Source organism: Schistocerca cancellata, chromosome 1, assembly GCF_023864275.1.
Source record: "Schistocerca cancellata isolate TAMUIC-IGC-003103 chromosome 1, iqSchCanc2.1, whole genome shotgun sequence".
In the NCBI taxonomy this organism is placed as follows: Eukaryota; Metazoa; Arthropoda; class Insecta; order Orthoptera; family Acrididae; genus Schistocerca; species Schistocerca cancellata.
The window spans coordinates 740,251,565-740,323,653 of NC_064626.1; the positions used below are offsets into that span (position 1 = coordinate 740,251,565).

At 43.5% G+C, this 72,089-nt stretch overlaps 1 long non-coding RNA gene across 1 annotated transcript; it reads left to right on the top strand.

The window, feature by feature from the left end:
* The first annotated feature begins 21,094 nt into the window (after positions 1-21,094).
* LOC126162194 (uncharacterized) lies at positions 21,095-40,066 on the top strand. The gene is made up of 3 exons (XR_007535033.1): positions 21,095-21,113; positions 24,649-24,861; positions 39,731-40,066. It is a non-coding gene; the product is annotated as an uncharacterized LOC126162194 (long non-coding RNA).
* Positions 40,067-72,089: the final 32,023 nt, after the last annotated feature.

Sequence of the window (72,089 nt, forward strand, 5' to 3'; positions counted from 1 at the left end):
GGGCAACTGGGATAATTGATGAAGAGGTAGCGACTCGAATCTAGGAGAAAAGAGCTTTGTGACATTACTTGACTGAACGAAGAGATAGCTTGATGAGGCATAAGCAGGGATATCGGAGAATAGTTAATCTGGTAATGGAGGAAAGCTTAGTTGAGTGGTGCTAAAAACCGTAAAGAGACATCTGCCTTCTTAGTTGAGTGGACAGCGAGTCTGACTGTCTTGCAGCGGGGGCGTATTCGATTTCCGCCCGGGTCGGAGATTTTCTCCGCTTGGGGACTGGGTGTACTGTTGTCCTCGTTATCATCATCAACACGCAAGTCGCCCAATGTGGCGTCAACTGAAGAAAAAAATGGTTCAAATGGCTCTGAACACTATGGGACTTAACATCTGTGGTCATCGGTCCCCTAGAACTTAGAACTACTAACCTAAGGACACCACACACATCCATGCCCGAGGCAGGATTCGAACCTGCGACCGTAGCGGTCACGCGGTTCCAGACTGAAGCGCCTAGAACCGCACGGCCACACCGGCCGGCTCAACTGAAGAGATTTGCAACGCGGAGGCCGAACATCCCCAGGTAGGGACTGAAGGCCACCAATGCCACACGGTCATTTCATTTTGGTAGAGGGAGACCATAACTTCAAATACAGCAAAGAGGTTCAAGTGGCTGTAGACTGCGGTACGCACGCAGATATAAAAAGATTCTAACAGGACAAAGTAGAGTCGATGTTCTCTGAGCTGAAAACTACAGGGACAACAAAAATGGTTCAAATGGCTCTGAGTACTATGGGACTTAACTTCTAAGGTCATCAGTCCCCTAGAACTTAGAACTACTTAAACCTAACTAACCTAAGGACATCACACACATCCACGCCCGAGGCTGGATTCGAACTTGCGACCGTAGCAATCGCGCGTTTCCGGACTACGCGCCTAGAACCGCGAGACCACCGCGGCCGGCAGGGACAACATAAAAGTTACACATGCTATGGCGAAATGAGTTATTCTAACAGTCTTATGACTACTTACAGCTCATTGGTACTTTTCACTTTGTTTTTAAAAGGCACTTGAAATGCAGTGATTCAAGAATTGTGCATTAATTTTGTCATATAAGTATTTTTTACTGGATATCATCCTACCTCGCCGGCCGTGGTGGCCAAGCGGTTAAAGGCGCTACAGTCTGGAACCGCGCGGCAGCTACGGTCGCAGGTTCGAATCCTGCCTCGGGCATGGATGTGTGTGATGTCCTTAGGTTAGTTAGGTTTAAGTAGTTCTAAGTTCTAGGGGACTGATGACCTTAGAAGTTAAGTCCCATAGTACTCAGAGCCATTTGAACCATCCTACCTCATTCATTTCGGTTACCTGACTGTGACTGTCTGAAATGGTGCCCGCTTATCTCCAGGCTGTCTACTATACAGGGTGTTACAAAGAGCTACGGCCAAACTTTCAGGAAACATTCCTCACAAACAAATAAAGAAAAGATGTTATGTGGACATGTGTCCGGAAACCCTTAATTTCCATGTTAGAGCTCATTTTAGTTTCGTCAGTATGTACTGTACTTCTTCGATTCACCGCCAGTTGACCCAATTGAAGGAAGGTAATGTTGACTTCGGAGCTTGTGTTGACATGCGACTCATTGCTCTACAGTACTAGCATCAAGCACATCAGTACGTAGCATCAACAGGTTAGTGTTCATCACGAACGTGGTTTTGCAGTCAGTGCAATGTTTAAAAATGCGGAGTTGGCAGATGCCCATTTGATGTATGGATTAGCATGGGGCAATAGCCGTGGTGCGGTACGTTTGTATCGAGACAGATTTCTAGAACGAAGGTGTCCCGACAGGAAGACGTTCGAAGCAATTGATCGGCGTCTTAGGGAGCACGGAACGTTCCAGCCTATAACTCGCGACTGGGGAAGACCTAGAACGACGAGTACACCTGCAATGGACGAGGCAATTCTTGTGCAGTTGACCGTAACCCTAATGTCAGCGTCAGAGAAGTTGAGCTGTACAAGGTAACGTTGACCACGTCACTGTATGGAGAGTGCTACGGCAGAACCAGTTGTTTCCGTACCATGTACAGCGTGTGCAGGCACTATCAGCAGCTGATTGGCCTCCACGGGTACACTTCTGCGAATGGTTCATCCAACAATGTGTCAATCCTCATTTCAGTGCAAATGTTCTCTTTACGGATGAGGCTTCATTCCAACGTGATCAAATTGTAAATTTTCACAATCAACATGTGTGGGCTGACGCAATTGTGCAATTGTGCAATCACGTCATCAACACACATTTTCTGTGAACGTTTGGGCAGGCATTGTTGGTGATGTCTTGATTGGGCCCCATGTTCTTCCACCTACGCTCAATGGAGCACGTCATCATGATTTCATACGGGATACTCTATCTTGTGCTGCTAGAACATGTGCCTTTACAAGTACGACACAACATGTGGTTCATGCACGATGGAGCTCCTGCACATTTCAGTCGAAGTGTTGGTACGCTTCTCAACAACAGATTCGGTGACCGATGGATTGGTAGAGGCGGACCAATTCCATGGCCTCCACGCTCTCCTGACCTCAACCCTCTTGACTTTCATTTATGAGGGCATTTGAAAGCTCTCGTCTACGCAACCCGGTACCAAATGTAGAGACTCTTCGTGCTCGTGTTGTGGACGGCTGTGATACAATACGCCATTCTCCAGGGCTGCATCAGCGCATCAGGGATTCCATGCGACTGAGGGTGGATGCATGTATCCTCGCTAACGGAGGACATTTTGAACATTTCCTGTAACAAAGTGTTTGAAGTCACGCTGGTACGTTCCGTTGCTGTGTGTTTCCATCCCATGATTATTGTGATTTGAAGAGAAGTAATAAAATGAGCTCTAACAAGGAAAGTAAGCGTTTCTGGACACATGTCCACATAACATATTTTCTTTCTTTGTGTGTGAGGAATGTTTCCTGAAAGTTTGGCCGTACCTTTTTGTAACACCATTTATATGGCTTTGCGCTTTTTCATTGTCAGTGGACGAAGGTGATTGTATTCTCCACGTCTTGTATTTTGTGCTCTGTCTCATGAAGATGTGCGTCTATTGATGTTCACTGTATCTTTCAAGCGAAAATGTTCTTACTTGTTCATTACACGAATTTTATTACAGTCACTGCATTTTATTCCACGTATGCTTGCTTGCTTAAGTTTTTGTTTGCATCGATAATGCGTGGGAGAATTTGATCAGTACTGATTCTTGTGAAGCAACTAAAGTTTATGTTTTCTTTAATACTTGGACTATTAAGTATGAATCACTTTCCTCTTTTCTTCTTCTTTTTTAAGGTCATTATACAACCAGTCTACCGTTTCTTGATAGTACCCATTTTTGCTGCTATTGCCATTACTGAATGTAAGTGAAAGAGTAGCAAAAGGACAGATGCCACTCAGAAGTAATTTTTATGAGTTGGACATTGGCATATCCCATTTATCATCATGCGATAAACTGTGTTTCCACTTATTTATGGTGTTCGAGCGTTTCTAGGCGCTTCAGTCCGGAACCACGTGGTTGCTACGGTTGCAGGTTCGAATCCTGCCTCGGGCGTTGATGTGTGTGATGTCCTTAGGTTAGTTAGGTTTAAGTAGTTCTAATTCTAGGGGATGATGACCTCAGATGTTAAGTTCCATAGTGCTTAGAGCCATCTGAATCATTTGAACTTATTTATGTCACATCAATTCCCTCTCTCTTAGAACAGTTGTATGTCCTTTTCGCACCAAGTGTTCAGCACGGGATTTTGATTTGTGAACATGCATACTTTTCCCTCTCTAAGGCTTCAGATAAGCTGAAGACTTTTTTTTATTAATTTACCAATATGGCCTTGGGTTTTGAGCCATGTAGCTATCGAAAAATAGAAATTCTCAGTATCGCGCACGGCAAAACTCGACAGCCACATCCCTGTACCGAGAAGGATTAAAATAAAATTAGAGTTTGTCGTCCAGGCGATATAAAAGTGGTTAGTGAGGGAATTGTAACCGGGGATGGAAAGACGGAGGGTAAGGGCACGACCTTGTTGAAGGTAATGTTCCGGCTGTTACCTGGATTTAAATAAAACCACGTAAAGCTTAGATTTGGACTGTCTCCAGACTCGAATACGAAAATAATGACACAATCAGTGCGCCACCTCGCCACGTTGTAACGAACAAGCGTGCATCCCACATGCCGCCGAGTCAGCACAGCACTTGCTGTACAAATCTTAGCGTCTTCATCGAAGAACTACGACCTCCAGTGGCGTTGGCGAAGGACGAACCCCGATTGCCGGATAAACAAAATGTGCGGCATCTGAGATAAGAAGCAGTTCGCGGTATCACAACGTTAAGTGGTTGCTAACAAACCGTGTTGTGCGGCACGCTTTAGCCACGGTAACTGTCAGCTGAGATATTGATCAGATCCGAATGACGCAAGGACGCTTTTGTGTCAAACACTGTCAGAGTCGCTTACTTAAACAAGCCATTCTCAAGAGAGCTTTTCGCAGAACGATACGCACGATAATGTTTTTTCTAATTAAAATCAATACGTTTCTGGAGATGAAAATGTCCTACGTGCCGCGTAAACAGTGAATTAAGAAAATGGAGCAATATTTCAGAGATAATTTTCCATATTTGGTATTCAGAAACGCTATTCATAAACAGTAAATTTTACTTACTGTAGAAGTAAACAGAGGAAAAGTCTCAGAAAGAAATGAACATGAATATGAAAATAGTTTGAAGTGCGTTTTCGTAAGTAAATTATCAATATTCTTAAAGCCAGTGCCTGTAATGAGAGTATACTGCAACTTCTAACTCAATACAGTGTAACATAGAGACGTTAATTAGGCCCGTCTGCGTATAGAAAGACGCCTGTTGGGAATGGCAAGAAGGATTTGGGAGACGAATACGGAGTTAATGAGTAACACCGGGACCGAAGTGCTCATAATAAATTTTACGATAGGGAAATGCGGGTGGACTGGTCATAACAAGGCGAACTTATCTTTTGTTGGATTCATTTTGACAAGAAACGACTTCGCCGTCGAACAGGCGGGAAAAGGGCAGACGGAGAGAGAAAATTAATAGTACGCAGAAATTCAAAACATATATTTATTCAGCATTGGGTCAACGTTGCCTGTTGATATCGGAGCCAGTGTTGCAAGTCATAAATCGGTTCGCTTGTACGAGTGTAAGTAGTGTAACGGTGAAATACAGCCGTCACTGGTTAATAAGAAGTCCTGAAAATTTTGTTGTTATGCGGGTCCTCAGTATCCAAAAATTTTGTGAAAGAGATCATTGTCCATAGTAGGATGTACAATTACATTCTTCGTACGATTGGCCAATTGCGACACTAAATCATTTTCGAGCGCATATACAGGGTGAGTCGGTGTTTTGACGGTTGATGGCATTAGTTATTCTGAACAAAAAACTTGATGTGGACATAAGCCCTATTCTTAATGGTTTCTGAGATCACTTTTAATGTACATTTCTATTTATTTTCGGTGTTATTCACTGTCATCGTTTACAACGTACCACGGTAATATAGAGGAAGTTGAGACGGACATTTTGATACAGGACGTTTGTTGTCTATCAAGTTGGAAAAGTAGCTCAAACTGGCCTACGAAAAGTACCTAAGCTACAGCGCACGCGCGTCACGCGTGACTTTAAATATTCTCGCGTTCTCTTCGCGCAAACTGTTAGTCTTAGGGCGTTTTTTTTTTGGCAAAATTAATTTCGTTTAAGTGTGTACTGAGACACATTTTCATTGGAGTGTGGGGTTTTAGAGTTATTAGAGAAAAACATCCAAAGTGATATTAAACGTCTTCTATCTCGGAAACCATTCGCAATAGGGCAAATGTCCATATCAAGTCTTTTATTCAGAATCATTAATACTATCGCGTCTCAAAGCATGTATCTTTCCTCCTGACTCACCCTGTGTATGAGCTTATGGAATACAATGAGTCGGCAAAAGTCATGGGATAGCAATTGCACATATAAAAGATGGCGGTGGTATTGCGTACGCGACATGTAAAAGGGCATTGCATTGATGGAGCTGTCATTTGTACCCAGAGGATTCATGTGAAAAGGTTTCCGACGTGCTTATGGTCGCACGGAATGGTACGAGGGTCACTCCAAAAGAAATGCACACTATTTTTGTAAAAATACAGTTTTCAATCTGAATGTGTGAAAGTTTTACAGTGTGTAGATACATCCTTCCCGCTTGATTTCAAACTTAGTTCAACCTGTTCCTGTGAGTCGCGCCGTCACAGTGTGTCTTCAAGATGGCTGCTACACTTGATGTTCGTCAGAAGCACCGTGCTGTCATAGAATTCCTGTGCTGTGGAAACGAGACAGCGGGAAACATCCACAAGAGGTTGAAAAAGATGTATGGAGATGCTGCTGTCGATCGCAGTACAGTTAGTCGGTGGGCAAGCAGGTTACGTGATGAAAGCGAGCACGGCAATATTGAGCATTGTCCTCGCAGCGGCAGGCCTCGTACTGCACACACTCCTGACGATGTGCAGAGAGTCAACGAATTGGTGACTGCTGACAGAAGCATCACAGTGAACGAATTGTCATGCTGCGTTGGGATAGGAGAAGGAAGTGTTTGCAGAATACTCACAGTGTTGGCATTAAAAAAGGTTTGTGCCAGGTGGGTTCCCAGGATGTTGACAGTGGCTCACAAAGATACAAGAAAAACGTATGCAACGAACTTTTGGAACAGTACGAGAATGGTGGAGATGAATTTCTTGGAAGAATTGTGACAGGTGATGAAACATGGCTCCATAATTTTTCACCAGAGACGAAGAGGCAATCAACGTAGTGGCATCATGCAAATTCACCCAGGAAAAAACAAATACAAAACCACACCTTCTGCTGGAAAATTTAGGGCTACGGTGTTTTTCGATTCTGAAGGAGCAAGAGTGAACATCATACCAAGTGGAACCAACGTAAATTCTAAAAAAATGGTTCAAATGGCTCTGAGCACTATGGGACTCAACTGCTGAGGTCATCAGTCCCCTAGAACTTAGAACTAATTAAACCAAACTAACCTAAGGACATCGCACACATCCATGCCCGAGGCAGGATTCGAACCTGTGACCGTAGCGGTCACGTGGTTCCAGACTGTAGCGCCTAGAACCGCTCGGCCACTCCGGCCGGCCCCGTAAATTCTGTTGCATATGTGACGACACTGAAGAAACTTCAAGCTCGAGTCAGTCGTGTTCGACCACATCGGAAAAAAAGGATGTTTTGCTGTTGCGCGACAATGCACGGCCACATGTCAGTCAAAAAACCACGGAAGCGATCACAACACTCGGATGGACAACACTGAAACACGCGCCTTACAGTCCTGACCTGGCTCCATGTGACTGTCATCTCTTTGGGAAACTGAAAGACTATCTTCGTGGAACAAGGTTTGAAGATGATGACTCCATTGTGCACGCTGCCAAACAGTGGCTCCAACAGGTTGATCCAGAATTTTACCTTGCGGGTATACAGGCGCTGGTTCGAAGATGGCGTAAGCAGTTGAGGGGGCTGGAAATTATGTGGAGGAATGGAAATATTGTTCGTAAAGGATGTATTTACACACTGTAGGACTTTCAAACATGCAGAATAAAAGATGGATTTTTAAAAAAAGAGTGTGCATTTCTTTTGGAGTGGCACTTGTAGTTGGAACTAAACACAAGGGACATTCCATTTCGGAAATCGTTACGGAGTTCAATATCACGAGATACACAGCGTCAAACGTGTCCCGAGAATACCAAATTTCAGGCATCACCTCTCACCACGGACAACGCAGTGGCCGACGGTCTTCACTTAGCGACCGGGAGTAGCGGCGTTTGTGTTTTCAATAATAACAAACAAGCAACACTGCATAAGATAACTACAGAAACTAAAATAACTACAGTTGGACGTATGGCGAACGTACCCGTTAGGACAATGCGGCAGAATTTGTCGCTAGTGGGCTATGGCACCAGACGGTGTGACATAGAAGCATAGAAGCAATTCAGAGGCGGGCTGCTAGATTTGTTACTAGTAGGTCTCTTGTCCTAGGGGTGGGAAATTGCCCCTAAAGGCGGAAGAATCAGCAATGATCAACGACATGAGGATGCAGAAGGCAATGGAAACCACTGCATTAAAGACACGAAACGTGTATCCACAGGACATGTGGCCTGTAATTGAAGAAGTGTCATGATGATCTCTCCATTGGCAAAAGATTCCGGAATAGTCTCCCATTCGGATCTCCGGGAGGGGACTGCCAAGGGGGAGGTTACCATGAGAAAAAGATTGAATAATCTACGAAAGGATAACGTTCTACGAGTCGGGGCGAGGAATGTCAGAAGCTTGAACGTGGTAGGGAAACTAGAAAATCTGAAAAGGGAAATGCAAAGGCTCAATCTAGATATAGTAGGGGTCAGTGAAGTGAGGCGGAAGGAAGACAAGGATTTCTGGTCAGATGAGTATCGGGTAATATCAACAGCAGCAGAAAATGGTATAACAGGTGTAGGATTCGTTATGAATAGGAAGGTAGGGCAGAGGGTGTGTTACTGTGAACAGTTCAATGACCGGGTTGTTCTAATCAGAATCGACAGCAGACCAACACCGACAACGATATTTCAGGTATACATGCTGACGTCGCAAGCTGAAGATGAACAGATAGAGAAAGTGTATGAGGATATTGAAAGGGTAATGCAGTATGTAAAGGGGGACGAAAATCTAATAGTCATGGGCGACTGGGATGTAGTTGTAGGGGAAGGAGTAGAAGAAAAGGTTACAGGAGAATATGGGCTTGGGACAAGGAATGAAAGAGGAGAAAGACTAATTGAGTTCTGTAACAAGTTTCAGCTAGTAATAGCGAATACCCTGTTCAAGAATCACAAGAGGAGGAGGCATACTTGGAAAAGGCCGGGAGATACGGGAAGATTTCAATTAGAGTACATCATGGTCAGACAGAGATTCCGAAATCAGATACTGGATTGTAAGGCGTACCCAGGAGCAGATATAGACTCAGATCACAATATAGTAGTGATGAAAAGTAGGCTGAAGTTCAAGACATTAGTCAGGAAGAATCAGTACGCAAAGAAGTGGGATACGGAAGTAGTAAGGAATGACGAGATTCGTTTGAAGTTCTCTAACGCTATAGATACAGCAATAAGGAATAGCGCAGTAGGCAGTAGAGTTGAAGAGGAATGGACATCTCTAAAAAGGGCCATCACAGAAGTTGGGAAGGAAAACATAGGTACAAAGAAGGTAGCTGCGAAGAAACCATGGGTAACAGAAGAAATACTTCAGTTGATTGATGAAAGGAGGAAGTACAAACATGTTCCGGGAAAATCAGGAATACAGAAATACAAGTCGCTGAGGAATGAAATAAATAGGAAGTGCAGGGAAGCTAAGACGAAATGGCTGCAGGAAAAATGTGAAGACATCGAAAAAGATATGATTGTCGGAAGGACAGACTCAGCATACAGGAAAGTCAAAACAACCTTTGGTGACATTAAAAGCAACGGTGGTAACATTAAGAGTGCAACGGGAATTCCACTGTTAAATGCAGAGGAGAGAGCAGATAGGTGGAAAGAATACATTGAAAGCCTCTACGTGGGTGAAGATTTGTCCGATGTGATAGAAGAAGAAACAGGAGTCGATTTAGAAGAGATAGGGGATCCAGTATTAGAATCGGAATTTAAAAGAGCTTTGGAGGACTTACGGTCAAATAAGGCAGAAGGGATAGATAACATTCCATCAGAATTTCTAAAATCATTGGGGGAAGTGGCAACAAAACGACTATTCACGTTGGTGTGCAGAATATATGAGTCTGGCGATATACCATCTGACTTTCGGAAAAGCATCATCCACACAGTTCCGAAGACGGCAAGAGCTGACATGTGCGCGAATTACGCACAATCAGTTTAACAGCTCATGCATCGAAGCTGCTTACAAGAATAATATACAGAAGAATGGAGAAGAAAATTGAGAATGCGCTAGGTGACGATCAGTTTGGCTTTAGGAAAAGTAAAGGGACGAGAGAGGCAATTCAGACGTTACGGCTAATAATGGAAGCAAGGCTAAAGAAAAATCAAGGCACATTCATAGGATTTGTCGACCTGGAAAAAGCGTTCGACAATATAAAATGATGCAAGCTGTTCGAGATTCTGAAAAAAGTAGGGGTAAGCTATAGGGAGAGACGGGTCATATACAATATGTACAACAACCAAGAGGGAATAATACACTCCTGGAAATGGAAAAAAGAACACATTGACACCGGTGTGTCAGACCCACCATACTTGCTCCGGACACTGCGAGAGGGCTGTACAAGCAATGATCACACGCACGGCACAGCGGACACACCAGGAACCGCGGTGTTGGCCGTCGAATGGCGCTAGCTGCGCAGCATTTGTGCACCGCCGCCGTCAGTGTCAGCCAGTTTGCCGTGGCATACGGAGCTCCATCGCAGTCTTTAACACTGGTAGCATGCCGCGACAGCGTGGACGTGAACCGTATGTGCAGTTGACGGACTTTGAGCGAGGGCGTATAGTGGGCATGCGGGAGGCCGGGTGGACGTACCGCCGAATTGCTCAACACGTGGGGCGTGAGGTCTCCACAGTACATCGATGTTGTCGCCAGTGGTCGGCGGAAGGTGCACGTGCCCGTCGACCTGGGACCGGACCGCAGCGACGCACGGATGCACGCCAAGACCGTAGGATCCTACGCAGTGCCGTAGTGGACCGCACCGCCACTTCCCAGCAAATTAGGGACACTGTTGCTCCTGGGGTATCGGCGAGGACCATTCGCAACCGTCTCCATGAAGCTGGGCTACGGTCCCGCACACCGTTAGGCCGTCTTCCGCTCACGCCCCAACATCGTGCAGCCCGCCTCCAGTGGTGTCGCGACAGGCGTGAATGGAGGGACGAATGGAGACGTGTCGTCTTCAGCGGTGAGAGTCGCTTCTGCCTTGGTGCCAATGATGGTCGTATGCGTGTTTGGCGCCGTGCAGGTGAGCGCCACAATCAGGACTGCATACGACCGAGGCACACAGGGCCAACACCCGGCATCATGGTGTAGGGAGCGATCTCCTACACTGGCCGTACACCACTGGTGATCGTCGAGGGGACACTGAATAGTGCACGGTACATCCAAACCGTCATCGAACCCATCGTTCTACCATTCCTGGACCGGCAAGGGAACTTGCTGTTCCAACAGGACAATGCACGTCCGCATGTATCCCGTGCCACCCAACGTGCTCTAGAAGGTGTAAGTCAACTACCGTGGCCAGCAAGATCTCCGGATCTGTCCCCCATTGAGCATGTTTGGGACTGGATGAAGCGTCGTTCACGCGGTCTGCACGTCCAGCACGAACGCTGGTCCAACTGAGGCGCCAGGTGGAAATGGCATGGCAAGCCGTTCCACAGGACTACATCCAGCATCTCTACGATCGTCTCCAGGGGAGAATAGCAGCCTGCATTGCTGCGAAAGGTGGATATACACTGTACTAGTGCCGACATTGTGCATGCTCTGTTGCCTGTGTCTATGTGCCTGTGGTTCTGTCAGTGTGATCATGTGATGTATCTGACCCCAGGAATGTGTCAATAAAGTTTCCCCTTCCTGGGACAATGAATTCACGGTGTTCTTATTTCAATTTCCAGGAGTGTAAGAGTGGACGATCAAGAACGAAGTGCTCGTATTAAGAAGGGTGTAAGAAAAGGCTGTAGCCTTTCGCCCCTACTCTTCAATCTGTACATCGAGGAAGCAATGATGGAAATAAAAGAAAGGTTCAAGAGTGGAATTAAAATACAAGGTGAAAGGATATCAATGATACGATTCGCTGATGACATTGCTATCCTGAGTGAAAGTGAAGAAGAATTAAATGATCTGCTGAACGGAATGAACAGTCTAATGAGTACACAGTATGGTTTGAGAGTAAATCGGAGAAAGACGAAGGTAATGAGAAGTAGTAGAAATGAGAACAGCGAGAAACTTAACATCAGGATTGATGGTCACGAAGTCAACGAAGTTAAGGAATTCTGCTACCTAGGCAGTAAAATAACAATGACGGACGGAGCAAGGAGGACATCAAAAGCAGACTCGCTATAGCAAAAAAGGAATTTCTGGCCAAGAGAAGTCTACAAATATCAAATACCGGCCTTAATTTGAGGAAGAAATTTCTGAGGATGTACGTCTGGAGTACAGCATTGTATGGTAGTGAAACATGGACTGTGGGAAAACCGGAACAGAAGAGAATCGAAGCATTTGAGATGTGGTGCTATAGACGAATGTTGAAAATTAGGTGGACTGATAAGGTAAGGAATGAGGAGGTTCTACGCAGAATCGGAGAGGAAACGAATATGTGGAAAACACTGATAAGGAGAAGGGACAGGATAATAGGACATCTGCTAAGACATGAGGGAATGACTTCCATGGTACTAGAGGGAGCTGTAGAGGGCAAAAACTGTAGAGGAAGACAGAGATTGGAATACGTCAAGCAAATAATTGAGGTCGTAGGTTGCAAGTGCTACTCTGAGATGAAGAGGTTAGCACAGGAAAGGAATTCGTGGCGGGCCGCATCAAACCAGTCAGTAGACTGATGACCAAAAAAAAAAAAAAGGTTTGATCATCACGCAAGTGTTACGGAAATGCTTCAGGAACTCGGGTGGGAGTCTCTAGAGGAAAGGAGGCGTTCTTTTCGTGAATCGCTGCTGAGGAAATTTAGAAAACCAGCATTTGAGGCTGACTGCAGTACAATTTTACTGCCGCCAACTTACATTTCGCGGAAAGACCACAAAGATAAGAGAGATTAGGGCTCGTGCAGAGGCATATAGGCAGTCATTTTTCCCTCGTTCTCTTTGGGAGTGGAAAAGGGGAGAAGATGCTATTTGTGGTACGAGGTACGCTCCTCCACGCAGCGTATGGTGGATTGCGGAGTATGTATGTAGATGTAGATGTAGATTGCCTGTAGCGTCTCTCCTGGACTCGTGACCATATCTGTTGGACCCTAGACGACTGGAAAACCGTGGCCAGGTCGGATGAGCCCCTATTTCAGTTGATAAGAACTGATGTTAGAATTCGAGTGTGGCGCAGACCGCACGAAGCCACGGATCCAAGTTGTCAACAAGGCACTATGCAACTTGATGGTGTCTCCGTAATGGTGCGGGCTGTGATTACATAGACTGTACTGGGTCGTCTGGTCCAATCGATTATTGACTGTAAATGGTTATGCTCGGCTACTTGGAGACCATTTGCAACCAGTCACGGACTTCATGTTCCCAAACAGCGATGGAATTTTTATGGATGACAATTCACCACTGTTCGAGATTCGTTTGAAGAACCATCTGGACAGTTCGAGTGAATGATTTGTTCACCCAAATCGCCCGGCATGAATCCTATCGAACATTTATGGGACATAATCGAGTGGTCAGTTCGCGCACAAACTATTGCATTGACAACGCTTCCGCGATTATGGACGGCTATAAAGGCAGTTTGGCTCTGTATCTTTCTGCAGGGGACTTCCAACGACTTTTTGAATCCGTGCCACGTCGAGCTGGTGCACTATGCCTGGCGGAAGGTGGTCCGACGCGATTTTAGGAGGTATGCTCTGACTTCTGTCACCTCAGTCTATATCGCACAATGAATAAAGGATATAATTGTAATGCCTACTACAATGGAGAATGTTTTTAAAATGGTTCAAATGGCTCTGAGCACTATGGGACTTAACATCTATGGTCATCAGTCCCCTAGAACTTAGAACTACTTAAACCTAACTAACCTAAGGACAGCACACAACACCCAGCCATCACGAGGCAGAGAAAATCCCTGACCCCGCCGGGAATCGAACCCGGGAACCCGGGCGTGGGAAGCGAGAACGCTACCGCACGACCACGAGATGCGGGCGGAGAATGTTTTTCATAATAAAAATGGCGCAGGTTCATATCACATGTGTGTGATAGTTTATTTTACTTCTTTCTTCGTTGCGTTCAGTGCGTTCTAAAAAGATATATTTACTGAATTTAATGCTGAATAAACTAGACAGAAATAAAACCAACAGAATAATAGAACGACTAGCTTGAAAATATTTCAGGCAATGTTATTATGTTATCAGGTGGTTTTAGTGTTCCGACTAGATTATAAAAGCTACCCGTATCTACTGCTCACTCAAAAGATGCTTGGTCTAAATAGTTTGACGCATGCTGCGAATAAAGAAATTGTTCTACGGTATACCAAAGTTAATAGTTGACTGTAAGGAGTAGAAATTTCTGATTTGCAACAAAATATCCCCGCAGTAATTACAATTCGTATTTAGATGTCTATGATGCTGAATATATACCTCCAGCGCGTTGAAACGTTTAGGATTATTGGGTCTGTTATAATGCTCTCTGAACTCACGCGTCTAGATTTTTCTGTGTTGCATTAATCTAGCATTTGGTTTTGCATCACAAGTATTTTTCAACACTCCGTGCTTTTCAAAATGGCTCTGAGCACTATGGGACTTAACAGCTGTGGTCATCAGTCCCCTAGAACTTAGAACTACTTAAACCTAACTAATCTAAGGACATCACACACATTTATGCCCGAGGCAGGATTCGAACATGCGACCGTAGCAGTCGCGCGGTTCCGGACTGCGCGCCTAGAACCGCGAGACCACCGCGACCGGCTCTCCGTGCTTTTAGTTTACGACACAAGATCGCCAGAAAAGACCTAACTACTTTGTGCGAGACGTTTTCTAGTTAAAGGTAACTGATAACAACAGGGAATAGAGACCTTTGCAAATGTTTTTTAAAAACATAAATCTTGTAATACGTATTTTTGCGGGAAGTGTAGCAAGGACTGAACAAGAAAATCTTCACGGTATTCATCCAGTAGAATACCATGATGACACTGGACAGCATGGTTTTAGCTAGATATGTCTTATGCAGCGTCTTTAACCCATCTCCTAGTCAGCATGTAATATCACAAAAAGTGGCCCAAACAGTATTTAAAAACGACAAACAAATTCGCCCTGAACAACGGTAATAATGTCTATAACTTCGGTAAGAGTATTCTAATCGTTGGAAAGTTCATCCTTTTACATGACAAATTTAGCACTCGGCATCAGACCAACACAAGGCACCAGAATTCTTAACGAGAAGTAAAGCTAAATGAATAATCATTGTAAAATTTTGTACATGGCTGCACATTCAGAGACCGTGAATAGTTACAATTGAAAGAAAAACAGCCCTCGGTCACTATTTTTAACAAATTAACCTGGTTTCAGCACTGCTATGAGTGTCTTCCTCAGAATTTAAATCAAAGAATGGTCTATATTCTAGAACATGGTCACAGAAAAGCATGATTGGGTATAAGTATTCAAACAAGAAGTGGTGCCTTATGCAACTGATAATCATTTTGGCATGATTTTAATTTTACTGTGCCCCATTACAGCCGTAATAAACTAAAAGTACGCCTTTGGACTTTCGATCATTGTAGGACTAATAGCAGTAATACTCCATAGTAGCGGATTCCAGTAGAAGGCGCAATTCTCGTTTGTACGTAGACACCCAATTTCGAGTTAACAGGTCTAAAATAGAGGCGTAGCTTTTCTGCTGAGTTGAGCGAGCGACCGCAAACCTACCTTCGTGACGTACGCGCCGCGGCCTTTCTTTCTCGAAGGCCTCGTCCTGGACTATGTGTCGTGCTGTAAGATAGTTTTTCACTTGCATTCAATGATATATGTGCGTGCCGTCTGTAACATACGTCACGAACACGGTTAGTAGTAAAGGATAGTAACTTCATCATGAGATACTTTCATTGCATCAAGAGCGAAAAAGTTGTAAGCGATAAACATTTTTCCTTTCTTATTTTGTAGCGAGAAAAGAATTACGTAAAGGTTTGAAATTGCGTGTGAAGCATTTTGCAAGTCGCTAAGTGCTCTCATTCTCAAATACTGGCTAAATAAAATTTGGGAATTCGCGTGACGCCGGCTACGCTTCTTCACTCTACCCCTTTGCTAGATAGGTGGTTCTTATCACTGCAGCGATTATTGACTGATAGTGAGGTATGTGTATACCAGCTTAGGTTGAAATCGGTCAAGTGGTTTAGGAGGAGATGTGGAACATACATACATACACACATATACATACATACATTTTAATTATATGTAACGATTTAAAAACTGCTCTAATATATTCGAGGCCAGCATGCAGTTAACTCGACTACCAGGGTATGTAGTTCGTGATCGTAGGCAGCGTGATCGGTGATGGCAACCCGAAAATCAAATGGTTCAAATGGCTCTGAGCACTATGGGACTTAACTTCTCAGGTCATCAGTCCCCTAGAACTTAGAACTACTTAAACCTAACTAACCTAAGGACATCACACACATCCGTGCCCGAGGCAGGATACGAACCTGCGACCGTAGCGGTCGCGCGGTTCCAGACTGTAGCGCCTAGAACCGCTCGGCCACTCCGGCCGGCGATGGCAACGCGACAATCGGACAACCAGCAAAGGGCGTCCGGAGGCCATTTGATTTAAACTGTGTACACGCCAGTACATTAAACTGTATTCGTATGCGTCTGGCGTAATATTTTTGGTTGTGCCGTGCCAGGGCGATGGATGGAGATTGTTATTAATATTGAATGAAGTATTTAAAAATTAGCCAGGGATTACGAGACTCAGTGCTTATAATATTTACTTTCAGAATATCTGCTGAAGTTTCGTTGCTCGAGCAGTAAGTCGTTTTCTTGATATTTTGAAAAAGTATGAACAGTTATGTGAACTTTCAATTTTTTACAGGCAGTTCAAGATATTTGTTCGCTTGAAGAATATTACGCTAAATTCGAGCAATATAATTACTTGTTGGAATACATATATATTTACAATAGAATGACTTTTGTGTTGTGCGTAGCGGAATACAAGTACTGGGTCACAAATAGACTGCTTAATCAGTTATCCGTTGCGTATTTTTGAGGGTTTGCTGTACTAGAATCGTATTAGGTGGACGTTTCACCTTCAAACGCTCAGGAGCGGGAAGTTGGAACATACATAAGTTATCACCAAGGTTTCCAACAGCCCGTTTAAATCAGAGATACGCCACATCGTTTTGCTGATTGTATATTACAGGAGTTTTCGCTTTTGTGAAGGTAATTTACCAGAAATTAAAGCAGCTGAGATAACAAACCGAATCTACCCTACTGTAATTACCGTATTTCTCTGTAACAAGCCGCAGGAGACCTCCTCATATATTGACGGCCGCTGTGGATGAGCGGTTCTTGGCTCTTCAGTCCTGAACTGCGCTGCTGCTATGGTCGCAGGTTCGAATCCTGCCTCGGGCATGGATGTGTGTGATGTCCTTAGGTTAGTTCGGTTTAAGTAGTTCTAAGTCTAGGGGACTGATGACCTCATATGTTAAGTCCCATACTGCTTAGAGCCATTTGAACCACTTTTGAGTCCTCGTATTCCTAATATCGAAACACTCAGAAAATATTGCTGAACAACCTCAGAAATTTTGTTGAAGTTCAAGGTCACACTTTATATCGCTCGCACCACTAAGGATTTCGACGAATTGTTCCTAGACTGAAACACTACAGACTTCACAAGCAGTTCTGTCTTGAGAGGAAGAAAGGTGTCAAAACTACTTTTTATTCGGCGCAGCCAGTTGAAATTAAGGTCTTCCAGCCAGGTCAGTGCCATTAAAATAATTAGATGTGACAAAACCTAATTATTGGTTTCTCCGTCGTAAGTTTAATGCAATTAATTAAAGAGAATATTACACCAAATGTGTTTCGCTTTTATTTAGAGAGCATCTTCGGTGGTCACTCTGCAAATTGGATACATGTGTTTGTACATGTTTGGTTGTTGTCGATTAAAAGCAGCATTTTGTTTATAAAGTTGGTGTGCAATTTACTTAGTGTTTCTGCCTCTTGTTCACATACTCTCCAAACTACTGCTCCTTTCCTCTCTGTTAGCAGAGGTTGATGTCGAAATAAACTTCGTTACACACATACATTTGGCAGTTTTTGCCTTTCTGCACTCTGCATTTGCGTTATTTACACTTCACCTCACTTTTGGAAGCCGAGCAGAAGTTATGTGTGGCTCACAAATGAACAGACATAAACACTGTAGTACTGTGTTTCGCTGTCTCTCTATTTGCTTTGTTATTGCTCGCGTAACAACTAATATATGAGATAAAATATGTTGCTACGAAAAGAGCCCTGAAATACTTTTTAGGGTTGCTGTGCTGTGACTTTCTTTGGATCATTAATTTTCAACAAAACAAAATATATTATGTTATTATTCTGGATCTGGCTTTCTATTAAAGGAACATCGTTTCGTTACTGTAACTCGCTATAAAATTCAACATATCTTCCTTACTTTACAGTTATTGAAAAGGTTACTGAAAATTATATCGTTATCAGTACTGATGTTACAGTACGCAATGTTTCTTCAATATCAAAATTTTGCAGTGGATTTTTGTTAACAGTAAAACACCAATAAGTACCACGACTAACACGAGAACATGACTTATCAGAGAAGAAAATGTTTTTACTATAATGTTTGCCAGACCAGAACTGCTCACAGCAAGATTTCTTTTATGTTATGAAGGTAAATTATCTTTTTGTACTGTTAATAATATATCATCCGCAACCCGCGTCCACCTGTAAAACACATCGTAAAATCTGCTGCTCTGCCCTGAAATTCCGAAAGCTGAAAGAAATAATTTTAGTTCACTATTACCTGTCCGCTTCTTTGCGGTATGACTGGTTTCATTTGATGCAGTTTGAATGCGCCGCGGCAGGGGCTCGTTCGTTCGTAGCGCAGCTCTGCACCACGAATAATATTGAAATAGCTGAAAATGTCTTGCAAGGATGGGATAAAATACCAGGCAAGCTTATTACAAATCATAATGCAAGTTGTCACTAAGTAACTCTATTCAAAACATTTAGACAGATTAAATTATTACACACCATTACAAATCAGTACTTAGTCGGAACCGCGTGGCTGCTACGGTCGCAGGTTCGAATCCTGCCTCGGGCGTGGATGTGTGTGATGTCCTTAGGTTAGTTAGGTTTAAGTAGTTCTAAGTTCTAGGGGACTGATGACCACAGATGTTAAGTCCCATAGTGCTCAGAGCCATTTTTTACAAATCAGTACCTAATGGCGTCCTTCTCTCAATCTTGACAAAAGAATGCTACAAGCGTACAATATAGCGTCACAGGCTCTTCCTATTCACCTAACTCCAAGAAGACGACAGAGAAATTACTGCACGGTCACTACTATTTATACTCGTAGTGACATATTCTCATCTTTGTTTGATATTTAATAAGTATCGTCTGTGGCGGTTTCAGTACTCGCCGAGACAGATATTATCTGTAAAAAATCGGTACATAATTCTATACACGTATAAAACATGTCACATAATGACTTCTCTTTATTACATTAAGTTCACACAATTGTTGTCCACGCAATTACAATAATCCAGTTCAATTATTCTTTTCTCCTTTTTTTACCACATATAATATGTGTTTTGCTAGGAGACGTTACATGTGGTAACTTTTGTTCTACTTCAGAAGTGAGGTGAAGTGTAAATAACGCAAATGCAGCGTAAGAAAAAGTGCAGAAAGACAAGAAAACTGTGAAGTGTATATGTGTAACGAAGTTTATTTTCACATCAACCTCTGCTAAAAACGGAGGAAGAAGCAGTGGTTTGAAGAGCATGTAAACAAGAGGCAGAAACACCGTAAGTAAACTGCATATTAACTTCATAAACAAAGCGCTGTTTTTAATCTAAAACAACCAAAAATGTACAAACATATTAATCCAATTCATATTTTGACCACAGAAGATTCTTTGTAAATAAAACGCTTCTGGTGTAAAATTCTCTTCAATTAATTGCAGTAAGCTTAAGACGGAGAAACCAACTGATTTTAACAGCTGTTGCAGAAGATGACCATATTATGTTTAGAAGTCCTTGTAAATCAGTTGGCAACAGTAGCTAAATAAAAAAGTAGGCCTATTTATTTTCTCTCTCCCTCTCTCTCTCTGGAAGGCTATTTAGGAAGACTGTTCCAGTTTAGTTAAATGCCAAGTCACGTTTCATTTTGCTCTAATGTGAGTGCAGTACCGCTTTAACTGGCAGGCTGCAGCAAGTCTTGGCGTGTAAGGGCGACCTACAGCCGATCAGCTGTTGTGTAACGCTGTGAGAACAGCTTGGCTTGACTGGTGGCGCCGCCACTATCCCTGACCTTCCGCAACGCCTCCTCGCTTGCGGTCCGCTAGTCGCGCAAGGTGTCGCGCGTCGCCAGGCAACCAGGCTAACAGACAAGTGCAGGAGGTGGCCGCATTGCCAACTAGCAGCAGCGCGCAGCCGCACAGTGCCCGCGTTCCGGCAAAAGGATTTTCGTTTCATCAATTACGATATTAGCGCAAAACAAAATATCTGACCATCGAAATAAGCAGTGTGATTTGCACTTTACCCAGTATCTGCTATTGCAAATGTGATACGAGTTGGAAATGCTAATTCTTTTTGAAAAAATGAGGTATCAGCCAGCAGTTTGGTTTCATCTCTTTGGCCAATAACAGAGAAAGAGCGGAAGCGAGAAAGAGAGAGAGAGAGAGAGAGAGAGAGAGAGAGAGAGATAGTTAAAAACTTTTATCGCAATAACGTTTTGAAAGACATACTTACTATATACATTCATTAAACTTTTCTGACAAACTGAGTTTATAAACACTGATTGAATCAAACCGATATCGTCCAGAAACACAAATGTTTATAATTAATGTTACTAAATAAAATACAATGTAGCTGACAAACAGCCTTTGGAGCCGCCAACAGACGCCGCCGCTGCAGTCACCGTCGCCGCCCCCTTGACCAGCAACGTAACTTCAAAGCGAAAGAGCCTTCCGAGGACAGTTCTATAACAGGGTTACATCCGATAGCAGGAGGTAGCGCGCTAGAACCCAATTCAGCGCATGCGCAGAACGGCCATGTCTCGTTTAGTTGGCCGCACACGGCGCCAGATGTCTCTACTCTCCCAGTCACAACGATTCTTACAGCATCCAGACGCTTCCAAAGTTTTACCTAACGTGTTTGTCATTTTATACAGTATTATACACACGCTAGTCTTCACTGTGTGACTACGAATGTACGTAGACTGCGAATTAGGGGTTCTGGAATGACGAATGACAGATTTGGTAATTCTGCCAGTTCATATTTGAAATGATACGAGAAAATCGAGTACCTGCAGCGCCGAATATTTAATACCCAAGAAAAAAAGGTTAAAAGTATATATGAATTACATCGGTAGAGAAACTTACACATAGCAGACACAATATAAAAGTCCAAACTGCTTAAGATGAACCGCTGCTGTAACCTTTTTTGTCATCAAATTCATAATATCTACTGAGAAATCCAATAATATTGTAAAGAGGATGGATATTTCGTTTGGTGCAGTGTAATTGTGGTGTTTATAAGTTACGCGCAAGATTGTGTAAGCGATGTTAAATCTGTGCCAAGTACGAGAGGAAGAATAACAACCCACACAATAATTATACGGTAACTGCAGTAAAAACTAACCGTTTAGATAAAAGAAAAAAACAAACGCGGGCAGAAAAAAGTGGGCGTTTCATGATATGGCACTCAGACTTCAGAACGCACCGCACAGGAAATAAAATCAGCAACAAAAATTTAAGTGTGCCACTAACGGTTTTTTACGGACCTTGGTATCCACCGAGCAACGTGGCTGCATGATTGGTCTACTGTTTTCTTGCGGAGCAGAACACATTGCAAAGGTCCCTTCACTGTTAGTTATGTATTCCCCATGTTCAGAAAGTGCTGTTGGTAATCTTCGAATAATGCACATTGATGCGATGACCTCCGTAAAACAAATAATTTGTGGTGTCTGTTTTAAGAAACAATTGTTGGTTGCTAGGTTGTAGTACATTTGCATGGTATACCAAAAATTTAGCGTAGAAATCCAAGTTAAGGATAAATAGCCATCACAACAATACCAAGTATTACATCATCTCTAGTTCACTCTGTACTTAAGTATCCTGCTCTCTCCTTCTCTCATATTCCTTGTTTTGGCTTATACTTCAGCAGACACTTTTGTGTTCTGGTTTCTTGCTTTCTTGTTTAATACTCTTCGCATTGGATATTATATCCCAAACAGTGGCCATCACCTTACCGGCTGACAAAACGGCCTTTGCCTTCTCTGCAGTTTCACTATCCTTGGTTCATTGCTCTGAATTCCGTTTTGACTCTGGTGCGTAACGATGGATCCAAGTTTCATCAACAGTCAAAAATCGGCGCAAAACGACGGATTGCGATTAAGCATCGCCAGGCATTGTACTAAAATGTTGTGCCGGATTGTGAATACACATCGCCAGGCGTTGTGCTTAAATGTTGCGCCGAATGCCTTTTTGGTCGACTGAGAGCAATCGCGGTATCAACCTCGCACACAGCTTCTTCATAGGCAGTTCTCCGTGCAGAATATTACGCACTCACTCATTTGAGATGCCTACAGTCTCAGCAACTCCACAAATTTTTTCTCGGCTGCCTTGCATTACCGTGTCATGGATTTTGTCAATCTTTTTTTTCCTTTTTGGTGACCTCAGTCGCACGGCCGGAGTGCCCTTCGTTTTCTGTGCTTGTCCGACCACGTTTAAGTTCATACTCCAAAAGTAAATGGTCTTCAGTGATGGTGCAGTCCGTGTGAACTTCATCCAATCCTGTTTTGATTTGTGCTGCAGTCCAATACTTGAAATGAAAATATTTAATGGTTCAAATGGCTCTGAGCACTATGGGACTCAACTGCTGTGGTCATCAGTCCCATAGAACTTAGAACTACTTAAACCTAACTAACCTAAGGACATGACACACACCCATGCCCGAGGCAGGATTCGAACCTGCGACCGTAGCAGCAGCGCGGCTCCGGACTGGAGCGCCTAGAACCGCACGGCCACCGCGCTCGGCAAAATATTTAATAACAGCATGAAACTCGGTTTTCTCAATTTTCAATAGCAGTCCACACACTGATCAATTCAGACGGCTGTCAACGATGAACTGTACGCTGCACATCGTTGAAATTCTTCATCGATCCTTGGAATAATCAAGCTTACCAACCCTGAAGGCCAACAAAAATGTTCTGCTCTTTCATCGAAATTTACCAGACTTATCAAGTCACCCTAGAATTTGTTTTGAAAATAAAATTTCTTTGCGGGATTCATCGAAGCCGGAAGAAATTTATCGCCGTGGATAACGAGTTACGAGAAACTGGATCATTCAATCACAGAGATTGACAGGGCTTATCAACCAAGAATTTTTTTGCACAGGTTTCGTTGGTTTCGAGGAATAAAGTTGAGAGTGCTGCTTGAGCGACGATTACACCGGTCATGAACATCTACCGCTAACAATGATCTTAAACCCAGAGATCAGCTGTGTCCATAGATTATTCAGCACAGTTCGACGCGCAAGTCGCCGAAGTGGCGTCAACTCGAATGACTTGCACCAGGCGAACTGTCTACCCGACGCGAGGCCCTAGCCACATGGCATTTCCATCCAGCACAATTATTCATTGCATACTTTCATCAGCTGCTGTGAGACTGCGTTATTGCTCAAATTTGTGAGCTGTATGTCTAAATAAAAAAAACCTAAATATTCATTCAATTCAGGGATTCAAATGGTTCAAATGGCTCTGAGCACTATGGGACTTAACATCTATGGTCATCAGTCCCCGAGAACTTAGAACTACTTAAACCTAACTAACCTAAGGACATCACACACATCCATGCCCGAGGCAGGATTCGAACCTGCGACCGTAGCAGTCGCGCGGCTCCGGACTGAGCGCCTAGAACCGCTAGACCACCGCGGCCGGCTCAATTCAGGGAAACCACGGAATGTCCAAATCCCGAATGTCTGTATTGTCATCCTGCTGAATGCGCGCCCAGTGTCACTACTACACCATCTCGCTCGTTGTAATTTAGGGCCTAAATGTTTGGAACACTCTGCGTGCATTCGTGAGCAACTGAAGTAGATATAGCTTACATAGTACCCTCGCTGCAAATAGTGACACAAAAATCTTCATTTTTGAGTTTTTAATGTGACAGAGTCGAAGAACCGATATCTGCCCAGTAGTCAAAAGTGTGTTTCTACAGTTTCTAATTTGACAGTTACAGGAGAGATGTGCCACTTTAACTATATGAAGTGGGAAGGTACTCATGACAACAAGAGCGTTGCATTATTAGTTGAGTAGTAAAATCCACAGCGAGGGGGTCGTTGTTAAGAAGTTCAAAACAGTATTATTTTGAGTTGTGTCGTTTTTCGGTAGTGAAGTCACAAGAAAGCAGAGTGATATTTCTATTTGTGACTCTTTAGTCGATCATGGTAAGCTTTGAAATTTTGTAATTTAACCATTGTTAGATTTCCAAGTAAACACGATACTTTTGACTGTAGCATGAATTCATTATTTGCGGTGATGTATTGTTATGTTTTGAGTTACTTCAGTTTAGAAGAATTATTTCCTAACTTTCTCAGTTGTGCCGGTTTTGAAGAAGTAGATTAGCACATTTGAATTGTGTCACTTTCTAAGAATATACTCATACGTTTCATTTCTGTTCCCTTTTCGTGCAGAAGAATGTTGTCATTAGTATCCGCTGTTCATGTTTTGCACTTTAATACAGGGGATGGACATCTTGCTAATCTAGAATGTGTTCATGGAAAATAAGCCCATGTAACAAATCCAAGTGATGAGGCACAAAAGGAAGAACGTAATAGCATACTTAATGAACTACATTGTCGTAGAAATGCATAATCCATAGTGATATCGTATAATGAAATGGCAGCAGTTGTTACTGCTACCAGCCCTGAAGAAGATAGAAGTGACATCTATGCAGGTAGGTCACAAAATAGATTGGCTAAAGATCGTTATAATCAATTTCCTCTGCCTGAAAACAACAAGAACGTATTGTAGTTCTTATTATAAAGACGTTCTCAGAATTTATTGACTATTCGAACTGTTCATTAAGATTCAGTCATTTTAATGTCTAATAACTGTTAGACTTTTATATTACTAAATATTACTGTCATCGGATTTGTACATCTGAATTTGTGAAAGTTTTTGTTAAATGTATCTAATTTCCGGAAAGGTAATGTGTTTGCAGCAATGGGCACCAAAAACCTATCAGTCAAAATCTGTGCTACGCAATGTGTGACTTAATTAAAAGTAAAACAGTATTAATAAGCATAAACTTAAAGTCAAAAGTGCCTTATGTACATATTTCATTTCAGGAAAGTGTCAGAACTCTAAATAATCAACAGCTATAGGTCTGATAGAGACACTAATAGTGGCATAACTAAAACAAAAGTGGTCCAGCGGTTCTAGGCGCTCAGTCTGGAACCGCGTGACTGCTACGGTCGCAGGTTCGAATCCTGCCTCAGGCATGGATGTGTGTGATGCCCTTAGGTTAGTTAGGTTTAAGTAGTTCTAAGTTCTAGGGGACTGATGACCACAGATGTTAAATCCCATAGTGCTCAGAGCCATTTGAACCATTTGAACTAAAACAAAGAGCAGTTGTTTGGGGTTAAGGCCAGAAATGAGTGAAGCACCATATCCATCCTCGTCTGATAAATTTGTTCGTGTTTATAATGTATCATTGTTGCCAAAAACGTTTTTCGTGGTTTAAGGAAAATCCGACTTTTGCGTTGTGTCACACGTTGGACGAACTGCGATCCCTTCACCATGGAGAATGGAATAGTTCACTGCGCCACGTGACGGGAATGGCGCTATACCGTGTATTGACCGCCAGAGTGACAGTCAAGGGCGGTATGGAAAGAGGCGTAATATCAAGACTTTCATTACGGTCAGGTGATGACTGTCCGACCTATAGAAAACTCCCTCTCCGAGATATAACATGCACACGGTTTACCACGTGACATAGTACTGCGAGTTGCCAGATTCGGAGAAAATTGCCCCCGCAACTGCCAATTGAGATAGAGTGAGATACGCGCATCTTGAACACAACTCGAATCCGTATACTGGAGCTGTAGGTGGCCGTTGAATAGCCAGGGATCAGAACAGCTCTCCGACACTTTCAGCAACTCGTGGAGTCCATGGCACAACACGGCGCCGAGTCATCATGGTGTGGCAGGCTTTTAGGTTCGCGCCTCTAGTTCAGCGATTCCCAACCTTTCTGAAACGATGACACCTGAGTGCAATCAGACGTTGGCAGGTACCCCTACTCCACATTAGCGCCTATCTAAACTTTAAGATGAAATGGAATTTTCTTTGTACTCTTCTATTTAAAAATGACGAAAAGTAAATTATGTTTACTTTTTGTGCGCTTTATTAATCCACGAACTTACGTGTCAGTGAGACAATTGTCACAGACTGATAAAGTAATAGTCAGTATATCGCGAGTGTTACGTATAGATTTCTCTCAGAATAGGAGGTTACTATCTACAGTGTGAGCAGACACTTGTTATAACACATGCTTCCTCTGCACTACTCCTCTGTCAAGCGACAGTTGCTTTGTACATGCCCCGCACACCCATTATAACTAGCCAAGTTCAAATGTGTGCGCTACGCTTAGTCTTTGTAAATCGCTTCACTACCGGACAGCTTACTTCTGAACTGGCAGAAATTGGAAGACTTCAGGCTGCCAGTGCCTTGTGTCTGACCACTACCACTAATAATAATAATAATAATAATAATAATAATAAGAAGAAGAAGAAGAAGAAGAAGAAGAAGAATATTGTCAAGGTCCATTACATAGTTACTGTTGTGTTGTGCTGTCAATTAATTCGTTTATCTTTTGCGAAGTGAATAATGAAACAGTTTTCTGGGCCATCGTAGGAATCCCCTACAACAGGCAGAAGGCATTTCCACAAGATATTGGGTTGGTCCACAAGTTCGTAGTGTTTTTCCATAACTTTAACGTCAATAATTTACTCTTCTTCACAATTTACAATAATCTGCCAACGTTGGGGTAACTTTTCGGTTCTGTGACTGTAGGAATCACGTGCTTTTGAAGAACATGTCGAGCCATATTCGGAGCGCAATTTCATCATAAAAGTAAATTCTCTGAAGGTTGTTCGATAGATAGGTGAAAATCTGAAGGGGCAAGATCAGGTGGGTGCGGAATGACTTCCAAACCCAACTCCTATATAGGGGTTTTTGTCAATCTAGCAGAATGCGAGCGGGCGTTATTGTGGAGTAGCATCACTTCACGCAGTCATCCTGGTCGTTGTTCGTGGACTGTGTCTGCAAGACGTCTCAGTTGTTTACAATAAATGTCAGAAGTGACGGCTACGTCTCGGAGAAGCAGTTCGTAATATATCACACCGTCGCTGTTCCATCAGATGCATAACATTATGTGGATGCTAGCAGATCTTTGTACGGGTAACTGCTGCTTTATTTTGACCCAACCATTCTTTTCCGTTCCTTATGTTAGCGCAAAGACACCACTTCTCGTCCCCAGTAACGATACGGGGTAGGAATTGTCGGTGTTCTTCACGAGCCAATTGATGATGAGCAAGCAGAGATGCACATACAGCACGCACTGATTGTTATGGTTTTGGCTTAGAGCATGCCGTACCCACGCACCCGATTGTTGAACCTTCCCCCATTTCATGAAGACGTCGCACGATGGTGGAATGATCACACATTTGACAGTTATCGAGTGCACTTACGTGGATCATTGTGGATAAATGCGTTTAAACGACCTTCATCAAACCGCGAAAGTCCTCCTGAACTTGGAGTGCCAGTAATGTCAAAACGATCACCAATAAAAGGAGAAACCCATTTTATTACTATACTTTCTCCAATGGCATTGTCCCCATACACGGCGCAAGTGTTTCTGGTTACCTCCGCTGTTGTACCCTTGTACTGAACCGAAACAGAGAATATACCGGATATATTCCGATTTGTCCACTTGGCACTCCATTTTCTAGCGTCCACAGCTCCATTCACTATCTCCAAATGACAATATGTAAACTCAAATAGCAACCGTGAACGACAAATAAAAAATGACAATCTAGAAATAAACCCGCAGCAACCGAAATACCTACATGCCAAACAAAACCGCTATGAAATTATGTACCAAACTACTATTTAAGCGAATGTATGGTACATATCTCAGTATTACTGTGATAGATGCTTGGTACAAAGTACGTGTGTAGTGGGTGGACTCTGTGAGGAAAATGTTGTTCATAGATTTGTTTCACAAGCTGTAATCTTCAGCACATTATGTCACGTATTAATACTAGTCCTTGAAAATAATGTAGTTATTGGTAACGTATGTAAACAATATTGCAGTCTTATGATGTAGTGGTAATAGTAATGACATTTTAGAAATAATTTAGTCTCGTGACCGAAACACTGTCGAATGCACTTGTTTTAGCGTCTCAGAATATTTAACTTTGCCCTCAGGCGGTAACCATCCTACCCCCCCCCCCCCTCCGGGTTGGGAACCACCGTTCTAGTGGTGTATAATGATTAATAACGAAAACCGACACAGGATGAAGTTCACGATAGTAGAAGAAAAATTGTTTCAGTAAACATCAGTCCGCAAAGGATCCGTTGAAGGGAAAATTGCGAATGTGTGGTTACAAGCGGCCACTAATTTCAGAGTGAAATATTGTCTTAGCTAAAACAAACATATTTTGAAACGTAACCATTTTTATTCAAACCCCACCTAATTGGTCTCATGTTTCACCCATTCACTACTTTAGCAAGAAATACAACTTTACTTCATCATTTTACTTCTTACAATGTACTGCACATTGAGTTCTCCGTCCGAACAGGCCACGCTAAGCCCAATGGATTACCAACCGACTGCCGTGTCATCCTCAGCCGATAGGCATAATTGGATGAGGATACGGAGGGGCGTGTGGTCAGCACACCGCTCTCCCAACCGTTGTCAGCTTTTGTGACCAGAGTCGCTGCTTCTTAATCAAAAAGCTCCTCAATTGGCCTTACAAGGGCTGAGCGCACCCCGCTTGCGAACAACGCTCGGCAGAGGCCCGCGGTCGCCCATCCAAGTGTTAACCAAGACCGACAGCGCTTAATTTTATTGATCTGACGAGAACAGGTGTTACCATTCCGACAAGGCCGTCGGCGTACTGCTCATTAGTAGCTCTTAAAAGTTTTCCATGTATTTCCCTCGTTCTTGGATGTTACTCTATAATTAATTCGGAATTCTTTCTAATGCCTCCGCATCTTCTCGTAATCTTGACAAGAGCTAACAATTCGCTGCTCCAGTTCTTCAACCGTATCAATGGAACTGCCTTAAACACAGGCCCGGCTCCAGGGATTTAGACGCCCAGTGTGAGGATTTAAAACCCCTTCCCCTCCCCCCTCCAAATCTTCAATTTTACGCTTTTAGGTATATTCACCCATGACGCCTTTTTTTCACATATCACAATTACTCACACGACTTTTTGACGTGAACACGTGTTTGAGAGCATAGTCAGGTATGAGACACACTAGTCCGATCCACGAACGATAGCGGTTCGCGCATGTCGAGCCACAGGCGGGGATTGCATTATTGACGATTCCAAACGACAGCTGTGGTACGTGCATGCGCGTGCTTTCCGCTTGAAGAAAGCGTATATACCGCAAATTATCTGTATCGCTTGCTTCTGCAGAATTTATCACTTACCTCAACAATCACCGATTGCAAATCGCAACAAATGGAGTAGAAATGCGCTAAACAGCTCGCTACGGCCACGTTTAATGTCCGCCCCAGCTACGGCATAAACAGCAGAGCGCTCGCAATGCTACTGAACGCCCATGCGTGACGTAGGCGCGCAGAACAAGCCTGAACTCGACCACAGTCATTCGTGACTCCAACTACAGTCAATTAAACAGAACTGAAACGTTTACAGTCTGACACATTCTGAGTTTTAACTCAAAAATTAATCGTGTCAACCAGAGTTATGCCACTCGCAGAGGACATAACTAAAATCTGTTTACTTCTTGGCGTTCCTTGAGCAGAGGGGAGCGTCCGGTGCACTGGGTACTGCATTGTCGGTGTTGTCGTCGGAGCTTCTGCTGTACGAAGTGGAAGGTCGCAGGACAGCGAGTCGCTTACGTGTGAGTGCTTTATTTATTGGAAAGAAAACGTACATAAATCGCCAGTTTGTATTTAGTAGTACTTAAGGGAAAAACGGCTGTGGTCAGATATCGAGAAGGCGCGTTCTCCGACATGCCGGGGCCACGATTTACGGTTCAAAACAAACAATTCAGTCGAATTCTAAGTAAAGTCGTTGAAACTCAAGCAGCGCGAAATATGACGGATCTGGAGAATTCGTGCAGTGCAGTTTAGTTGCTTCAGCTCGAAAATAAGGTTTCATAGGTTTCTTTTCTGTGCGATCTTAATATTGATATCGACTGATTATGGTTTCAACACCGAGAAATAAAAGGGAACGACGAAAAACTTAAAAGAAGTTGCAGACAAAGCAGTAAAAATTTATTTAGTGAGGAGTGGCAAGAAGGAGAGCAATGTAAATGCTTCCAGAATGAGATTTTCACTCTGCAGCGGAGTGTGCGCTGATATGAAACTTCCTGGCAGATTAAAACTGTGTGCCTGACCGAGACTCGAACTCGGGACCTTTGCCTTTCGCAGGCAAGTGCTCTACGAACTGAGCTACCGAAGCACGACTTCGCAGGAGAGCTTCTGTAAAGTTTGGAAGGTAGGAGACGAGGTACTGGCAGAAGTAAAGCTGTGAGTACCGGGCGTGAGTCGTGCTTCGGTAGCTCAGTTGGACGCCGGCACGGTAGCTCAGCGTGTTTTGTCAGAGAGCGGCTTGGCCTCTGTAATAAAAAAACTGAGTGAAGGAATTAACGATCAACTTGAACGGATGTTTTGTGACGTCCGCCCAGACCAAACGCAACGAACTATATCGAACAAAATGAAAAAAAGGAAAAAAAAGTGGTTAGATCGCGGATGCGATACGAAAGGTCACGGTATCGTGCATGGGTAGATGCAAAAAAAAAAAAAAAAAAAAAAAAAGTTGGTTGAGCACTTGTCCGCGAAAGGCAAAGGTCCCGAGTTCGAGTCTCGGTCGGGCACACAGTTTTAATCATCCAGGAAGTTTCAATGTAAATGCTGTTAATGGCAGATCCAGAGGAGAGGGGGCGGTGGAGGAATGTGCCATTCAACTTTCCACGCGTAAACGCCGCTTAATCACGTTGTCGGGATTCAAAAGACTATGACATGTGACGGGCAGAGAATATTTTACTTATTCCTTATTTATTTATGTATTGCAATTTTTTTTTATCAGCGATACTGCTATATGTATTTAAGGTTGCTGTGTATGAACTGTTTGACCATCATATGCTGACAGTTATCTCTATTTCTTTATTATAAAGTTTTTCGATTCTAGAGGTATCAAAATTGATGATGGTGTTTTTCAACTGTTTTGAAAGACGTACCCCCATGAACCATGGACCTTGCCGTTGGTGGGGAGGCTTGCGCGCCTCAGCCATACAGATAGCCATACCGTAGGTGCAACCACAACGGAGGGGTATCAGTTGAGAGACCAGACAAACGTGTGGTTCCTGAAGAGGGGCAGCAGCCTTTTCAGTAGTTGCAGGGTCTGGATAATTGACTGATCTGGCCTTGTACACTAACCAAAACGGCCTTGCTGTGCTGGTACTGCGAACGGTTGAAAGCAAGGGGAAGCTACAGCCGTAATTTTTCCCGAGGGCATGCAGCTTCACTGTATGCTTAAATGATGATGGAGTCCTCTTGGGTAAAATATTTCGGAGGTAAAATAGTTCCCCATACGGATCTCCGGGCGGGGACTACTCTGGAAGACGTCGTTATCAGGAGAAAGAAAACTGGCGTTCTACGGATCGGAGCGAGGAATGTCAGGTCCCTTAATCGAGCAGGTAGGTTAGAAAATTTAAAAACGGAAATGGATAGGTAAAAGTTAGATATAATGGGAATTAGTGAAGTTCGGCGGTAGGAGGAACAAGACTTCTGGTCAGGTGAATACAGGGTTATAAATACTAAATCAAATAGGGGAAATGCTGGAGTAGGTTTAATAATGAATAAAAAAAAATAGGAGTGCGGGTAAGCTACTACAAACAACATAGTGAACACATTATTGTGGCCAAGATAGACACGAAGCCTACCACAGTAGTACAAGTTTATATGCCAACTAGCTCTGCAGATGACGAAGAGATTGATGAAATGTATGATGAGGTAAAAGAAATTATTCAGATAATGAAGGGAGACGAAAATTTAATAATCATGGGTGACTGGAATTCGATAGCAGGAAAAGGAAGAGAAGGAAATGTAGTAGGTGAATATGGAATGAGGGTAAGGAATGAAAGAGGAAGCCGCCTGGTAGAATTTTGCACAGAGCATAACTTAATCATAGCTAACTCTTGGTTCAAGAATCATGAAAGAAGGTTGTGTACATGGAAGAGGCCTGGAGACACTGCAAGGTTTCAGATAAATTATATAAAAGTAAGACAGAGATGTCGGGTGATGCTGAGGGAATTAGATTAGGAAATGAGACACTTAAAGTAGTAAAGGAGTTTTGCTATTTAGGGAGTAAAATAACCGATGGTGGTCGAAGTAGAGAGGATATAAAATGTAGACTGGCAATGGCAAGGAAAGCGTTTCTCAAGAAGAGGAATTTGTTGACATCGAGTATAGATTTAAGTGTCAGGAAGTCGTTTCTGAAAGTATTTGTATGGAGTGTAGCCATGTATGGAAGTGAAACATGGACGATAACTAGTTTGGACAAGAAGAGAATAGAAGTTTTCGAAATGTGGTGCTACAGAAGAATGCTGAAGATAAGGTGGGTAGATCACGTAACTAATGAGGAGGTATTGAATAGGATTGGGGAGAAGAGAAGTTTGTGGCACAACTTGACTAGAAGAAGGGATCGGTTGGTAGGACATGTTTTGAGGCATCAAGGGATCACAAATTTAGCATTGGACGGCAGTGTGGAGGGTAAAAATCGTAGAGGGAGACCAAGAGATGAATACACTAAGCAGATTCAGAAGGATGTAGATTGCAGTAGATACTGGGAGATGAAGAAGCTTGCACAGGATAGAGTAGCATGGAGAGCTGCATCAAACCAGTCTCAGGACTGAAGACCACAACAACAACAACAACAACAAGGCAGAGATTTAGGAACCAGGTTTTAAACTGTAAGACATTTCGAGGGGCAGATATGGACTCTGACCACAATCTATTGGTTATGAACTGTAGATTAAAACTGAAGAAACTGCAAAAAGGTGGGAATTTAAGGAGATGGGAACCGGATACACCGACAGAACCAGAGGTTGTAGGGAGTTTCAGGGATAACATTAGGGAACGATTGACAGGAATGGGTGAAAGAAATACAGTAGAAGAAGAATGGGTAGCTTTGAGGGATGAAATAGTGAAGACAGCAGAGGATCAAGTAGGTAAAAAGACGAGGGCTAGTAGAAATCCTTGGGTAACAGAAGATATATTGAATTTAATTGACGAAAGGAGAAAATATAAAAATGCAGTAAATGAAGCAGGCAAAAAGGAATACAAACGTCTCAAAAATGAGGTCGACAGAAAGTGCAAAATGGCTAAGCAGAGATGGCTAGAAGACAAATGTAAGGATGAAGAGGCATATCTCACCAGCGGTAAGATAGATACTGCCTACAGGAAAATTAAAGAGACCTTTGGAGAAAAGAGAGCCACTTGCATGAATATCAAGAGCTCAGATGGAAACCCAGTTGTAAGCAAAGAAGGGAAAGCAGAAAGGTGGAAGGAGTATATAGAGAGTCTGTAGAAGGGCGATGAACTTGAAGACAATATTATGGAAAAGGAGCAGGATGCAGATGAAGATGAAATGAGAAATATGATACTGCGTGAAGAGTTTGACAGAGCACTGAAAGATCTAAGTCGAAACAATGCCCCAGGAGTTGACAACATTCCATTAGAACTACTGACAGCCTTGGGAGAGCCAGCCCTGACGAAACTCTACCATCTGGTGAACAAGATGTATGAGACAGGTGAAATACCCCCAGACTTCAAGAAGAATATAAAAATTCCAATCCCAAAGAAAGCAGGTGTTGACAGATGTGAAAATTACCGAACTATCAGTTTAATAAGTCACGGCTGCAAAATACTAACGCGAATTCTTTACAGACGAATGGAAAATCTGGTAGGAGCTGACCTCGGGGAAGATGAGTTTGGACTCCGTAGAAATGTTGGAACACGTGAGGCAGTACTGATCCTACGACGTATCTTAGAAAATAGGTTAAGGAAAGGCAAACCTACGTTTCTAGCATTTGTAGACTTAGAGAAAGCTTTTGACAATGTTGACTGGAATACTCTCTTTCAAATTCTAAGCCGGCCGGAGTGGCCGAGCGGTTCTAGGCGCTACAGTCTGGAACCGCGCGACTGCTACGGTCGCAGGTTCGAATCCTGCCTCGGGCATGGATGTGTGTGATGTCCTTAGGTTAGTTAGGTTTAAGTAGTTCTAATTTCTAGGGGACTGATGACCTCAGACGTTAAGTCCCATATTGCTCAGAGCCATTTGAACCATTTTCAAATTCTGAATGTGGCAAGAGTAAAATACAGGGAGCGAAAGGCTATTTACAATTTGTGCAGGAACCAGATAGCAATTATAAGAGTCGAGGGGTATGAAAGAGAAGCTGTGGTTGGGAAGGGAGTGAGAGATGGTTTTAGCCTCTCCCCGGTGCTATTCAATCTGTATTGAGCAAGCAGTAAAGGAAAGAAAAGAAAAATTCGGAGAAGGTATTAAAATGCATGAAGAAAAAATAAAAACTTTGAGGTTCGACGATGACATTTTAATTCTGTCAGTGACAGAAAACGACCTGGAAGAGCAGCTGAACGGAATGGCCAGTGTCTTGAAAGAAGGATATAACATGAACATCAACAAAAGCAAAACGAGGATAATGGAAAATCGGGTGGTGCTGAGGGAATTAGATTAGGAAATGAGACACTTAAAGTAGTAAATGAGTTCTGCTATTAGGGGAGCAAAATAACTGATGACGGTCGAAGTAGAGAGGATATAAAATGTAGACTGGCAATGGCAAGGAAAGCATTTCTGAAGAAGAGAAATTTGTTAACATCGAGTATAGATTTAAGTGTCATGAAGTCGTTTCTGAAAGTATTTGTATGGAATGGAGCCATGTATGGAAGTGAAACATGGACGATAAATATTTTGGGCAAGAAGAGTATAGAAGCCTACGAAATGTGGTGCTACAGAAGAATGCTGAAGATTAGATGGGTAGATCACATACTGAATAGAATTGGGGAGAAGAGAAATTTGTGGCACAACTTGACTAGAAGAAGGGATCGGTTGGTAGGACATGTTCTGGGGCGTCAAGGGATCACCAATTTAGTATTGGAGGGCAGCGTGGAGGGTAAAAATCGTAGGGGGAGACCAAGAGATAAATACACCAAGCAGATTCAGAAGGATGTAGGTTGCAGTAAGTACTGGGAGATGAAGAAGCTTGCACAGGATGGAGTAGCATGGAGAGCTGCATCAAACCAGTCTCAGGACTGAAGACTACAACAACAACACCCAAGACGACAAACTCCAGTGCTTTATTTGTCACCTGTTTCACAATATCTTTAGATAACTTCCAGTAAGACACTAGCTTTATGAATGATTTGTATTTTCGTCGCGCGGAGTGGTCGCGCGGTTAGAGCGCCGAGCCACGAATTGGGCGACGCTTTCTGCGCAGTGGTCTAGCGTAGGACGACGTGTGCAAATTTGTTTCTGCAATCCCTACATACCACGTTCCATAGCCATGGCTCATGGATGGAATTCGAGCCCAATTAGATCTTAATCGAAAAGTTCATATTAAAAACTTTTGTGTTAACTATTGTAATATTTGATACTGATCGTAACTACACATTCGAAATTAACTAGCAAACAGCTTGTTTGCAGGTCTATGTGTTTTGGAACGTTGTTGCTTCTACTATCAGGTGTCAGTTTTGGCTTTTAACTGTGGTAGACCCAGTAAACTCGCCCACAGCATCGAAATAAAAACAGAAAGACAACTACCTGTTTCACTCTTTTAACACCAGACAGAATAACAAGCATATGATTAACACTGCCTTAATTACTGTGTAGAAAAGTGTACATAATTCTATAGCTCGCGTTTCCAGTGTGCCTCCAACATAATGGAAAGACATGGACGATAAACTAAAGAGTTTCAATGTAGGAGGAAACACCTACTTGTGTTTCACTCTTTTTGTTGTGTGTATAAGTCCGTCTCACAGGTTTACCGTATTTTGTTGTAATTTACTCGGATGCAGATTTTTTTTTATTTTTTTTTTTTTTTATTCATCAGTCTTCTGACTGGTTTGATGCGGCCCGCCACGATTTCCTATTCTGTGCCAACCTCTTCATCTCAGAGTAGCACTTGCAACCTACGCCCTCAATTATTTGCCCTATGTATTCCAACGTCTGTCTTCCCCTGCAGTTTTTGCCCTCTACAACTCCCTCTAGTACCATCGAAGTCAGTTCCTGGTTTTTTAATAGGTGTCCTATTCCTGTCCCTTCTCCTTGTCAGTGTTTTCCACATATTCCTTTCCTCGCCGTTTCTGCGCAGAGCCTTCTCATTCCTTACCTTATCAGTCCACTTAATTTTCAACATTCGCCTGTAGCACAAGTGCTTCGATTCTCTTCTGTTATGGTTTTCCCACCATACAGTGCTGTGCTCCAAACGTATATACTATGAAATTTCTTCCTCAAATTAAGGCCTATGTTTGATACTAGTAGACTGCTCTTGGCTAGCAACGCTCTTTTTTCAAATGATATTCTGCTTTTGATGTCCTCCTTGCTCCGTCCGTCATTGGTTATTTTACTGCCTAGGCAGCAGAGTTCCGTAACTTCATCTACTTCATGACCATCAGTCCTGATGTTAAGTTTCTCACTGTTCGCATTACGGCTATTTCTCATTACTTTCGTGTTTCTTCGATTTAATCTCAATCCATATTCTGGTCTCATTATACTATCCATTCCATCAAACAGATCATGTAATTCTTCTTCACTTTCGTTCAGGACAGAATGTCATTAGCGAATCGTATCATTGATAGTCTTTCACCTTGAATTTTAATTCCACTCGAGAACCTTTCTTTTATTTTCACCATTGCTTCTTCGATGTACAGAATGAACAGTACCGGCGAAATACTGCATCCCTGCCTTAACGCCTCTTGACCCGAGCACTTCGTTCTTCGTCGTCCACACTTATTATTCCCTCTTGGCTCTTGTACATATTGCATATCACCCGTCTCTCTCTATGGCATAAGCCTATTTGTCTCAAAATTTCGGACATCTTGCGCCATTTTACATCGCCGATCGCTTTTTCCAGGTCGACAAATCCTATTAACATGTCTTGATTTTTCTTTAGTCTTGCTTCCATTATCAACAGCAAAGCCAGAATTGTCTCTCTGGTACCTTCACTTTTCCCAAAGACAAACTGATCGTCATCTAACACATCCTCAATTTTCTTTTCCATTCTTCTCATATCATTCTTGTCAGCAACTTGGATGTTTATCTAGTACTTTATTTTGCCAGCATTCTGAGAACCTCGAATATATAATAACTCGTTCCGTAGCGAGGTAGGCTTTGGTTCCGATTGTCCCACTGACACCTGGAAAATGCACAAATAAACATATAGAAATTAATTTGAAGTAGGGTAAACCTTGGTAAGTTCGTGACATTGCTTATTTTGTGATACTTTGTTGATTCCTCTTCACGGATTTATCAACAACGCTAGATAAGCAGTCTCTGACCCACAGTCCCCGGCTTGCAGCGGCACTTCACGCCGCGCCTCCAGCGGACTTGGCAGCACAGTGAGTTGTTTTCTTCCGTTGGGGGTAGTTGTCTTTCGCTTTCGCGCTGCAGAATCACACGTGTTTTCAAAGTGCTGATTACTCCTCATATTAACAAGGTAACATTTTTTTGATTTTGCACAGTTGTTTATGTAATATAAATAAAATTTTCTGATTAAGGTTTGTGTTTTTGCGTTCGTTAGTTTAGCCGTAATAGCCTTAGCTGCGCTAGTAAAAATCTTAGCATTTTAACTGCCATCTTGCTCCACCCAAGACAGTCTTCGCAAATACTGGCTAATAAACGTATTTAAAAGCGAATATTTAATTATTTGTAGTAGCTTGCCCGTTGTATAGATAGAGCACTTCATTTTAAACCAGATAATATATTAAATTTACATATCACGAATTAACCAAGTTATCACGAACTTAACCAGTTTTTTTTTTCTTCTGCACTTTAGATTTCTCCAAAATATCGCAAATATGCCAACCAAAATATTATTACAGCAGCAAGGTCGGTAAAAGAGGAGAAGTACACAATTTACAAGGCAATCAAAGCAATGTGAAGTGCCATGGTCTACCCTGAAAGACTTTCTTAGCAGGACTGAAGTTGAATGTGCAGGCCTACCTAAAATAGGAAAACCGTTTGCTTTACCTCTACAAATGGAACAAAGAATATGCAATTACATACTTTCCATGCAGGAATTAGGATTCGGATTGACTGTAATTCAGATTCGAAAACTGGCATATGAGATAGCTGCAGCAACTGGTGGGAAACATCCCTTCAATGAAGAAGAACAAGCTGCAGGGGACTGGTGGTGGAAAGATTTTAAAACACTTTATGGGCTTACCTTAAGAGGGCCTGAAAATATAGCTGCTTATAGGTCTTCAATGGGAAATAGGTCAATAATTACTGACTTTTATCAAAAATTAGAAGCATTAGTCACAGATGTAGGAGTTCACGGTCGTCCAGATCTAGTATGGAATTGCGGTGAGACAAGGCTCTCATATGTGGTGAAAGCATCCAAGATCGTTACAGCAATTGGCAAAAAGTATGTATATAGCAGAGCATTTGCTGATCGAGGTGCAAATCACACATTGCTTGCCTGTGTTAATGCTAGTGGCCATTGGATGCCACCTATGGTGATATTTAAGGATGTTCGAATGTCAGAAGATCTTCTGAAAGACGTAATTCTTGGCACCATTGTGAAACTACCACCAAAAGGGTGGATAAATGGAGAACTTCACCTGGAATGGTTCAATCATTTCATACAATGTATACCTCCTGCAAGACCTATAATTTTAGTACTGGATTCCCATGGATCACATATTTCAGAGGAGGTCATTGATCTGGCCAAGAAGAACCAGATCTTTCTCCTGACATTTCCTTCTCACACTACTCACATTCTGCAACCTTTGGATGTAGGGGTGTATAGGCAACTTAAAAGATTGTGGGGAAAATCTTTAAATACTCGTAGCTACATGGTCAAGAATCCAGTTTTCAGACCCATAAGATCTGATTTCCACAAACTGTTGAAACCTGCTTACTACAGTGCTTTCAGTCCTGAGACCATCATATCAGCTTTTAGGAAGACTGGGATGTATCCATTTAATCCTGCCACTGTGACTGATGAGGCAATAGCAACATCAAAGCTGACAGACAAATCTGGAGAAGACAGTCTGGAACCAGCATTAGATGATTCAGAAAGTCATTTAGAGGTGAATGAACTTCTTGCTCTGCCTGTCTTAACAGATGATGGGAACAAATGCAAGCGGAGGAGAAAGACAGATAGCAAGGTAAAATGTCTGACTCCAATTCAAGAAGCAGCTCCCAAAAAAAACAGAGATAGGCCTATGAATTTTCTAAAATATTATCTCACGTGCTTCATTAACAGAGTTGACAGTTGTTCCTTTGAGTTGTTGTTTATTTATTTTAATGAAATTTATTGATTTATAGGTAGACCACGAGAGGAAGATACATCAAATCCATAAACGAGCACCTCTGGAGTGACAAAGAAGAGGATGAAGGATGACACTAAATGTGGATCCTGTGGCCACAGTTATTTAGAAGACTTGAGGAAAAAATTAGGGGCGCTATGGATTCACTGTAGTTTTCTTTTAATGTGGTACCATTCGAAGTGTCAACATACTTTTGAAGAGAGTGAGGACGTTTTTATGTGTAACAAGTGTCAAAACCTTTCTGATGAAGACTAAAATGAGGCTTTCATTTAATCAGTAAATTCAATTCAATGTTTTTGCTCATTAATTCGTCAGTACTTTAACATTATCATAAATAAGCCTCAATGTCGTATAATATCAAAATAAAATCTTCTATGGAAATGCAATGCTTTCATTATTTAATTAATACATTATAACGAAATTACCCAAGTAACGTTACGAACTTACCAAGGGGTATCGCGAAATAACCTACAAAATTCTTAGTTGATGAAATCATGAAGGAGAGAATGTAGAATCAACTAATCATAACATTGTGCATATTGAGTAATGCATTTAAGGCTGTGGCAGCAGACGACCGACACGAGTGTCTTTGCTAACACCACAACATAGCCTGCAGCGCCTCTCGTGGGTTCGTGACCATATCGGTTGGACCCTGTTGTTGTTTTCTTCAGTCCTGAGACTGGTTTGATGCAGCTCCCCATGCTACCCTATCCTGTGCAAGCTTCTTCATTTCCCAGTACCTACTGCAACCTACATCCTTCTGAATCTGCTTAGTGTATTCATCTCTTGGTCTCCCTCTACGATGTTTACCCTCCACGCTGCCCTACAATGCTAAACTGATGATCCATTGATGCCTCAGAACATGTCCTACCAACCGATCGCTTCTTATAGTCAAGTTGTGCCACAAACTTCTCTCCAGTTCTATTCAATACCTCCTCATTAGTTAAGTAACCTACCCATCTAATCTTCAACATTCTTCTGTAGCACCACATTTCGAAAGCTTCTATTCTCTTCTTGTCTAAACTATTTATCGTCCATGATTCACTTCCTAACATGGCTATACTCCACACAGATACTTTCAGAAACGGCTTCCTGACACTTAAATCTATACTCGATGTTAACAAATTTCTCTTCCTCAGAAACCCTTTCCTTGCCGTTGCCAGTCTACATTTTATATCCTCTCTACTTCGACCATGGTCAGTTATTTTGCTCCCCAAATAGCAAAACTCCTTTACTACTTTAAGCGTCTCATTTCCTAATCTAATTCCCTCAACTACATCCCATTATTCTCTTCTTGCTTTTGTTGATGTTCATCTTATATCCTCCGTTAAAAACACTGTCCATTCCTTTCAACTGCTCTTCCAGGTCCTTTGCTGTCTCTGACAGAACTACAATGTCATCGGCGAACCTCAACGTTTTTATTTCTTCTCCATGGACTTTAATACCTACTCCGAATTTTTGTTTTGTTTCCTTCATTGCTTGCTCAATATACAGATTGAAATAACATCGGGGAGAGGCTACAACACTGTCTCACTCCCTTCCCAACTGCTGCTTCCCTTTCACGCCCCTAGACTCTTATAACTGCCATCTGGTTTCTGTACAAATTGTAAATAGCCTTCCGCTCCCTGTATTTTACCCCTGCCACCTTTAGAATTTGAAAGAGAGTATTCCAGTCAACATTGTCAAAAGCTTTCTCTAAGTCTACAAATGCTATAAACGTAGGTTTGCCTTTCCTTAATCTTTCTTCTAAGATAAGTCGCAAGGTCAGTATTGCCTCACGTGTTCCAGTATTTCTACGGAATCCAAACTGATCTTCCCCGAGGTCGGCTTCTGCCAGTTTTTCCATTCGTCTGTAAAGAATTCGCGTTAGTATTTTGCAGCTGTGACTTATTAAACTGATAGTTCGGTAATTTTCACATCTGTCAACACCTGCTTTCTTTAGGATTGGAATTATTATATTCTTCTTTAAGTCAGAGGGTATTTCGCCTGTCTCATACATCTTGCTCACCAGATGGTAGAGTTTTGTCAGGACTGGCTCTCCCAAGGCCGTCAGTAGTTCCAATGGAATGTTGTCTACTCCCGGGGCATTGTTTCGACTCAGGTCTTTCAGTGCTCTGTCAAACTCTTCACGCAGTATCGTATCTCCCATTTCATCTTCATCTACATCCTCTTCCATTTCCATAACATTGTCCTCAAGTACATCGCCCTTGTATAGACCCTCTATATACTCCTTCCACCTTTCTGCTATCCCTTCTTTGCTTAGAACTGGGTTTCCATCTGAGCTCTTGATATTCATACAAGTGGTTCTCTTTTCTCCAAAGGTTTCTTTAATTTTCCTGTAGGCAGTATCCATCTTACCCCTAGTGAGATAAGCCTCTACATCCTTACATTTGTCCTCTAGCCATCGCTGCTTAGCCATTTTGTACTTCCTATCGATCTCATTTTTGAGACGTTTGTATTGCCTTTTGCCTGCTTCATTTACTGTGTTTTTATATTTTCTCCTTTCATCAATTAAATTCAATATATCTTCTGTTACCCAGTGATATCTACTAGCCCTCGTCTTTTTACCTACTTGATCCTCTGTTGCCTTCACTACTTCATCCCTCAGAGCTACCCATTCTTCTTCTACTGTATTTCTTTCCCCCATTCCTGTCAGTTGTTCCCTTATGCGCTCCCTGAAACTCTGTACAACCTCTGGTTCTGTCAGTATATCCGGGTCCCATCTCCTTAAATTCCCACCTTTTTGCAGTTTCTTCAGTTTTAATCTACAGTTCATAAGCAATAGATTGTGGTCAGAGTCCACATCTGCCCCTGGAAATGTCTTACAGTTTAAAACATGGTTCCTAAATCTCTGTCTTACCATTATATAATCTATCTGATACCTTCTAGTATCTCCAGGATTCTTCCATGTATACAATCTTCTTTTATGATTCTTCAACCAAGTGTTAGCTATGATTGGACCCTAGACGACTGGAAAACAGTGGCCTGGACAGATGAGTACCGATTTCAGTCGGTATAACATGATGGTAGGATTCGAGTGTGACACAAAGCCCATGGAGCCATGGAGACATGCTGTCAACAAGGCACTGTGCAAACTGGCTGGTGGCTCCATAATAGTGTGGGCTGTCTTTACATGGAATGGACAGGGTCTTCTGGTCCACCTGAACCGATCATTGACTGGAAATGATTATGTTCGGGTACCTGGAGACCATTTCAACCACTCATGAACTTCATGTTCCCAAACAAGAATGGAATTTTTATGGATGACAATACGCCATGTCACCCGGCCACAATTGCTCGTGATTGGTTTAGAAGTATATTCTAAACAATTAGAGCGAATGATTTGGTCTCCCAGATTGCCCGTCATTAATCCGATTTAACATTTATGAGTCATCATCGAGATGTCGGTTCGTGCACAAAATTCCGCACCTAAAAGACTTTAGAAATTATGGACGGCTATGAAAGCAGCATCAATATTTCTGCAGTGGACTTCCAACTACTCGTTGAGTCCATGCCACGTCGAGCTGCTGCCGTACACCAAGGAAAAGGAGGTCCAGCACTGTATTAGGAGGTATCCCACGAGTTTTGTCTCCTCGGTGTGTTGGCTGTGCATGTGAGCGATGACCAGTGCATCCCCACAGCACAGCGCCACTAGGTCACCTTCGTATCTCAAACCACCAGCGGCCGTTTCTGCGGGAAGCGTAAGAACAACTGCAGAATCCGCCACCACCTGCCATCTTCGCGCCTTGCTGACCTATCAGAATCTGACACTTCGTCGTGTCGAGAAGTTGCGCAGGAGAGGTGCACGTGGAATCGATGTAGCGCGATGACGCAAGCGGGACGCTCCTATTTCCAGCTTGCGGTGTGCACACAGCCCATTAGAGTGTAAGTGGACGCGTCAGAGCCGCTCCGCTCGACTGTGCGACTTGCGGCTGGCTTGCTGCACCCTGCTCTCGCTGCCCGCTGCCCGGGACACGATGTGGCGGCTGACTGCACACTGATTCAGTTATTGGCCAACACGGAGGCGCGGGGTAGCTGGACACTTCGACGTACTCATCAGACATTAGGCTGTGTTCCTTTTTTTCTACGAATTCGTTATTCCAAAAATACGACGTCCCCTTACAGTCGCAGGTGACGCTGTAGCGGTTCACATCAAAGTTTTTACGTTTTATAATATCTTTGACCGAACGCTACAATGACTGTTCGTGTTATAAAACAACACGCAATTTTCTCGCAGCAATATAAACGGTATCTCAGCAGTCTTTCCCTGATTACGAACATGCAGAAAATACGAAACTTAGACACACATCTTTTATCTTGAAGTGCATGTAATACATTCAAGCTTTTTTGTGTACACACACACACTTAATAAATTTGGACGTGTGCTCTTTTCGTTGCTCGAAAGATATCGAGGCGATATCGCAACTCCATCTGTGTTGATCAACATTTAGTGAATGATGGATGTTCTGAGGTCAAAAGTTCGGCGCCCGAGGCCCACGAGAAAGAAAGGCGGCTTCGAGAACGTCACAAAGGTTGTAAGTCAGCCGTTTATGTTTTTATGTTGGTAACGCCACGTAGCACTCTGTATGAAAATCACTGCCTCTGCTGTGTGCAGTCTGTGGCTGGTTGGCATTGTTGGAATATACGCTTGTGTAGTGTTGGGCAGCTGGATGTGTAGTGTAGTGTTGGGTAGTTGGATGTGAACAGCATGTAGCGTTGGAGGTGAGCCGCCAGCAGTGGTGGATGTGGAGAGAGAGATGCCAGAGTTTTGAGCGGACGATCTGGACGTGTGTCCGTCAGAAAAAGGAAATTTGTTTAATTGTATGTCACAAAATTATGACTTTTGAACGCTATTAAGGTAAATACATTGTTTGTTCTCTATCAAAATCTTTCATTTGCTAACTATGCCTATCAGTAGTCCAGTAGTTAGTGCCTTCAGTAGTTATAATCTTTTATTTAGCTGGTAGTATTGTCGCTCGCTGTATTGCAGTAGTTCATGTAACGAAAATTTTTTTGAGGTAACGAAAATTTTTGTGAGGTAAGTGATTCATGAAAGGTATAGGTTATTGTTAGTCAGGGCCATTCTTTTGTAGGGATTACTGAAAGTCAGATTGCGTTGGACTAAAAAAATATTGTGTCAGTTTAGTGAAAGAATTAAGAATAAGTAAAGAGAGAACTATCTGAGTATGTTCAGTTTTACTCAGCTGTCTTTGTATCAAATAACGTAAGAGGTTTATCAGCACAGTCATTCATAATTTTTCCAAGGGGACGTTTCAAGGTAGGCCTGAGGTCGCTCGCTCGCTCAACTCAGCAGACAAAATGCGTTTCTACACCTGTTACTCGCAACTGGGTGTGTACGTACTAACGAAAATTGCATCTTCTACTGGAATACTATTGGTACAATAAAATTTAAGATCAATTCTCGACATAAATGATGTAACAGCTTGTTTATAGCATTTAGTCTTTTATGCTTAACAGTCCTCATGTCATACAGGATGTGGTGCCTTATGTAACAGATAACCGTTTTCGCATTATTGTAATATCGTTCTACCCCGTAATGCTGCGATGTCGTTCACTGGCGTTTGGTAAACTTGTTTCTTGTCATAACATCAAAGCAATAAATCCTTTACAAAATTGTTAAGGCTTTCGTGGCCACTTGTTGACAAACTGCCTATTGGCTTCTGTCTCGGATTCTTCGGCCGACGTTCATCTAATGATTTTTCTGACGTTTCGCCAGCACGAGTGGCTGGCATTGTCAAAGCTTCACCCTCCATTGCCGGTGGTGAACTGGAGGCGAGCTCGCGGCCGCAGACTATATGTACCTGGCGCGCCAACGTCCGAGGGCTTCTCCGCGGTCATTTCCGGTGCGGTTCTCCTCTTGCTACCTGCGACGGTCGTTCGCTGCAGTACGGGAAGCCAGGATCCTGAAGAAGTTAAGTCGCATAGTGCTCAGAGCCATTTTGAACCACGCCCGATCCATCTTCCCGGAAATGTTACATCAAATAGACACGAACATCTAACTCCCAATGGTGGGCGCCCCACCTGTTGGAAAATCAAGTGCGGAATATCCCGTATCTGTGGCACAACAGCCAGCCTGTGTGGCCAAGCGGTTCTAGGCGCTTCAGTCTGGAACCGCGCGACCACTATGGTCACAGGTTCGAATCTTGCCTCGGGCATGGATGTGTGTGTTGTCCTTAGGTTAGTTAGGTTTAAGTAGTTCTAAGTTCTAGGGGACTGATGACCTCAGATGTCAAGTCCCATAGTGCCTCAGAGCCATTTGAACCATTTTTGTGGCACAAGAATTAACTGAAACATACCAAAATAAGTATTGGCTATGAATGCCGTTTCACTGAAGAAAAAAGTTCCTATGATTTTTATTGCGCGTAGGACCACACCACACGTTCAGCTTAGGGATGTGTCTGACGGTCTCAGTCACAGCATGGGGATTGTCGGACCTCAGATCTTAGCATTGTGTCGGCTGACAAAAGCGTTCAAACGAAATGTGGCTTCATTTGAGGAAAAAACACATTTCAGACAGTCGCCATCTTCCTGAGTCTCAGCCAGCGTGGCAGTAGCTACTACTCGGCCAAATAGCTCCTCAACGGGCGTCACGAGGCTAAGTGCACCCAGTTCCAGTTCTCTCACGAAGAAAAAAGCCCTGGCAGTATCGAGAATCGAAGACGGATAACGAGCACTATAATCCGTTGGTTGGAGGGACTGTACGATATGGACTTCGTAAGCACGGAACAGAAGTTGTTTTTGTAGAGCACTGTGCACTGATGTCTTCGGAATCTGCAACTCACATGAGGCTTTGTCGACTGACTTGTTGAGAGTTCTCACGAAGGCGTCTCTCGCTGACTGAATTGTCTGCGCACTAGGTCTTGGCTTGCCCGTTCTAGGGAGATCACATACGCTCCCTGTTTCCTTAAACTTCGCATACCACATCTTGAAGTTTGTCGACTGTTACCGACATTCGCGACCGCATCGAAAGATGTCACTTCTGCGATAGATTCCAGTGATACTAGCTTCTCCCCTCTCTCCGGCTCACAATAGCCATCTAACTGGAGGAGGAACACAGTCGGCAGTTTAGGGCCGGCGGGCTGCGACTAGTGAAGCAAAAAACTTAAAAAACAAAAAACCTCGTCAACAGGTGCTGTTGGGCACATCGGTACCGAACGACCGCCGTGCCATCCTCTGTCGATGTCGTCATTGCATCATTGGATGTGGAACGGTGGGGTGTGGGTTCTGCAGACGACTCTCCCGGCCGTTGTCAGTTTTTGTGACCGTGGAGCCGCTGCTACTCGGCCAAATAGCTCCTCAACGGGCGTCACGAGCCTAAGCGCACCCAGTTCCAGTCCTCTCACGAAGAAAAAAGCCCTGGCAGTACTGGGAACCGAAGCCGGATCCTCCGCATGGCAGCCACCCGCACTGACAACTCAGCTGTAGACTTGGACGAGGCTAGCAATGAGCGTGCCGAATAATGACGCGCCGGCCGTGGTAGCCGAGCGGTTCTAGGCGCTTCAGTCCGGAACCACGCGGCTGCTACGGTCGCAGGTTCGAATCCTGCCTCGGGCATGGATGTGTGTGATGTCCTTAGGTTAGTTAGCTCTAAGTAGTTCTAAGTTCTAGGGGACTGATGACCTCAGATGTTAAGTCCCATAGTGCTCAGAGCCATTTGAATAATGACGCAGAAGCTGTCGGTTGCCGGCATATTAGCGGGATTCATTTAGCCGTTGTCTCTTAAGAAATTTTCAAATATGTGAACATGATGCTGAAGAGCGGCGACGACAAATACCAGAACGCAACGCATATTTCGTCCCAAAACTATGTTATCCACATAAAACAGTTACAGTCCAAATCCACCTGATAGTTAACACCCAGTATTGAAATAGCAGCAAAGACTTCACAGAAAAATTGCCGTTAAACACATGTGTTGAGATCTTCAGTCCAAAGACAGGTTTGATGCAGTTCTACACTCTGGTGTGTCCTATGCAAGACTCTCCCTCTCTGCATAACTACTGCAATATGTGTCGATTTGAAGCTGCTAACTGTTTTCATCTCTTGGTCTCCCTCTACAATTTCGGTTCAGGACCTCAGGGCTCTCGACCCACCCATCTAATCTCCAACATTTTTCTGTAGCTCCACATTTCAAAAGCTTCTAGTCCTTTCTTGCCTGAATTGTTTATATTTCACGTTTCACTTCCGTACATGGCCATACTGCAGAGAAATACTTCAAATTTATATTACGCGTTAACAAATTCCTCTTTTTCACACATGCTTTTCTTGCTACAGCCAGTCTGTTCTTAACTGAGGATCACTGAAATGAATAATTTACTTTAATTTTTGACAATACTTTGTTGTAATAGCCAAGAAACTAGCAAATGTCTGAATGATGGATTTAATGAAAGCAGATGTCAGTAATAAACCTATAAATATTAGAAGTTTAAATTTAATTCATGTACATAATTTTACTGTTTATTGACTGAGGACCATTAAAATTAATGAAACTCAAGTTTTTCTAACTACATTTTTGTAATGTGTTTATCTCACATGTTCCACACCCAGGAGGATTCCCTCTTTTATGGGTCTATGGAATGAATAATTAATCTAATCTAATCTAATCTGCGTTTTCTCTGCTTCGACCGTCATCATTTATTATGCTGCCTAAGTAGCAAAAGTCGTATCCTATTTTTGATGTCAGATTTCCAAAACTAATTCCTCAGTACAGCTTGATTTAATCGACGACATCCTATTACTCTCGTTTTACCTTCGTTGATGTTCATCTACGCTCTTTTCAAACAATATCCATTCCGTTTGACTGCCTTCCTATTCCCATGCCGTTTCTGTCAGAATTACAATGTCATCAAAAAAATAACATCCAAGTTTTTATTTCTTCTCCTTGAATTTTAATGCCTTTTTAAATTTCTCCTTGGCTTCTGTCACAGCTTACTCAATCTACACATTGACTATCATAGGGGATAGATACAATCCTGGCTCTCACTCTTTAGAGAAGTTTGGAGAAACTGGTGGAGGTCGGCTTCAGGGAAGATGAGTTTGTGTTTGGAAGAAGTATAGGAACATGCCAGGCAGTGCTGATCATACCACTTACCTTAGGAGACAGAATAAGGAATGGTCAACCTACATTTACAGCATTTACAGAAGCTTTCTTTTTTTGGAATTGTGAAGGAGTCAGGAATAAAATACAATAACTGAAAGATTATCTTTAAGTCCTACAAAAACCAGATTACAATTATAAGAGTCGAATCACATGAAAGGAAATCAGTAGTTGCGAAGTTAAACAAACAAACAGAAATATTTTAAAATAGTTCCATAAACAGAAAACCTGCGAGCCATCTCATTAAGTCTCGAGGAAGGGGGTGGATACCATTAAGCATCAGTCAAAAAAGTTCTCTATTGCCGAAACGACGAATAGGGCTATGAGCTGAGCGAGTGGTGGCATTGGAACAGTCTGTAGGATGCCTGACCAGCCAATTTCGTTGTGTCCTTGCGTCAGTTATATACATTCTCTTGGCGGTGAGTTCCGCAGTTCTTGTGAGTAATGAAATTATTAACTGCGCTTCGTGAGTAGTGCCCCAGACGTGATCTAAAAGCAGGGACGACTTACTTCCTCTTCTATACATACGCAGTAAGCTGAGCCTCAGACTTAAGTTTAAGCCAATTTTGGTGACTAACTTACTGCAGGTCCACTGTGTGTGGTTCCTGACTGGACTAGACGTGAAAATGCGTTTGTCAGTCCAAATGAAATGTCAGAAATGACATATTCTTCATGAAAGCCGGTAATGACAAATGAAATGTCAGAGTATAGGAGTGCTCTTGCTCGGTCACGGAGATAGCCTCCTATTTTGTGTAGTCAACTGTAAAGGACGTTACTAAAACAAATTTTTGTTTAATGAGGGTTCAGAAGAAACGATCTCTCGCTGCTGAGTTACATGTGCAAGCAAGGGATTCTACCATCTGACAACAATATGTCGATGATCATGCGCTTTATTAGAGTAAATTAATTATTTCTAAATATAGAGTGATATTGAGTAATAACAGTTACCCTAAATAACTTCGGTGCTTATGAAAAGCAAGTTCGCCTCTGGAACACACAGAAAAATGATATACAAATGTGAAGGTTTCCAGAATGAATTTTTCACTCTGCAGCATAGTGTGCGCTGATTTTGAAACTTCCTGGCACATTAAAACTGTGTGCCGGACCGAGACTCGAACTCGGGACCTTTGCATTTCTCGGGCAAGTACTCTACCAACTTTTTTTTTCTAGTAGGGTGCGGAAGGTATATTTTTATTTGTGTATTGTTTTTTATTTTATTTTTGTATTATTTTTATTTATATAGATACCAACGTGCGAACAGTCATAGTTAATCAAGCCTGGAAAACTAAAACAGAATGAAGACACCATCGAAGATAGTAAACATAAATAACATGAAAATAAAGCTACCACTTCGTAGTTAGGCTTCCCAGCGACTGCGCCCACTGATAAAGATTGTTCAATATATGATCGTCTGCAGTTCGTTCTGACTTCATCTACCACTGCCTGGAACATTCCAGCTACACGGCGGGCTGTGAAAGGCACTCCATAGGTAGTTTGGGAAGCACTGTCGATATCTGGTATGCCCGGAAATAGCATGATGTCTTTCTTGCAAATAGAGCCAGAAGTCAAGGAAATTCTTGTGTCCGTCACGACAGAGGTAATGGACTGCATGTCCACGTATCCAGGTGACAGAATTGGTTCGAGTCTTGGGGTAAAATGTCTCATCCGGAAACAATAACGTGCGTGCAGATATATGCTCCGGCCTAACTCGCAAGAGATAAGCCAGCATCTGCCGCACTAGGTGCCAAACCGGTTCCGCCTCTCCACAGCTGAGTTGGTGCTCGTCAGAATCTACTGCACTACAACCCACACAATTGGGAGATTTTGCCATGTGGATATTGTAGAGACGTTCTTGCGTCACCAGCTTCCCATTAACGACTACGTACAATTGGGAAACAACATCGGAATCAAGCATGGCATCGTGTACAGTCTTCCACACGACGCGCCACCGTACGTCAGGATATTTTAGTTCGACCACATTTAGGGGGCGGCGTTGCAGCATGTCGTGATATAGCGTCGAGTTGTGGCCATTCGTGGTGTCGTGAGCGCTACACTGCAATAACTTTGTTCTAAATAGAAACGTCCTATATAAAAGAGGGACGCTGGGATGTCCTGTAGCGGCACCGGCGCTCTTATAGTGAAGCAGGTCGTAGTGCTGTCAGAAGCAGACTCGTGACGCTCGTAGGACAACGGCGCAGCAGACATAAATGTGAGCATAGAGGGCAATGGCCCTATCATGGACGTTAACTAGGCCGAGACCACCTTTTTCCTTGGGGAGGGTAAGATATACGTATCTGATCTTCAGTAACATACCAGCGGTGACGAAGTATCCCAGCGCTGCCATAATGCTACGAGCCAAGAGTTTCGGAATGGGTTGCGTTTGAGAAAAATTCGGTATGCGGGACGCAAGGTATACATTGCCATAATACGCCCGCTGAACGATGTTGAGGGATCGCAAGCGCTGATTTGCAATTCCGGCCCTAATTTGGTTAAGAAGGCGTCGATAATTGAGCGTCGTCGCGCGTCGCATGTCGTTCATGAAATCTAAGCCCAAGCAGCGGACAGTATCACTGAAGCGTAAGGGGGCAATGTGTTTCTGCGGTAGCCCAATCTCGATGCTCAAGGCGACGGACTTGTCAACGTTGATTTGGCTACCAGAGGCTGTACCGTAGGTTGCAATCCAGTCCAAAGTCGCAGCCATATCGTCAGCTCCACGTAAGACGATCATCAAATCATCCGCATATACGGTGCAGCAATAGATGGAGCCGCCGAACTCTAGCCTGGCTCGGAGACCACACAACAAAGGTTCTAAGGCCAATGCAAATAACAATGTTGATAATGGACAGCCCTGTCGTACTGATCGGCGGATCGGCATGGGTGCCGTCAGTCTTCCATTAACAAGGACTCGAGAAGTACCACCATGCAGAAGGCGTGTCAACACTGTGATAAAGGGGTCGGGGTATTCCATGCGCCGTAGAACTGCCTGAGGAAAGTGTGGCCCACACGGTCAAAAGTCTGGCTAAAGTCGATAAACGCCAGAGCTGCCGGCAAACGTCTCACCCGTGCAAGGGAGATGAGATCTCTGTAACGGCATAACGCAGTTCTGATGTTGTTGGGTTCCCCCAAGGACGTCTGATCGCTGGACAGTACGTGCAACAGTGTGCCGCGAATACGTTCTGATAGCAGTCTCGAAAGGCTCTTGAAGTCGCTGTTCAATAACGTTAATGGGCGATAATCACGGACATGATTCCGTCCCTTCGGCTTATGGATGGGGACAATCAGTCCTTCCAGGAACGGTGCAGGCAACGGTATACACGGGGACATCAATTCCTGACAAATTTCAACCCAACACGGCACCAACAGTTGTTTAAAGGCTCGATAGAACTCTAATGGTAATCCAGCGATTCCCGGTGATTTATGGAGAGCACCTTTACCAACAGCGTCGAGCACTTCCTCTTCTGTCACTTCTCCCAGTATAGTCGGTACCATGTCTGCTGGAACTGTACCGTGGACATGTGCTGAAACGGTGTCTACCGTCGTCATATCAGGGTGCACTGCTGAATAAAGTTGAGCGTAATGCCCATAGAAGGCTTCTGCTATACGTGCTTGTTCTACCACGTGTCGACCGCCGTCCGTTATCATGTCGGTTACCAGTGCCCTACGGCGCTTCCTGCGTTATAGGAGCACGTGGTGCATAGATGGCCTTTCTGGTTGTATTATGTCTGGAGCACGCGACCGTATAACAGCGCCCTGTAAATGATGGCGTGCTAAGGAGACGAGCTGCGCTTTCGCGCGATTGACTATGATCTGCCTGTCAGGTGAGGGCTCCATAGCAAGACATTCCCGTAGGACGGTGTAATAAAAGTTTTCTGTGCTCCTCCTCCATGCCGCCGCTTCCCGGTCATAAGCCATGAAGGTGCGCCTAAGAGCAGGCTTCGCACATTCAATCCACCAACTGAGGGTCGATCGGTAACGACCACGACGCTGTAAGGACGCGTTCCACGACTCTTCGATAGCACCTTTACATGCCGGCCCGTCCAGATGGGCGACGTTCAGTTTTCAGGGGGGCCTACTGCGCCACACATGTGCAGGTTGGTGGGCAATGGTGCAAATATAGGCTGTGTGGTCGGTGAATGCAGTGGGCCAGAGCTCTGCTCCTCTCGTCACCGTCGAAAGGGTGCTTGTGACGTAAATCCTGTCTAACCGACTTGACGAATGACTTGTATAATGGGTGTAACCAGGAGCTGGGCCATGGATGTGGCGCCACGTGTCGATCAGGTGGTGGTCACGCACTAGCATTTCCAATTCCGCACACGGGACGTGATGTGGCTGCTGATCAGACGGAGATAACGTACAGTTAAAATCTCCTCCGATCACCATACCGTCTATGCTGCCCATAAATAGACGCGTAATATCTTCCGAAAAAAAGTGGGCCCGATCTCTCCGTCTCCCTGATCCTGAAGGGGCGTATACATTGATGAGTCGTACACCGTTGACAGTTACTGCCATGGCTCTTGCACTCCGTAAGTACAGTACGTCCGTAGCCGCCAAGCCGTCCTGTAGCAGGACAGCCACACCACAATCGGTAGAAGAGGCGTGGGAGATGTGGGCGGTTTATCCGTAGAAGTCAGGGAAACTAGCGACACATACTTCCTGTAAGACGGCCAGGTCGAGCATGCGTTGTAGCATTGTCAGTTTGTGTGGTGCCCTTATCGCGTTGATATTGATTGTGGCAGGCGAAAGGTGTGCTGCCTAGCCTCTTCACCTAGGATAGACGCCATGGCAATCGAAGATAACCGCAAGACATGCCGGACCCACCAAACCCGTTACAAATTATGAGTTATTCACGCTAGGAGTGGCATCCCCAACGCCACCCCCTCCCATGTCACCCGTGCCCTCTCCAGGAAGTTCCTCAACATCGTCCGACCACAGTGGGTGCAACACGATGCTGTGTAGCTGATCCGCACTTAAATCTCTCTTACGCACGTCGTCTTTGGTAGAGGTAGACGGAGCGCCATCCATCGACGCGACCTGCTGCATCTGTGGTGCAAGAAGTAACTGGGCACTCGTAGTATGGGCAAGTGAACCGTCTAGACCACTTAGATCCTCAGCAGGAGCAGCATCCATGCCGTCTGACGAGATGTCACCTTCTTCACCGGCCGTGTGTAGGAGGCAATCGTCAGAAGAGGTCCGCCGACGTCGCTTGCGTCGTCGAGGCGAACGCTGCTTTCGAACGTGGACATCCGTATCCGAATGTGGGAGGCAATCCAGCGTCGTATCACCTTCCGCTACGAAAGCCGCGGTCGGGACAATGTTCGCGTCCACGTCCATCGCGTTCTGAATGTTATGTTGCGTCTGGAGTCCGTGGGACTGTTCCTGCTGTTGTTGCTGTGGAGGGGGCGACATATGGTTGGCATCGGGGGTCCTTCCTCTTCCTCCCTTGGTCCTTCTGACGTCGATGGATGTGCCCGATCGCCCGTTTCGTCCTTATCTATTGTGCGCATCGTCGTCTGAGCGTACGTGAGGGGCAGGATTGTCGTTCCCGTCGGGGAAACGGAGTCTCCCACTGGTGTCTGCGTAAATCTACGTTGTAAGCAGCTCGATCGACCATGGCCTTCCTGCCCATATCCGGAACAGATACGCGGTTGACCGTCGTACATTATGACTGCACGACAGCCACCGACGTTCAAATAGGACGGCACATGTTTCTTGAGCTCAAGTTTAATTTGGCGCACACCATTGTAGACCTTATACGTCGAGCAAGTTTGCCACTTTTCTGCAACGTGGCTGATGACTTTGGCATATGGTCGGAAGGCGTCCTTGACAACTTCCTCTGGGACCTCGAAGGGGAGCTCAAAAACCCTTACAGTCCTTAGGCCCATGCCTGCATGATCCACCGTCACTGCATCGATATGCCCGTCAGAATGTTTGAATCTGAGTGAGTTCGAGTATTGAGACACCACTGTCGTGCAGACTTCTGCATTGGTCATTTTAACATAAACCACGCTCGCCGTTATTGGAAAATGTATTCCGACGACAGTCGCCGGATCTAAACGTAGATGGTCACGTATGAGCTGTTCTATTTCATAGGCTCGAGGACGCGCGTGATCTGGTTGGAAAGTAATTTTGATCGTATCGGGGCGCCATGTGTGTGCCATAGTCGCACTGAACTTGGAACAAATACAACTCGCGCCGCGAGAAGGTAAACACCAGCAAGCGCTCACGGTCGCGCACGGCGAGGCGCAGCGGACGTCCTCGCCCCACCGCAGCCGAAAGCAGACTGACCAACTGAGCTACCCAAGCACGACTTGCGACCCGTCCTCACAATTTTACTTCTGCCAGTACGTCGTCTCCTACCTTCCAAACTTCACAGAGTTTCTCGCAGGAGAAAGTTCAAAATTTGCCGGTTCCGAAACTGAATGTGACATTGCAGTTTTACAAATGCCTCCCCTGGTGCTACATCTTTTAATGTTCACGTTTGTAATAATGGTTCGTTCTACTTGTCCAGTTTTATGGAAAGACAAGTCAAGAAAGGAGCTAACTCAGTTATTTCATTTCTATCTGACTGATTAATGAATCAGATGAGTAGTAATATAAGCTCAATAAATATGTACATGGTGTATTTTGTTATGTGGTTCGCAAAAACGTTTAATGTGGACACTGACCACATTTTCCCAGTCAGAGGATATTCACTGAATCATCGCGACCGTAATTTTGACCTCGTTAAAACTGTCGTGAAGAAAAAGGCGGTAGTTGGCACTGCTAAACCTCATCTGGAGCCATGGTTGAATTGAACCTTTCGATGTTGTAATGGATCGTGATATTATAAAGATTTGGAAGGAAGTATTGAAGCCTCTATTCTGGGCAAAACCAAAAAACAAAGAAGAATATATTCCAGATTCAGAACTATGTCCAAATGAAATACTAGATGTATTCGACAACTTACACTGAGATTTGCATACCATTCCAAATGTGATTGACAAGGAATCCAAACCGGAATATTAACTTGAACCAGGCATAAAATGAGCAAAAATGAAAGATGTTACAGCTCGTCTTGTTTTCACGTCACCTGCAGACAGGAATTGGCTTGAATGTGTTATAGAAGGAATTCAAACGAATTCCTTGTAAATGTATTTTGAACCCACAAACTCCGTTTCTTTGAATTTTATTTATTGTCCTACACATCATATATGACATTTTAATATTACTTTTCACTTTTCGTCAAGAGCATTTTGTGTTCTTTCGGAGAAAGACACTTAAGTACAATAACTAAATTATGTTATATGTTGAAATATGTATGAATCATAAAAAAGCTTAAATAAATGTTTTGCGAAAGTGTTCATTATGTCAGCAGTTATTTCAATTTGATGTTTAACTTGACAATGATAGTAAATAAGAGTGGTGCAAACTTTCACGTCCGCTTTCTGAAAACAATTGTTCGCCGATAGGCCCTCAGTCAGGAGAACGCCTCAATTGAATAATGAAGCTGACACGAACAAAATGTTTTACATAGAGCTTCTCTGTATCTGCTCAGTTGTCTATGAACGTGGTTAACTGACAGTTGTTGTAGTCGTAGCTGTGCTAGAGTTCGCGAGCCAGTATACTGGGCTGTGGTTTCTCAGTTTACTCATACTAGAGGCAGGGAAACTGTCGCAGCACGCAATGCGGTTAGGTGAGGACGTGGGGCAAAGAGGATCAGCCGCTGGCAATACTTACAACATCTGAGACACGGATCGGATGAATAATCGTCGCACAAGTTGCTGTTTTAAGAAGCTTTTGAAACATCTCGTGCAGAACGTGGTGGTTGACGCCTTCCCCTCACCAACCACTTGCATACTGTCATTGCGCAATACTGAGATGCCCGAGCGAGTGGGCACAGTGGTTGAGACTCTGCGTACACATTCGAGAGGATGGCGATTCAAATCGCCGTCCGGCCTTCCACATTCAAGTCGTCCGTGATTTCGTTAAATCTCACAGCGTGAATGCTGGGATGGTACCTTCACCATCGTTCAACAATCCGAGCTTGCGCTCCTTCTCTAATGACCTCATCGTCAAAAATGTTCAAATGTGTGTGAATGGCTCAAATGGCTCTGAGCACTATGAAACTTAACATCTGAGGTCATCAGTCCCCTAGAACTTAGAACTACTTAAACCTAGCTAACCTAAAGACATCACACACATCCATGCCCTAGGCAGGATTCGAACCTGCGACTGTAGCATTCGCGCGGTTCCGAGCTGAAGCGGGTAGAACCACTCGCAAATGTGTGTGAAATCTTATGGGACTTAACTGCTAAGGTCATCAGTCCTTAAGCTTACACACTACTTAACCTAAATTATCCTAAGAACAAACACACACACTCATGCCCGAGGGAGGCCTCGAACCTCCGCCGGGACCAGTCGCACAGTCCATGACTGCAGCGCCCGCCGGCCGCGGTGGCCGTGCGGTTCTGGCGCTGCAGTCCGGAACCGCGGGACTGCTACGGTCGCAGGTTCGAATCCTGCCTCGGGCATGGGTGTGTGTGATGTCTTTAGGTTAGTTAGGTTTAAGTAGTTCTAAGTTCTAGGGGACTTATGACCTAAGATGTTGAGTCCCATAGTGCTCAGAGCCATTTTGCAGCGCCTCAGACCGCTCGGCTAATCCCGAGCGGCACCTCATTGTCAACGGATCGTTAAATCCTTGTCTCCCTTCCCTTCTTCAGCGTTAGATGCTTCACAAACTTTGACTTGATTTTATCTTTGTTATGTATGAGGTGTAAAACAAACTACAGACTAGAATCGACAGCAATAACATGAAAGTTTTCCTTATAATTCCAATTCAAAGCCCACTACACTTTTTAAAAGGAAAATACGAAACTCTACAGCAGTAAGTAGGTAAGTTATGCTGGTATAATTTGGTACTCTCGAAACAGGACTGCAGGATAGTGTACGTACTCTGACAAGCCACAACATTAAGGCCACTGCCTACGGATAGGTATGCGGCGGCGTGGTTCTTTCCGTCCCTTTACGACGAACCTGCACCTACCTGTGAACATTGTCTCAGCAGATTATCAGTAGGAAAGCCGATTGAAACCTACTGTTCTTCGACGTGAACCAGGCTGCAATTATAGTCACTAATCTACGTTTCAGGAGAAACACGAAATGAAAGGTTGTAAATTTTGTCCTCAATTAATATATTCTGAAACTTAGGTGAACAAGTATCACTGCCAAGCTCGCGCTAGTTCTTAACACAGTCACTCACAATCCCTTTCACTCACGTTAGTAAGTTCATGGTGTTGCATTTCCCGAAAACGTAATAGCTACAAAAATACTGATTATTTTTGATTGATAATGCTCGGCAAATATTAAGTCTGTCGGTACCAAATGCAGTCACAGTTTTTAGCCACCGACCTGCTCAATACGCCACGCGGAATATATGTCTCTTCTCGTCACAAAAATCACTTAAAAATTCCGAAATTTCTACACACACATCTGAATAATTATGCCGTCACTTTCCAACACTTTTCATGTATCAAACATTGCTAGATCCGGCAACTTACCGTTTCCATCGGAACTACTACTACACACGTCCGATATGTTTCATGGCTAGGCTTCGAATCTTCTGTAGAATACTCTGTCTTCTTTACCAGCAGAGAAAGGCGCGCGAAGAATACTGCTTTACCATTGGTCAGTTTACTCAACAGCCAATAGCAAAACAACATTCTCCCATGTCAATCCGCGCTTTTCATCAATAACCAATCGTAAAATAGTAAACCTAACGAATGCACTTTTTACCGGCGTAATTATCTAATATGCTGAAGTTTTGCTTATGCATAAAGTTATTTACTATTGTTATTTATTCCTGAATTAACTTTCCCTTTACCATAAACTTACTTTACAAATATGTTCTACAAAAATCCCCTTTGTGCATATCCATACTTCTTCGAAATGTTCCCACACTAAATCCTGCTACATAACTCGTTAAACAATTATCTTCATATTAACCTTAAACCACACTCACGCATCATTCATACTGCTAAAACACATTTATAACATTTTACATACACAAAAAGACATAATAACACTTTATGAAAATACTAGAACAGTTTATGAAAAACATTCTATTACTTTAGTGCACTCTACTGAGCACAATCGAAACTAAATCAGTCCCCTATCCAATATTGTCCTCTATCGGCTGACACATAAACTACGTGCGCGTCCAGTCTCGCGTCGCCATTTCTCACTATCCAGCTCTGAGACACATCTCCCACTTAACCGCCTCCAAGGCAGGATCGTTATACGGCGCTACGCCTCAGGTTGAATTATGCGTGTGGCGTTGCCGGCACGCGACTGCGGCATGGTAAGTGCACGTGCTGGACAAATCTAAGTAAACACCGCGACAAAAACATGCCTGAACGTAAATGCTGATGCTAGCCAAGCCCACAGGTTGCACTGTTGTGCAGCACTTGACCACCAACGGCACTTGTGCAGTGTCGTCAAGGCAGAGCACTTTTCTCTATAATAGCGATTGCATTATGTCGGAGCTAAGTGAATACGAATGTGGGCAAACTTTTGGTGCTCATATGGTCCGCGATTCCGTAACCGAGGGAGCCAAACGAAGTGTTTGGTGTTTCAAGAGGCACCGTATCGAAGAGGTATGCCGCATACAGGAAAAGCGGAGAAACATCGTCCGTCAAGTTATACTGCGGACGAAAGTGTGTGTCGAGCGATCGCGACAGACAGCCACCGAAGAGGACTGGGACGAAAAATAACAGGACGGCAGCTGTAAGAGTCACTGCAGAACTGAATGTCGCGCTGGCGAAACCTGTCAGCACCAAAACAATACAAAAGAAACTCCATGAGCTGGGAAACGCAGGGTAAGCTGTAATTTCAAAAGCACTCATCAGCGATGCAAATGCCCTTAACAGGAAAACGTGGTGTCGAAGCCATAAAACCTGGACTATTGAGCAATGGAAGAAAGCCATTTGGTTGGACGAGTATTGTCCGACATTGTTTGCATCTACTGGCTGAGTTCACGTCCCAAGTGGCAAATGTGGCGGTGGCCCGGTGATGATTCGGGCAGATATATCGTGGTATTCCATGGACCGCGTGATTACTTTGCGAGTTCGCATTATAGCCAAGAATTATGTGACCGTTTTGACTGATCGGGTCTATTTTACGAGTCCGCAGCTCGTGGTCGTGCGGTAGCGTTCTCGATTCCCGCACCCGGGTTCCCGGGTTCGATTCCCGGCGGGGTCAGGGATTTTCCCTGCCTCGTGATGTCTGGGTGTTGTGTGGTGTCCTTAGGTTAGTTAGGTTTAAGTAGTTCTAAGTTCTAGGGGACTGGTGACCATAGATGTTAAGTCCCATAGTGCTCAGAGCCATCTATTTCATGATACAATGTTTAATCGTCAGTGGTGATAATGTGTTCGACGTCGACAGGTTCCCTCTTCACACAGCGAGTTCGCATTATAGCCAAGAATTATGTGACCATTTTGACTGATTGGGCCTATTTCATGATACAATGTTTATCCTCAGTGGTGAAGATATGTTCGACGTTGACAGGTTCCCTCTTCACACAGCGAGTTCGCATTATAGCCAAGAATTATGTGACCGTTTTGACTGTTCGGGTCTATTTCATGATACAATGTTTATCCTCAGTGGTGATGATATGTTCGACGTTGACAGGTTCCCTCTTCACACAGCGAGTTCGCATTATAGCCAAGAATTATGTGACCGTTTTGACTGATCGGGTCTATTTCATGATACAATGTTTATTCATCAATGGTGATGATGTGTTCGACTTGACAGGTCCCGATTCACACAGCTCGCATCGTCGATGACTGGTTTTGTAAGCACGTGGATACATTGTCGCATCTCCCCTGGCTATCAGTCACCGGATCTCACAAGGGGACTTCCCCATCGCACCCCCCCCTCAGATTTAGTTATAAGCTAGCACAGTGGATAGGCCTTGAAAAACTGAACACAGATCGATCGGTATAACAGGAAGAAGTTCTGTGGTGCTATGAAATAATAAGCAAAATATACAAACTGAGTAGTCCATGCGCAAGATATGCAAGATCAAGGAGAGTGTGAGCTCAAGAGCGCCGTGGTCTCGTGGTTAGCGTGAGCAGCTGCGAAACGAGAGGTCCTTGGTTCAAGTCTTTCCTCGAGTGAAAGTTATGATCTGTCCATTCGTTCATTGACGTCTGTTCATTGTAATACGTTTAGTGTCCGTGTTTTCCGACCGCACCGCAAAACCGTGCGGTTAGTAGACGAAAGGACGTGCCTCTCCAATGGGAGCCGAAAAAATTTGATCGCAAGGTCATAGGTCAACCGATTCTTCCACAGGAAAACACGTCTGACATATTCTATACGACACTGGTGACGGCATGTGCGTCACATGACAGGAATATGTTGTCGACCCACCTAACTTGTACACTTGGCAAATGGATAAAAAGATTCTTCTACCATGCCCGGTTTAGGTTTTCTTGTGGATGTGATAATCACTCCCAAAAAAGTGATGAAAACATAAGAGTTTGTCACATAAACTGAAAATAAAAAATTAAACTTTTCATTCAAGGGAAGACTTGAACCAACCGTTCCGTAGTTGCTCACGCTAACCACGGGACCACGGCGCTCCTGAGCCCACAGTGTCCTTGATTTTGCATATCTTGCGCATCAACTACTCAATTTGTATAGTTTGCTTATTTTTTCATAGTTCCATACAACTTCTTCCTGTTTCATCGATTGATCTGTGTTCAGTTTTTCAAGGCCTATCCACTGTGCCAACTTATAACTAAATCTGAAGGGGGTGCGATGGGGATGTTCCCTTGTCAGTATCATTCAGCCTTTGTGCTCTGCTTTGGAGAGAAGAGTGCGTCATCGCTGTTCACCTCCGTCATTGTTTCCTGAACTTGCCATTATCTTGAAGGAAGAATAATAGATTCCCTTGAAAACCGTACAGGACCTCTGTTTAATCATTCAAAGATGATTGGTAGCTTTTTTGAATGCCAACGTGTTTCCTACATAGTATTAGCCATGGTAATGTTGTTTCCTGTTCCATATTTTTGTCCAACGCCTGTATATAAACGGAGCGGACAGGAGTGTGGAATCATTCGAGCGACGATACGGGACAGAAATGGGAGAAATCCACTGATATGAACTACTCTGACAAAGGACACATTATTATGGCACGAGCCCTGGGAACTCGCATCTCGGAACCGGCGAAGTTAGTCGGCTGTTTGCGTGCTCCACGAGCAGGCGACGATTTGCTGGATGTCCACGGCTCATTACAGAACGTGGTGGTCGGAGGCTTGCACGCTCTGTGAAGCAGGACAGTCGACGATCTACGGCAGAACTCTCGACAGAGCTGGGAGCACGTTATTTACGGCGTCATCCCCGCACGAAGGACGGCGTCGGCAGTGTTGTGCTACAGGGGACATTCACCAGCGCTTCCATGGGACCTGCGATGTGATCGACAGCACCCTGAAAGTTGTGGGCTGACATTATTGCGGACCACGTGCACCCCTTCATGCCTGATGTCTTCCCCGACGTCCACGGAATTTTGCAGCAGGATAACTGTCCGTGTCACGAGGCCATAATCGTGCTACAGTGGTTTGAGAAAGATGTCTAGGCCACAAAATCCACCTGATCTGAATCCTATGTAGCACATCTGGGACGGTACCGCACACTAGCTCGGCGCCAGGAAACCGCTGCCCAGTAATTTACGCGAATTATGTGAGTTGTATGTATGTAGACATCGAGTGCACAAAGAACCAAAAGTCTACAGTTGACTTCTCGAATTCACGCCACGCACAATAGCTTCTGCATTCCATTCCAAAGCTAGACCAAAATGGTACTAACAAGGCAAACTCCCCATCGCACCCTCCTCAAATTTAGTGGTAAGTTGGTCCATTGGATAGCCCATCAGAAACTGAACACAGACCAAACATGAGCACAGGAAGAAGCAAAATAGAAACAGTGAAAGGTCCCAATTTATTGTATGCAATATCGAGCAATCGCAAAGAGGTCGTGTGGTCAAGCTGTTAGACTATGAAAGGCGAGATTGGTTCAAGTCTCCCTTGTGCCGAATATTTTTTTTTTACAAAATTGCGAATTCTCAGTCCGGTCATTGACATGTCAGTTTGTAACGCCGGAAACGCATATCCTCCTATTCCCATTTACTGTACTATAAATTTTTTCCTTATTTTGTTACCTGAAGATATGACATTTCTGTGTCTTTATACATTGTAATTGTTTTACAATTTGTATACATATATTTATGCATTTATGTCGATGTATAATTGTTTTGTTTTGTAAATATTATTTGCCTTTTTACGCTGGGTCTTGCCTAGGGAAAACTATGCTATCGAACGATTACATGGATAGGTCGTGTGGAAAACCAAAGTGTTTAGGATCTTGGGTAGTGTTAACTCTGCCGCGTGGAGCGTAGGCAGAGCAGAGTCTGGCTGGAATAGGGCGGTGGAGCAGGTGTGTTGAGTGACGTTCCAGCGAGTTGCCGCGCTTTCGGGATTTGGCAGCATGTAATTGCGCTCGACTTGCTATGATAGTTTCTGCACGGTGTCGCGGACGGGAAGCATTAGCTGGCACACATCAAGAGCCCGTTTCGCCTGGTGTCCGTGTCGAGAAGAAGGCGCGCCAACATCCAGCTTCTGCAACAGCGACAGCCGACAATAAGTAATTGTCGCCACATCCTCGATCGACGAGTTCAAACCTTCAATCAACCAACAAGGAAGACTGAAAGCACGTAAAGTTTTAGAACTGTATGGCAGACCTCAGCTTTTCAAACTGTTCCATTTGCATCACAAAAATACAGCAACTTAGCATGAACCTTTGTTGCTCATTGTCCCAATTGCCTTACCAAGCAGGGTCCCTTCCTTTTCCGGAATGAACCCGAGTGTCGTTGAAATTCAAACGCCAGCATTAAAGTAATATCACTCCATTTCACTGCTTTAATTTCAAAGTTCAGTAAAAGTATTCGTAGCTGGCTACAATAAACAAACAGAACTATATTTAGATTACACAAGCACAAATTAAGAGTGCGAGTTTTGTTACCATATTTTAGCTTACCTGTGACTGCAGCTCAGCTTGGTACGTATTAAATTTTACTGTTGTTAATTGTTCAAATTCATTTAATTCACGTTCAAAGTTAAATCTCTTATTTATAAATTGCGTAGATTCAAGTTGCCTTTGAGATGATTGTTGAGGTAGCCCAAGACTAACCTTATTTTATTTAATTTCGTAGTGCCTCAGAAACAAAGTTCACTATTAATTTCAGTCACTAAATTAACTTTCAATTTTCCGGTTTTATTAATTCTTTTGCTAAATTAAGTCAGAGTGTAGCGAAATTTATTACTTCTGACAAACATTCAGTTTCCACACAACACGTGTCAACCTTCAGTTGCCACGCTTTTAGTGCTAATTATATGTGCATTAACATTTATTTTTCAGTTATTATAGTAGTTGTCCATAGGATTGGCGACCGTAATTTTCCCCAAATCTCAAATATCTAATTAACGCCAGTTAATTACTAACGTAACGGCCGCACATTTACTTTCTTTATTAACTTTACCATTTTTAAAAATTAATTTCCATCAATTTCATTTGCATTTTTCCTTTCATTTAGATGTAACCCTTCCTCCCTCTTTACCGACAGATTAACTTCGGTGACGACTGCTTGTCCCAAATTTCAATTAGGTACACGCGGTTTAATTTTTCACTATCATTAAGGTCGATAAGTGAGGGGGAGGTTACATGTTCGCTGTATTCAAATTTGTGCATGTGTCGTGGTGTAACGTCCGTTTGCAACAGCGACGTGTAACGAACAGACCTCCAGACGAATATACCTCCCATGTGTTACACACCGGTCCCATATGTTATGCCTCTAGCGTTCCGTTTTGGAAGTTTTGTCTCTTGACTACCTTAGTTGTAATATACACTCCTGGAAATTGAAATAAGAACACCGTGAATTCATTGTCCCAGGAAGGGGAAACTTTATTGACACATTCCTGGGGTCAGATACATCACATGATCACACTGACAGAACCACAGGCACATAGACACAGGCAACAGAGCATGCACAATGTCGGCACTAGTACAGTGTATATCCCCCTTTCGCAGCAATGCAGGCTGCTATTCTCCCATGGAGACGATCGTAGAGATGCTGGATGTAGTCCTGTGGAATGGCTTGCCATGCCATTTCCACCTGGCGCCTCAGTTGGACCAGTGTTCGTGCTGGACGTGCAGACCGCGTGAGACGACGCTTCATCCAGTCCCAAACATGCTCAATGGGGGACAGATCCGGAGATCTTGCTGGCCAGGGTAGTTGACTTACACCTTCTAGAGCACGTTGGGTGGCACGGGATACATGCGGACGTGCATTGTCCTGTTGGAACAGCAAGTTCCCTTGCCGGTCTAGGAATGGTAGAACGATGGGTTCGATGACGGTTTGGATGTACCGTGCACTATTCAGTGTCCCCTCGACGATCACCAGTGGTGTACGGCCAGTGTAGGAGATCGCTCCCCACACCATGATGCCGGGTGTTGGCCCTGTGTGCCTCGGTCGTATGCAGTCCTGATTGTGGCGCTCACCTGCACGGCGCCAAACACGCATACGACACGTCTACATTCGTCCCTCCATTCACGCCTGTCGCGACACCACTGGAGGCGGGCAGCACGATGTTGGGGCGTGAGCGGAAGACGGCCTAACGGTGTGCGGGACCGTAGCCCAGCTTCATGGAGACGGTTGCGAATGGTCCTCGCCGATACCCCAGGAGCAACAGTGTCCCTAATTTGCTGGGAAGTGGCGGTGCGGTCCCCTACGGCACTGCGTAGGATCCTACGGTCTTAGCGTGCATCCGTGCGTCGCTGCGGTCCGGTCCCAGGTCGACGGGCACGTGCACCTTCCGCCGACCACTGGCGACAACATCGATGTACTGTGGAGACCTCACGCCCCACGTGTTGAGCAATTCGGCGGTACGTCCACCCGGCCTCCCGCATGCCCACTATACGCCCTCGCTCAAAGTCCGTCAACTGCACATACGGTTCACGTCCACGCTGTCGCGGCATGCTACCAGTGTTAAGGCCGGTTCCCACTAGAGCGCGGCAGCGCGGCGTGCGGAAACGGCAGCGGCAAGCGTTTTCCGCGTTGACGCGGTGGCTCGCGGAATTGGCGTTCCCATCTGGAAGCGGCAGACGTTAGCGGTAGAGAAAGACGGACAGCCACTGAGGTACGGGGCAGGACCCACTGAAACGCGCGGTGCGTTTGAAAAACTATATCTAGCTGGGTGAAGACATACCAATTTTTCATTTTCTGTACAATGTACTCTTTCACATATTCCATTATGCATGTTTTCTCATTCCACCATAAACAGATTTCATGACTACCGTTCATCATTGTTCACTATCTAGCACATTGCTTAAGAATCATGAAAGAATAATACATATTTGGAACAAAGTTTTCAAAACCAGATTTTAAATTATAGGACATTTCCCGGTACAGACGCAAACCTACAATACTTTATTACTTACGAGCTGCAGTTTATAACTAAAGAGACAGTAAACGGTAGCAAATTAAGGAAATGGAACTTGAATAAGTCAAGATCCACAGTTTTTCGATAATCTTAAAGTTAGCGTAATGCAACGACTGACTGAAACACAGGAAGGAATCCGCTAGAATATGAATGGGTATCTTTGAGAGAAGAAGTGGTGAATGCAGCAGAGTATGAGAACGGGAAGAAGGTACAGTAGAAATCGTTAGATAAAACGTGAAATATTAAATATGACAAGAGGGAAAAATATAAAAAGGCAGCAAATAAAGTAGGCCATTGAAAATGGAAATGTCTAAACATGACGTTGACGGAAAGTCCAAAATTGCAACGTGATTTTGCACTTGGAAAACATAAGGGAATGAAAATGAGAAAGAACAAAGAAAACTTTGCTCAAAGGAGAAGCAGCTGTCAAGAACTCATTTGGCAAGCCAGAACTAAGCAAATAAGAGAAGGCTAGATAGTGGAAGGAATATGTAGACAGGAGAGGGGGAGGGGTTGTACAAACTGACATAAGTACAATGTTAGATTCCTGTGAGATGTCTGAACACGCAAGGCAACACTGATCCTACCACTTACCTAAGTAGACACACTGAAGAACAGCGAAACTGTGTTTATACCATTTGCATGTTTAGAGAAAGATTTTGACAATCTTAATTAAAACATTCTTTGAAGTTCTTGAGATGTCATCGATAAAACACTGGGACACAAGATTATCTACAACTTGTACAGAAACCAAACTGCATTTCTAAGACTTCAATGACTTGAAAGGGAAGCAGTAATTGAGAAGGCAGAAGTAGAGAGGATATAAAATGGAGACTGTGAATAGCAAGAAAAGCGTTCTGAAAAAGAAAATTTGTTCACATGGAATATAAATTGTAATGATTGGGTACTATTTTACGAAGGTATTTGTGTGGAGTGCAGCCTTGTAAGTGAATTTCGGCGATGAACAGTTCTGTCGAGAAGACAATGGACGCTTTCAAAACATGGTGATCAATAAGAATGCTGAAGATTAGATATGAGGATCGTGTAACTAAAGAAGAGGTACGGAATTAAATAGAGTAGGAAGAGGAAATTACGGCACAACTTTGACTACAAGAGGGGTAAGTTGACAGGACATATTATGAGGCGTCAAAGAGTGAGGACAAAGGGGTTGGGTGATAGTATTCTGATAATAATCATTTGTTCAAACGCTATTCTAGTATTTTATCTGTTAATGTAAGCAGTGAATTTAGTCTTCCATGCACTCCTCCACAAAACATTTAAACCAAAACTGAAATCAGCTGAACACCAAACCTTTCAACCACTGTCTGACAACTACTGCATTCACTTTCAACTTTCTATAACCATCACTGGCTAGCCCCACACATATACAGATATAAGGAGAACAGAAATAAACAAACAATTTCAGCATATAATTCTTTAGGTTGGCAACATGTACATAAACAAACCAAACAGGAAGGGGCATGAGGTGAACACACTGTAGTTACGACTTCAAATCAGTGTTTTCGGTAAAATGTCTACAGCTAGTGACAGAAGAAAGAAGAGCGAACATGAAAATGTGCTTATGTTCCATAATCTAAGTTTTAGTTCAACCTCCAGCATGTGTCCAGGTGAGGGATAACGTATATGTCCGCCAAAAACTCGATTCACTGTAAGTAATCAGTTATGCATTTAAAACAAAACTGAATCATTCTAGATTCCACCGAAAATGCCTTAAAGTAAAAGGCGAAACGCGTCTTTAACCAATAAAGTACACTCGATAAAGAAAAAAAGCGTTTGTTACTTACCAAAGGAAATAATCACTAGCTGTAGATACTTAGCAAATTACATCTTATGACATACCAGCAAATTAGTTTCTGTTTAACTTCTCATTCCACACGCTATTAAATGCTGTTTAAAAAAAATCATCTATCCCTTCTGAAAAACTGTAGTTTCTTCCATATCTCGGTAGATAAACAGATTTTGGATATTTATCATGCGACGAAATACCTGACTTTTTACAAGTTATCGTTTGCAAAAAAACGCTTTTAGATTTCTTGAACCATTTACGAAATTTTCAGTTGATACAACCACATGGTTTACAACGAGCAGGACGAAGTATCGGTCGTGTCGCGGGCGACCCGCACGCGGTCACCGCACAGCCCGTCCGCCGACATACCATTCAATATCTCGAGAACGGTGATAGCTATCGTTCTGCTCTCAGCTTTAAAAGCAATTTCGATATGTTGACTAAGTTTCATACGCAATAATGTATTACCTAAAATGAACTGTACGCAAAGTCCACGCAATGCGTTTTTACCTCTGCACTCTCATTAAAATTTCGTGTAAAGGTTTTACGTAAATGCGATATAGCAAGTAACCACGACAAATATTGAAAAGAAATTCGGCCCTTTATCGAGAGAAGATATCAGGCTGTAACATGCCCAAGAATCAAATTTTTCTACCGGATAGTTTCCTTGGAATCGGATGATAAGTATTTCATAGCTGCCGCCGCGTCCGCGCCAGCGGTTCGGCGAAAGTTCTTGTGGCCCGGGGTTGCGTACCTGACGTCACGCTCAGTGCGGTCTGTGATTGGAGGCGCGCACCTGGGGCGCGTCACGCGGCAGCGGAAGCGGTTCGACATGGTCAAACCGCGACGCAGAGCCCGCCGCGCCTTGCCGCTGACGCCGTTTCCATGGCAACCACGCCGCTGACGCGCGGTTTTGACGCGCGGCAGCCCTAGTGGGAACCGGCCTTTAAAGACTGCGATGGAGCTCCGTATGCCACGGCAAACTGGCTGAAGGCCGGTTCCCACTAGGGCTGCCGCGCGTCAAAACCGCGCGTCAGCGGCGTGGTTGCCATGGAAACGGCGTCAGCGGCACGGCGCGGCGGGCTCTGCGTCGCGGTTTGACGATGTCGAACCGCTTCCGCTGCCGCGTGACGCGCCCCAGGTGCGCGCCGCCAATCACAGAACGCGCTGAGCATGACGTCAGGTACGCAACCCAGGGCCACAAGAACTTTCTCCGAACCGCTGGCGCGGACGCGGCGGCAGCTATGAAATACTTATCATCCGATTCCAAGGAAACTATTCGGTAGAAAAATTTGATTCTTGGGCATGTTACAGCCTGATATCTTCTCTCGATAAAGGGCCGAATTTCTTTTCGATATTCGTCGTGGTTACTTGCTGTATCGCATTTACGTAAACCTTTACACGAAATTTTAATGAGTGTGCAGAGGTAAAAACGCGTTGCGTGGACTTTGCGGACAGTTCATTTTAGGTAATACATTATTGCGTATGAAATTTAGTCAACATATCGAAATTGCTTTTAAAGCTGAGAGCAGATCGATAGCTATCACCGTTCTCGAGATATTGAATGATATGTCGGCGGACGGGCTGTGCTGTGACCGCTCGCTCGCGACGCGACCGGTACTTTGTCCTGCTCGTCGTAAATCATGTGGTTGTATCAACTGCAAATTTCGTAAACGGTTCAAGAAATCTGAGAGCGTTTTTTTGCAAACGATAACTTGTAAAAAGTCATGTATTTCGTCGCATGATAAATATCCAAAATCTGTTTATCTACCAAGATATGAAAGAAACTACAGTTTTTCAGAAGGGATAGATGATTTTTTTTAAACAGCATTTAATAGCGTGTGGAATGAGAAGTTAAACAGAAACTAATTTGCTGGTATGTCATAAGATGTAATTTGCTAAGTATCTACAGCTATTGATTATTTCCTTTGGTAAGTAACAAACGTTTTTTTTCTTTATCGAGTGTACTTTATTGGTTCAAGACGCGTTTCGCCTTTTACTTTAAGGCATTTTCGGTGGAATCTAGAATGATTCAGTTTTGTTTTAAATGCATAACTGATTACTTACAGTGAATCGCGTTTTTGGCGGACATATACGTTTCCCCTCACTTGGTCACATGCTGGAGGTTGCACTAAAACTTAGATTATGGAACATAAGCACATTTTCATGTTCGCTCTGTTTTCTTCTGTCAGTAGCTGTAGACATTTTACCGAAAACACTGATTTGAACTCGTAACTACAGCGTGTTCACCTCATGCCCCTTCCTGTTTGGTTTGTTTATGTACATGTTGCCAACCTAAAGAACTATATGCTGAAATTGTTTGTTTATTTCTGTTCTCCTTATATCTGTATATGTGTGGGGCTAGCCAGTGATAGTTATAGAAAGTTGAAAGTGAATGCAGTAGTTGTCAGACAGTGGTTGAAAGGTTTGGTGTTCAGCTGATTTCAGTTTTGGTTTAAATGTTTTGTGGAAGAGTGCATGGAAGACTAAATTCACTGCTTACATTAACAGATAAAATAGTAGAATAGCATTTGAACAAATGATTATTATCAGAATACTATCACCCAACCCCTTTGTCCTCACTCTTTGACGCCTCATAATATGTCCTGTCAACTTACCCCTCTTGTAGCCAAAGTTGTGCCATAATTTCCTCTTCCTACTCTATTTAACTCCGTACCTCTTCTTTAGTTACATGATCCTCATATCTAATCTTCAGCATTCTTATTGATCACCACGTTTTGAAAGTGTCCATTGTCTTCTCAACAGAACTGTTCATCGCCGAAATTCACTTACAAGGCTGCACTCCACACAAATACCTTCGTAAAATTGTTCCCAATCATTGCAATTTATATTCCATGTGAACAAATTTTCTTTTTCAGAACGCTTTTCTTGTTATTCACAGTCTTCATTTTATATCCTCTCTACTTCTGCCTTCTCAATTACTGCTTCCCTTTCAAGTCATTGAAGTCTTAGAAATGCAGTTTGGTTTCTGTACAAGTTGTAGATAATCTTGTGTCCCTGTGTTTTATCGATGACATCTCCAGAGCTTCAAAGAATGTTTTAATTAAGATTGTCCAAACCTTTCTCTAAACATGCAAATGCTATAAACACAGTTTCGCTGTTCTTCAGTGTGTCTACTTAGTTAAGTGGTAGGATCAGAATTGTCTTGCGTGTTCAGACATCTCACAGGAATCTAACATTGTACTTATGTTAGTTTATACAACCCCTCCCCCTCTCCTGTCTACATATCCTTCCACTATGTAGCCTTCTCTTATTTGCTTAGTTCTGGCTTGCCAAATGAGTTCTTGACAGTTGTTTCTCCTTTGAGCAAAGTTTCCTTTGTTCTTTCTCATTTTCATTCCCTTACGTTTTCCAAGTGCAAAATCACATTGCAATTTTGGACTTTCTTTCAACGTCATGTTTAGAAATTTCTATTTCCAATGGCCTACTTTATTTGCTGCATTTTTATATTTTTCCCTCTTGTCAGATTTAATATTTCACGTTTTATCTAACGATATCTACTGTACCTTCTTCCCGTTCTCATACTCTGCTGCATTCACCACTTCTTCTCTCAAAGATATCCATTCGTATTCTAGCGGATTCCTTCCTGTGTTTCAGTCAGTCGTTGCATTACGCTAACTTTAAGATTATCGAAAAACTGTGGATCTTGACTTATTCAAGTTCCATTTCCTTAATTTGCTACCGTTCACTGTCTCTTTAGTTGTAAACTGCAGCTCGTAACTAATAAAGTATTGTAGGTTTGCGTCTGCACTGGGAAATGTCTTATAATTTAAAATCTGGTTTCGAAAACTTTGTTCCAAATATGTATTATTCTTTCATGATTCTTAAGCAATGTGCTAGATAGTGAACAATGATGAACGGTAGTCATGAAATCTGTTTATGG